Source organism: Eleutherodactylus coqui, chromosome 1 (assembly GCF_035609145.1).
Source record: "Eleutherodactylus coqui strain aEleCoq1 chromosome 1, aEleCoq1.hap1, whole genome shotgun sequence".
NCBI classification, from domain to species: domain Eukaryota; kingdom Metazoa; phylum Chordata; class Amphibia; order Anura; family Eleutherodactylidae; genus Eleutherodactylus; species Eleutherodactylus coqui.
Window position 1 is genome coordinate 274,121,114 of NC_089837.1, and position 72,089 is coordinate 274,193,202.

Sequence of the window (72,089 nt, forward strand, 5' to 3'; positions counted from 1 at the left end):
AGGGCCCTGGTGGACAAAGTGATGCTAAACTTCCCATCTGACAGCGCTAGTGGCAGAAGACGCAGTTCCGAGGGCCAAGTAGCAGGGGAGGCACGGGGAGCAGGCAGCATGTCCAGTGCAGGCAGGGGAACACTCTCCAAGGCCTTTGCCAGCTTTATGGCTCCCCAGCAAGACTGTGTCACCACTCCCCAGTCAAGTCTGAGTTGGAGGGAGCACTGTAAAAAGATGGTGAGGGAATACATAGCCGATCGTACCACCGTCCTCCGTGATGCCTCTGCTCCATACAACTATTGGGTGTGAAAGCTGGACACGTGGCAGGAACGTGTACTGTACGCCCAGGAGGTTCTGGCCTGCCCTCTGGCTAGCGTCTTGTCAGAGAGGATGTTTAGTGCAGCTGGGGGAATCCTTACGGATAAGCGTACCCGCCTGTCAACTGTCAATGCCAACATGCTTACACTCATAAAGATGAACAAAGGCTGGATTTCCCCAGACTTCTCTTCTCCACCGGCGGAAAGCAGCGGAACCTAATGATTCTTTTCACTGCAACAGGAGAAAAAAGCATCCTCTATCGCCAGAAAAAAAGTGGGAATTAGCTTTGTCAATCACTCTCGGATATTATTACTCCTCCTCCTAAAACAGCATGTCATCACGCTGAACTGCCAATTTTTCTGTGGCCCAAAAGGCTCTGTTTATAATTTTTTTACAATTTTTCAAAGTTTCAAAAGTATTGATACTTTAACAGAAACCAATTTTTTTTCACAGGGCTGCCTCCAGGATCTGTTACAAATTAAGCAACAGTGAGCTGTATCTTTAAAAAATGTTTATAGGTTTCACCTGCCCTCGCAGTTGAGTAATTTTTCAGGGGTGCACTTGTACTTTTGGTACACAAATTTTTCTGGCCCTCGCCTATACTGTTATCTAACTAATTTTTCTGGCCTTCGCCTATACTTTTGCTACGGAAATGTTACTGGGATCCGCCTATACTTGTGCTACAGAAATGTTACTACGGTCTGCCTATACTTTTACTACAGAAATGTTACTGGGTTCTGCCTATACTTTTACTACAGAAATGTTACTGGGGTCTGTCTATACTTTTGCTACAGAAATGTTACTGGGGTCCTCCTATGCAGTTTCTACTGAATGGTTTGAGGGGTTTGCCTATACTTTTGCTACAGAAATGTTACTGGGATCCGCCTATACTTGTGCTACAGAAATGTTACTGCGGTCTGCCTATACTTTTACTACAGAAATGTTACTGGGTTCTGCCTATACTTTTACTACAGAAATGTTACTGGGGTCTGTCTATACTTTTGCTACAGAAATGTTACTGGGGTCCTCCTATGCAGTTTCTACTGAATGGTTTGAGGGGTTTGCCTATACTTTTGCTACAGAAATGTTACTGGGGTCCGCCTATACTCTTGCTACAGAAATGTTACAGGGGTCTGCCTATACTTTTTTTCCTTAATTAGATTTTTATTAACAGTTTTTCATACAACATAAACATAATTGAAGGGCATGGGGAAAGGGGAAAAAGAAAAAAGTGGAGGAGGGCCGTAGCCGAGACCTTGCCTGAGGCCAAAGAAGTCAGTTTGTTCCAAATCTCGGCCGATACCTGGAGACTTGGGAGCGCATGTGACGGCAAAGGCGGTGGTCTGACTCCCAGCAGTGAGATCAAGGGGGCGCCCAAGCTTGCAGTTTCTATAGCTGCCCATTTTTTGTGGGATGGTGTAGTCCACCACTGTTTAATTTGGTCTAGTATGACCGCATCGAAGTAACGTCTGATGTCGGGAGCTCTCATACCCCCTACTTCGAATGGCTTCGCTAAGGTGGAGAATTTGATTCTAGCCTGTGAACCTCCTCAGATAAATCGGTTAATAAGGGCTTGGAGTTTAGACAGGAATTGTATGGGGATTGGGATTGTTACTGTTCTGAAGACATAAAAAATTCGTGGGAGGATCATCCTTTTAACAGCTGCAATTCTACCCACCCAGGATATGAAGGGTTTACAGAAATTATTTAGAATACGTGGGATCCGATTAAGGAGTGGCAGGTAGTTTTTGGAGAAGGTGAGAGAGCTTGGGTACATTATATTGATGCCTAGATATGGGATAGATTGTTCACACCAAGTGTAGGGGAAGGAGTTTGAAATAGCTTGTGTTGTTTTGGCGTCCAGTCCGAGATTTAGCATTTGGGATTTCGTGTTATTTATCTTACCTTTCCAAATTGGGTTAGAGTGGTTTGGGCGTGCGCCAGTGAGATGGTAGGGTTGGTAATTGCTAGTATGATGTCGTCCGCGTATAGCCCAATCTTATGTTCCTGTGCTGCTATTTTGATTCCCTGGATATCTTGGTTGCTGCTGATTTGTTCCGCCAGCGGTTCCATCACTAGGGCGAACATTAAAAGCGAGAGGGGGCACCCCTGTCTTGTGCCATTAGAAATGGTAAACGAGGGGGACAGACATCCCGGGGAGAGAACCCTCGCAGAGGGCTTTGAGTAAAGGGACATGATTGCTGTTTTGATGGGCCCTGAGAAACTGAACCCCTCCAGGGTGGCTTCCAGGAACCCCCAATGTATTCGATAAAATGCTTTCTCAGCATCTAGTGCCAGAAACATTGCAGGTGTACGGTTCCTTTCCGCCACTCTGACGAGGTTCAAGAACCGCCGGATACCATCAGGGGCCTGTCTCTGAGGGATGAATCCTACCTGATCCGTTGCTACTAACGACGGGAGGACCGAGAACAGTCTTACACTTAGGAGTTTCGTGTAAATTTTGACGTCCGTGTTCAACAGGGAGATGGGCCAAAAGTTAGCTGGGGTTGTGTTTTCCTTTCCTGGTTTGGGGATTGTAACAATCAGAGCCTCCAACATTTCAGATGGGAAGGAGCCACCTTTCATCGCCCCGTTGAACACAGACGCCAAATGTGAGGCCATTAAGGGGGCAAATTTTTTATAGTAGCCGTTTGAGAAGCCGTCCGGGCCTGGTGTCTTGTGAGGCTTCAATAGTTTGCTTGTGCCTATAACTTCCTGTGAAGTAATTGGTGTGGAGAGCTCCGCTACTTGCTCGGGGGTTAGTCGGGGGAGAATCGTATTTTGTAGGAAATTTTGTATTTCTTCGTTTTGGGGGTGATGTATAGTTGGGTTGTCTTTCAAATTGTATAAAGAGGAGTAGTATGTGGCGAATGCCTCTGCTATCTTTTGAGGGTGGAGAATTTTCCTACCTTGGGAGTCTAAAAGAAATCTGATTCTTTCTTTAGCTTTAAGTTCTCTAAGTTGTTTTGCTAGGAGTGCACCTGTTCTATTGTCATGTGCATAAAATTGCATTTTAAGTTTCTGAAACGTGATATCATGTCTGGTGATTAGCAGGTTTTGGAGTTGTGCCCAGAGTTTGAAGAGATCTGTCATTTTTATTTAGCGATTCTAGGGATTTAATTTGATCCGTTAGGCGTCTAAATTCCTCCCCTCTTTTCCTCTTTGCTCTCGTTCCAAACTTTATAAACATGCCTCTCATAAAAGCTTTGTGTGTATTCCACACAGTGGATGTGTTTGGGACCGAGCCTACATTGTTCTCAAAAAATCTTTCTAGCTCTTCCTTAAGTGATTGTTCATATTCAGGATGATTAAGGATGTGTTTGTTTAGTCTCCGTGGGGAAGATGGGGAAAGGGTAAATTTCTCCTGGAGGAGTAAAGATATGGGGGCGTGGTCGGACTATGTGATAGTTCCGATCTTGGCTCATAGAACCCCAGCCAAACTCCTCCGCGACATCAGGAACACATCGATTCTGGAGTAGGAGGAATGTGACAAGGAAAGGAATGTATAGTCCCTTTCCAATCCGTGTAGGCACCTCCAGACATCATATAGTCCCTCTGAGTGTAGGATCAGGACGATAGGGGATGGGCCTGTTTTTCGCAGAGGAATCTAGCGAGGGGTCCAGCACCGAGTTAAAGTCTCCTCCAATTACTAAATTTCCCTCTTGGATTTTAACCACTTCTTCCAAAACGTGGCTAAAGAATTTGGCCTGGCATTTGGGAGAAAAATAGACGTTCACAATGGCATAAATAGTGGCATTGATCTCACATACTAATATTACAAAGCGGCCCAGTGGATCTGCATATAAATTTCTTTGGGAAAATGCTGCTGTCTGATTTATGGCTATTAGTACTCCCCTTTTCTTTTTTTCCGAGTTTGAGGAAAGGAAAAGGTGCGGTAAATTGGGGTGAGTGCAAGGAGGGTGTTTGTCCCTCAGGAAATGGGTCTCCTAGACAAAAAAAAACATCTGAGTGAGATTTGAGGGTCTCTCTCCAGAGCATACTACGCTTAAAGGGGCTATTCAGACCATTTACATTTAAAGATGTAATCTTAATAGGCATGACTGGCGGGTGGGATAAGAGCAGGGTTACCCTGTCGTTACCTAACTTGGTAGGACATCATCTTACGCGTGTCGACCGTGCTTGTCTGCGGTCGACCACCCTTTATCGATCCTTGAAAGGGATCTCCCCGTCGGCCTAGGGGATTTCTGAGAGATTGGAACTTCCCATGACTTCAAAAGGGACTGGCCTTCTTCCACTGATGTTGCAACATGGAGAGTTCCGTTTTTAGAGATCAGGAGTTTGGTGGGGAAGCCTCATCTGTATTTGATGTGGGCCTTTCGCAGTGCCGCTGTGATTTCTGCAAATTGCCTGCGTGACTATAAGGTAGCAGCCGAGAGGTCTGGAAATATTTGTATATTTTCGTACGAGGCTGGGAGAGTTCCTCTACGTCTTCCAACGGACAGTATTTCTTCTTTTGTAGAAGTGGATCCTTGCCAGGATATCTGCGGATTCAGGAACGAAACGAGCCTTCGGGATCCTGTGAGCTCTGTCGATGACGTATTCCACTTCAGGAAGATCCGGGAGAAGTGTTTGAAGCATCTTGAGTAGATATTGAGCGATGTCGGGAGGGGACACGGTCTCCGGGATTCCTCTAAATTTAAGATTGTTCCTTCTAGATCGGTCTTCCAAATCAGTAACTTTTTCTCATAGACGGGCTACTTCTTCTTCTAGGTTTCCGTCTGCATCTACCAGTTCGTTGTGGGCTTTAGTGAATTCTTCTAATTTTTGTTCAATATGGTCAGTTCGGTTGCCAATTGGTCAATATTGGATTGTAGTTGTCCTGAGAGGTTTTGTATGTCTTTAGAGATATCTTTTTGTAGTGATAACAACATAGTCAGACGCCAGGAGCAGCGCGCCGAGGCAGAGGCACAAGCGGGGAGCTGAAGGGCAGAAGGGGACATCGGAGCAGCGCAGGTGCCGATACTGGTGCCCGGAGGCGACAGGAGTCCGAGGAAGAGCCGGCAGGAGGAGTGCAGAGTGCAGAAGCGGAGCGGAGCAGGTCCCAGCAGGTCCCGAAACAACAGCAGGAGGGCAGAGTGAGCGGCCGCCGGGAGAGCAGGTGACGTCACTGTGGAGGAGCTGCAACAGGAGCCGATAAGTATTTTCTGTGTGTGTAAATCTAAGTGTTTGTCTTCTGTGTATCTAGCGTGTCCTAGTTGTGTTTTCTGTGTACCTAGTGTAAGTGTGTGTGTGTGTCTGTGGGTCTAAGTGTTTGGGAGGAGGGGTAAATTTTTGTTGTGTGAGCAGTTGCGTGTGAGCGTCAGTGTGTGAGCGGTAGCGTGCGAGCGTCAGTGTGTGAGCGGTAGCGTGCGAGCGTCAGTGTGTGAGCGGTTGCGTGCGTGCGTCAGCGTGTGAGCGGTTGCGTGCGTGCGTCAGCGTGTGAGCGGTTGCGTGCGTGCGTCAGCGTGTGAGCGGTTGCGTGCGTGCGTCAGCGTGTGAGCGGTTGCGTGCGTGCGTCAGCGTGTGAGCGGTTGCGTGCGTGCGTCAGCGTGTGAGCGGTTGCGTGCGAGCGTCAGCGTGTGAGCGGTTGCGTGCGAGCGTCAGCGTGTGAGCGGTTGCGTGCGAGCGTCAGCGTGTGAGCGGTTGCGTGCGAGCGTCAGCGTGTGAGCGGTTGCGTGCGAGCGTCAGCGTGTGAGCGGTTGCGGGCGAGCGTCAGCGTGTGAGCGGTTGCGGGCGAGCGTCAGCGTGTGAGCGGTTGCGGGCGAGCGTCAGCGTGTGAGCGGTTGCGGGCGAGCGTCAGCGTGTGAGCGGTTGCGGGCGAGCGTCAGCGTGTGAGCGGTTGCGGGCGAGCGTCAGCGTGTGAGCGGTTACGCAGAGGCGGCAGCGCGTGAGTGGCTGCGCGTGGGTAGTTTCGCAGAGAAGGCAGCGGGTGAATGGCAGCGTGTGAGCGGTTTCGCAGAGGCGGCAGCGTGTGAGCGGAGTGTGAACAAATCTTCACTACCTCCACAAGTAAATTGTAGATCCCTATTAGGATGAGCTCCATGCCTGGCAATGTCATCCAGTGTGCTACTTGTGCAATGTACTGTATGCGGTCCTTGATCAGCCAATCGAGGGTGCATACTGTTGCGCAAGATGCATGCACGTCACACATTTAGAAGCCCAAACCCTGGATCTAAATGGGCAACTGGCAACACTGACATCATGGAAAGGAGTTTGGTGCTCACTGAGCAGGCACTCGCTGGGGTAGAGGCAGGAGCGGATGGTAGTATGGAAGAGCAGGGGGAGCAGGCAAGAAGCTGGGTGACAGAAAGAAGGAGGGATAGAGGGAAGAGAACCAGGGAGGCTAGTCCTGAATTGGCACAACCCAACAAGTTTGCAAAGTTGACAGATGAGGGGGATGCCATTACAGAGCCAGCACCGTGGCAGCACGACATGCCCTCTGAACGCCAGGGGGATGACTGCTCCAGTGAGAAGGGGACGGGGAGCGCAGGGCAGGCTAGACAGGTCCTAGTTGTGGGGGACTCAATTATTAGGGGGACAGATAGGGCAATCTGCCATAAAGACTGGGATTGTCGAACGGTGTGTTGTCTTTCTGGCGCTCGAGTTCGACACATCGCGGATCGTATTGACAGATTACTGGGAGGGGCTGGTGAGGATCCAGCGGTCATGGTGCACGTTGGCACCAATGAACAAATTAGAGGTCAATGGAGGGCCCTCAAAAATGATTTCAGGGACCTAGGGTCCAAGCTTAGGGCGAGGACCTCCAGGGTAGTTCTCTCGGAAATACTACCTGCACCTAAGGCCACACTAGAAAGGCAGCAGGATCTTAGGGAGGTAAACAATTGGCTCCGGAGTTGGTGTAAGAAGGAGGGATTTGGGTTCCTGGAGAACTGGGCTGACTTTGCTGTCGGCTACAGGCTCTATCGTAGGGACGGGCTGCATCTTAATGGGGAGGGGGCAGCTGTGCTGGGGGAGAAGATGGCTAGAAGGCTGGAGGAGTGTTTAAACTAGGGACAGGGAGGGGGGGGGGGCAAAAAGAGAAATAGTAGGGTAGTCAGTGTAGCTAGCGACCTGACTCGAAGAAATGGGAATGGGGGTCGAGAGGGTGGGGAGGGGGGTTAGTACAGTTAGAACTGTGAGGTCAGCCATTAGCACATATAGCAACAAAACGAATTTAAAGAACAAAAATAACGATATCAATTGTATAACCACGAATGCACGAAGTCTGATTAGTAAAATGGGTGAGCTTGAAGCTAAAATGACTGATGAAAGTTATGATATAGTTGGAATAACGGAAACATGGCTTGATGATAAGTGCGTTTTGGCGGTGAATTTACAGGGGTACAATCTCTTCAGAAGAGACCGAAGGAACCAGAAAGGGGGAGGGGTATGACTGTACGTCAAATCGAACTTAAATCCGAGACTACAGGAGGATATAGGTGTAGGAGACGAACAGGTGGAATCTCTGTGGGTAGAAATAAAGGGAGAAAAAAAATAATAAAATCTTGATAGGGGTTTTCTATAGACCACCAAAAGTAGCAGAAGAAATTGAAAACTTACTATTAATGCAGATAGAAGAGGTGTCAAACTGCAACAAAGTAATTATAATGGGGGACTTTAATTATTATATAGTTTCTTTTCAAGCGTATTGACAAACGAAAAGGAAATACCACACGAGATACAGGGGGATAAAATAAACCCTTCGCAAAATATGTCATACCTAACGCAAGAGGAAGTGCGGAACCGATTAAAGAAGATTAAAATTGATAAATCGCCAGGCCCAGATGGAATACACCCAAGGGTACTAAGGGAACTAAGTGATGAGATAGCTAGGCCGCTATACCTAATATTTCTAGACACTATCAAGACCGGTGTTGTACCATTTGATTGGCGCATTGCCAACGTGGTTTCAATTTACAAAAGGGGGACCAAAAGTGAGCCTGGTAACTACAGGCCGGTAAGTCTCACTTCAGTAACGGGAAACATTTTCGAGGGGATTCTGAGAGACGCCATCGATGAGCACCTCAAGGAGAACAAGGGAATAACTCCTCACCAGCATGGATTCATGAAGGGTCGCTCATGTCAGACAAATCTGATCAGTTTCTACGATGAAGTTAGCTCTAGGCTGGACCTGGAAGAATCTATTGATCTCGTATATCTGGACTTCTCTAAAGCATTTGACGCCATGCCACATAATAGGCTAATATACAAAATGAGACAGCTCGGATTGGGTGAAAACGTGTGTAATTGGGTAAAGAATTGGCTCAATAATAGAAAGCAGAGGGTGGTAATAAATGGCTCATACTCTGATTGGGCCACCGTCGCTAGCGGGGTGCCACAGGGTTCAGTATTGGGCCCCATTCTGTTCAATATATTTATCAATGACCTGATAGAGGGGCTGCACAGCAAAATTTCAATATTTGCAGATGACACAAAATTATACAATATAATTAATGCAATGGAGGACAATGTGCGGCTACAAACGGACCTTGATAAGCTGGGGGCTTGGGCAGAAAAATGGCAAATGATGTTCAATGTTGATAAATGTAAGCTTATGCACATGGGCAGCAAAAGTGGATGTTACCAATATACACTTAATGGGGTACTGCTAGGTAAAAGTGATATGGAAAAAGACCTGGGAGTACTAGTGGATTGTAGACTAAACAGGAGTAACCAATGCCAATCAGCTGCTGCAAAGGCAAATAAAGTTTTGGGATGCATTAAAAGAGGTATAGGGGCAAAGGACGAGAACATTATCCTTCCATTATATAAGGCACTTGTCAGGCCCCACATGGAATACTGTGTACAGTTCTGGTCACCGGTGCTCAGGAGAGATGCTACAGTACTGGAGGGGGTTCAAAGAAGAGCGACTAAACTGATACATGGAATGATGGGACTAGAATACCCAGAGAGGCTATCAAAATTGGGACTATTTACTCTAGAAAAAAGAAGGTTAAGGGGCGACCAAATAACCACGTATAAGTACATGAGGGGACAATACAGGGATCTCTCCCAGGATCTGTTTATACACAGGACTACGACGGTAACAAGAGGGCATCCGCTACGATTAGAAAAACGCAGGTTTCATCACCAACATAGAAAAGGGTTCTTTACTGTTAGAGCAGTTAGACTGTGGAACTCTCTGCCTGAGAATGTAGTGATGGCAAAATCTATAGAGGAGTTTAAAAGGGGACTTGATGTCTTTCTGGAGAGGAAGCATATTATAGGCTATTAATCTAAGGTTATTTGTTAATCCAGGTATACAGGCAGGTAGGAACTATTAGGGGTTGATCCAGGGAACAGTCTGATTGCCATTAGGGAGTCGGGAAGGAACTTTTCCCCCAAAAGGGCTCATTGGCTTCTGCTCTTGCGTTTTTTGCCTTCCTCTGGATCAACAAAACAGGAGGCTAAACAGGCTGGACTACATGGACATTGTCTTCATTCAGCCTATGTTACTATGTTACTATACTTCAGTGTGTTGGTGGTTAGGGGGCTCTTGGAGTCTGGGTATGCCTGGAGGTTATTGGAAGGCTCTGCCAGCGGGGATGTTCCTTGCAGTTGATTGATCTGGCTTTTTTTTTGCTACAGGGCCTTTTGAGAGGGGAGAGGTTGGAGGGGTTCCTTGGGCGCTCCTCTTGCTGCTCCCTTTGTTCGAGGAAATTGGGCTACCTGGGGTAGGGGAAAGAGAGCCCGAAGTTGAGTTCTGAGATGGAGCTGTGGAGTCTTGGGCGCTAGGTGCCTCCTCGGTTTTGGGGTTGTTCAGATGAGAGGCAGCGGGGCTATTCCTGTTGCTGCGAGGGCCAGGGGGGAAGAATTCCGAGAGTCTTCTCCAGACAGCCGGCTTTATGCGGCACTTTCCCATCATGGATAGTCGGTGCAACCTTATATAGCTTGGGGTAAACACTGGAAATATAGGGGGCGAAGCCTGACCGCGGAGAGTGATAGCCACATGGTGAAGCTGCTCCGTCACTAAGACAGAGATACAGGCGCCCCGCTACAGCTATCTTTACCCAACATGGGCAAAATGAATAAAGACAAGAGCGGAGATCACCTGGGGACTCCCCGACTGGCCCGCGGACAAGCAGATCTGCAGAAATACCTGAAAGAACGAGCCGCCTGCTCCCCTCGTGCTTCAAGCAAGATGGCGCCGGCTGCTGCTGCAGTACCCCAGACCGGGAGAGAACGTGAGTCATCCTCAGAAGGGGAAGAAGAGGAGGGAGTCTCAAGATGCTTCATGAGAGACCTCATCAGTAAAGCCATGAGCCCAATCCTAGCCGATCTGACAGTAATCAAGGAAGAGATAAGGCACATGGGGAGGAGAGTGGAGGACCTGGAGGGCTCCACAGCAGCCATTACCTCCCACTCAGTGGAATTGGCACAGGCTCTGAAGGCTCAGCATCACCAGCTAAACAAGACCCTCCTAATGCAGGAGGACTTGGAAAATCGCAGCCGTCGCAGCAATGTCCGCATAAAGGGGGTCCCTGAGTCGTGGGCGATGGAAGCCCTCTCTAAAGTCACCCTAGAAATTTTTGCATCTCTGGTGGGCCCAGACAAAGCGGCCTCAATGGTGGTGGAAAGGGTACACCGAGCCCTACGCCCGCAACCAGCAGCAGGAACCACCACCCCCCCTTCCCCCAGGGACTTGATTTGTAAATTGCTGGCCTTCCCGGACGCCGTGGCCATTTTAGAGGCAGCAAGAAACCACCGGGGGCTGCAATATGCAGGTTCCGTGATCCAATTGTACTAGGACTTATCCCCTACTACGCTGGGGGTGACCAATAGAGGGAAGAGGATTAACATTAGAACACCAGAAGACCTGCCGAACAGCTGGAAGCTTCTAGACCTGGAGCCCATTGACCTGCCTAATTGGCTGCCCCTACCGGACTTCCCTGACCTGCCCTACTTGCCTTCCGCAGACAACTGGAACGTGGTGACACACGTGAGATCGCCTAGAAATAAATATAAGAAAAAACCCAGAGAAGACAGCACAGGAGACAACCCCTAAATGCCTACCCAGGCCTGCGACTTCGTCTGTGGACTTGGGACATAGTGGGGACACTGCCATAAAAGATCCCCACAGGACTTTGTTCCCCCTCTTACCGCCATCCCGTTGCCCAGGACTGGGTGATCCGTGTGGAAGAGAACCCCCCACACCCCGCTCTCACTACTTTGCCTATGGCATTTTTTGCATATTGTTGCCCCTATGAAAAAGGGGCGCTTGTCTGTCTAACCCCGATCAGGCAATTAGAGTTTTAAGTGATAGTTTATGTTACATAGCTTTTAACCGCCAACCGACAGACGTGTGCGATTTCTAATCCACCTATTGTCCGTGTCTCTCACACGAAGTGAGAGACCTTTGTTTGTCTCTTTTGTTGTGTTAACGAACCCCCCCCCCAACCTCTTCCTTCCTATCCTCCCTCCCTGTGCCCCTCCCCATTTAACCTCCCACTCCTCCACCCAATCTCTGACCAAAACTCCATCTGGACGTAAGTGCATACTACTGATGCAACATCACTGCACCTCAGTGGTCAGTATGAGTATCTGGCCTCATAGCACCCACCGATACCAACAGCATACACAATTTATTTACTTCTCTCTAATCTCACTGTCTTACAATTTAGATGCGTGGTGACGCTTCTTATCCCAATCAACATACGGAAACTCTGAGGTGTACGTCCTTCAACGTCCGGGGCCTCAACACACCACGGAAGAGGTATGGAGTATCCCAACTATTAAAAAGGTACAACACAAAATTTTTGCTCCTACAGGAGACACACTTTAAAGGTGATAGACGGCTATGACTTCCAGGGAAACAGTTCCCACAATGCTTCCACAGCTCCCACCCCTTATCAGCCTCTAATGGAGTCTCGACTCTTTTTCATAAATCAGTGAACTTCGTCCCCCTGTCGGAATACTCCGATGAGGAGGGTAGAGTCCTATTCCTAAAAGGCACCTTAAGTGGCGTAAAACTAACCATTGCAAATCTATATGCCCCAAACACCCATCAAGCGGAGTGGCTGTCTAAACAGATTAATATCCTCAAAGAGTTCGCCAATGGAGCGATCATACTTGGAGGGGACCTGAACGTCACTCTTAATCCTCACATAGACTCCTCTAAAGGCAGATCCCAGGTCTCGCAGGCTCGCTTGAGCAAAGTAATCAGGGCCTTGGGAGACTTGGGCTTAGTTGACACCTGGCGGACGCTAAATCCTTCAGTCAGGAACTATACCCACTACTCACAGTAGCACGCATCCTACCAAAGATTAGATTACATCTTTATCTCCAACACCCTCCTCCCAAATGTAGGGTGGGTAGCTATAGATGTTATCTCCATATCAGATCACACCCCTCTCCACATGGACGTCAAGATTGCGTACGACGGACCAAAAGAGTGGATATGGCGCATGAATGATACCTTGTTAGATAAAGAAGAGGATAGACTAAAACTTACCGAACTATTAGAGGAATATTTCCAGTTGAATAGCGGAAAGGATCTAAAGACGCCCATAATCTGGGAGGCCCATAAGGCCTACATGAGGGGCATCCTTATTGCGTTGGGAATCAAAATTAAAAGACAGCAGAACCAGGAAATAGATACTCTTCTTGCCCAAATAGCGAGACTGGAGAGGATATCTAAACTCTCTATCCAAAAACAGTCTGGTAGAGCTGACGGAAAAAAGGAGGGAGTTGGGGCGCCTCATCCGATCTAGATTCAACAAAAAGCACCTATTCCTCAAACAGTCAGTCTACATACAGGGGAACAAAAGGTAGCAAATACATGACGGCACTACTTAAAAAATCCCAGACCAGGAACCACATCAGCGCGATCAAGGACCAAGGGGGAAAAACAGCCACTATGTCCCGGGACATAGCTAAAGCTTTCCAGGTATTCTACACCAAACTATATAATTTGAGAGACCAACCCAGCCCAACAGATCAAGAACTTTTGAAAAATAACATAAATGCGTATCTAAGCACATTAAATCTCCCCAAATTGGACGGAGAGGCCGCCCTTGCCCTGCTTTCACCAGCCTCAAATCAAGAGGTAGACTATCTGATCACATCCAGCCCAGTGGGCAAGAGTCCAGGGCCAGACGGCTTCTCAGCCAACTATTATAAAACCTTTAAGACAAGCCTAATCCCTAAGTTGAAGGAACTTTTTAAAGGGGTTGTCCCATGAAAGCAAGTGGGGTTATACACTTCTGTATGGCCATATTAATGCACTTTTTAATATACATTGTGCATTAAATATGAGCCATACAGAAGTTATACACTTACCCACTCCGTTGCTGGCGTCCCCATCTCCATGGCTCCGACTAATTTTTGTATCTTGTGCCTTCTTTAGACGCGCTTGCGCAGTCTTTACTTCTCTGTGGACGAGCCGCTTCAGCGTGCTCGCGCGATACAGCTCATCTGTGCATGCGCAGACGAGCTGTCACTACTCGGGAACGCACTGGAGCGGCCATTCTGCTACCAGCCTCCCTACTGCACGTCGTGCCGTCCAGCCAATGGGGTGGCTGGAATCGGCATTACAAGCAGTAGAGGTCCCCGCCTCCCGCAATGATATCATCATCTGCACCACGTGACCAGCGTCTCGGGAGCGCGCACGCAGGACTACAGCAAGCGGGGTGCACCGTGGGAGAATACCCGCGGTGCACCTTGGGAAAGGACCGGCGCCATCTTGAAAGAAGAAATTTTATAACTTCATGAAACGCTGTAATGGTGAGTAGAAACCATCTTTAAAAACGCTTTCCACGTGTACATTGTGATGTTTGCTTTAGAAAGGGGACTGGGCAGAGAAAAAATTTTCAATTTTGCCTCGGGACAACCCCTTTAACTCACTGATGCAGGGAGACAAGCTTCCCAAACAATCTTTAGAAGCTCACATCACTCTCATACACAAGGAAAATAAAGATCCCGAAACATGCGCAAATTATAGACCTATATCACTCCTTAACCTGGACGTGAAACTGTGGGCAAAATTTTTAGTTAAAAGAATGGAAGACCTCGTCCCCACCCTGATTCACAAGGAACAAGCAGGTTTCGTAAAAGGGAGAGAAGGGAAAGATAACTGCCACAAATTACTCCACGTGATAAGGCTCGCACAAACTCGCAAAATCCCGTTGGTGCTGATAGGCACTGACGCCGAAAAAGCGTTCGACCGCGTGAATTGGTTGTACCTAGAGAGAGTCCTAGCTAATTTCAACTTTCCAAGTAACTGGATTTCGGCGATCTTCTCCCTATATAGTAACCCGTACGCGAGATTAAGGGTCAACAATACTCTTTCACCCTCTTTCGAGATCCGAAACGGAACTCGTCAGGGGTGCCCGTTGTCCCCAACCCTATTCATCCTGGCACTAGAACCCCTACTAAAGAAGTGAGAATGCATCCAGACATAGAGGGGATCAAAGCGGGACGGCAGCAACTCTCGGCAGCCGCATTCGCGGACGACATCATGTTTGTAGTGTCTAACCCGATGAGAGGGATCCCAAAACTAGTCACACTCCTGGAGACATTTAGCACCATCTCAGACTTTAAAATAAAAAGGCTATAAAAAGGCTATAAACCAGCCTTCCTCAGCTTATGGGAACAAGAACTAAAAATCTCCATCACTCCTGAGGATACAAAAATTATACTGAGACTAGCCTTTGGCCTCTTCCTGTGCGTCCTACTACAAGAAAGCCATTATAAAACGCTGGCGAGATGGTATAGGACCCCCCAGTGGCTACACTCACACAAATTAGCCACACATGAAAGATGCTGGAGATGTGACGCAGAAGTGGGCTCATACCGACATATCTGGTGGGATTGCCCGGACCTCTCCGCCTTCTGGAAGGCGGTTAAGACCTCAATCAAAAGCATCAAACCAAATTTCTCACTGACACCCAAAACAGTCCTTCTATGGAAGCCATCAGCCACATTCCACCCCCTCAAAGACAAGCTGATTGCCCTCCTTATTGATGCGGCCAAAGCTCTCATTCCGGCCATGTGGTTGCAAAAGCTCCCACCTACCGTGGCTCAGTGGAAAGACAAGGTCGACTTAATTTACAATCTGGAGGAACTCACCAGCTGGAAAAGGAATACCCATGATAAATTCTTGGGGGATTGGGAGCTGTGAAGCGTATGCTATTGCCCCACAATTGATATTAACGTAAGGAGAGGCGACACAGCCTGTAGCTGGCCCAGCCGGAGGGGAACCCCCCCTCCTCCCTAGCTACTAGATATACACTACCGTTCAAAAGTTTGGGGTCACATTGAAATGTCCTTATTTTTGAAGGAAAAGCACTGTACTTTTCAATGAAGATAACTTTAAACTAGTCCTAACTTTAAACAAATGCACTCTATACATTGCTAATGTGGTAAATGACTATTCTAGCTGCAAATGCCTGGTTTTTTGTGCAATATCTACAAAGGTGAATAGAGGCCCATTTCCAGCAACTATCACTCCAGTGTTCTAATGGTACAATGTGTTTGCTCATTGGCTCAGAAGGCTAATTGATGATTAGAAAACCCTTGTGCAATCATGTTCACACATCTGAAAACAGTCTAGCTCGTTACAGAAGCTACAAAACTGACCTTCCTGTGAGCAGATTGAGTTTCTGGAGCATCACATTTGTGGGGTCAATTAAACGCTCAAAATGGCCAGAAAAAGAGAACTTTCATCTGAAACTCGACAGTCTATTCTTGTTCTTAGAAATGAAGGCTATTCCATGCGAGAAATTGCTAAGAAATTGAAGATTTCCTACAACGGTGTGTACTACTCCCTTCAGAGGACAGCACAAACAGGCTCTAACCAGAGTAGAAAAAGAAGTGGGAGGCCGCGTTGCACAACTAAGCAAGAAGATAAGCACATTAGAGTCTCTAGTTTGAGAAACAGACGCCTCACAGGTACCCAACTGGCATCTTCATTAAATAGTACCCGCAAAACACCAGTGTCAACATCTACAGTGAAGAGGCGGCTGCGGGATTTTGGGCTTCAGGGCAGAGTGGCAAAGAAAAAGCCATATCTGAGACTGGCCAATAAAAGAAAAAGATTAAGATGGGCAAAAGAACACAGACATTGGACAGAGGAAGACTGGAAAAAAGTGTTGTGGACGGATGAATCCAAGTTTGAGGTGTTTGGATCACAAAGAAGAACGTTTGTGAGACGCAGAACAAATGAAAAGATGCTGGAAGAATGCCTGACGCCATCTGTTAAGCATGGTGGAGGTAATGTGATGGTCTGGGGTTGCTTTGGTGCTGGTAAGGTGGGAGATTTGTACAGGGTAAAAGGGATTCTGAATAAGGAAGGCTATCACTCCATTTTGCAACGCCATGCCATACCCAGTGGACAGCGCTTGATTGGAACCAATTTCATCCTACAACAGGACAATGACCCTAAACACACCTCCAAATTGTGCAAGAACTATTTACAGCAGAAGCAGGCAGCTGGTATTCTATCGGTAATGGAGTGGCCAGCGCAGTCACCAGAGCTGTTGTGGGAGCAGCTTGACCGTATGGTACGCCAGAAGTGCCCATCCAACCAATCCAACTTGTGGGAGATGCTTCTAGAAGCGTGGGGTGCAATTTCACAAGCTTACCTCAACAAATTAACAGCTAGAATGTCAAAGGTGTGCAATGCTGTAATTGCTGCAAAAGGAGGATTCTTTGACGAAAGCAAAGTTGGATGTAAAAACAATGTTATTTCAAATATAAATCATTATTTCTAACCTTGTCAATGTCTTGACTCTATTTTCTATTCATTTCACAACGCATGGTGGTGAATAAGTGTGACTTTTCATGGAAAACACAAAATTGTTTGGGTGACCCCAAACTTTTGAACGGTAGTGTAGCTCCGAGCGCCCACTACTAGTGAACTTTGGAGGAGTTCCCTGGACGTTGCGGTCGTACCCGAAGAGGAGTGGCGTCGACCCCATCCGCATACAGGGACGATTAACCCCACCTCCCTTGGAGATTAAGTTGAAGACACTGAGCGTAAGTGACTCTACCCTCAGACCTGTATATGGAAATACTCCCCCCACCCCTCCCCCACCTTCTCCCCCCCTTCCCGTACCTTGTACCTCTTTCGATTGTTTTGAAGTCGACGGAGCGTGACAAGACGGAGGCAATAGAAGCCTCTCCTTCCCTACTTAAAATTCCGTTAGTTAGCCCAGATATATGACATTTATGGGTACACTTGTCTAGACAAACTCATCAGCTGCCTTGTATATCCCAGAATAAGTAGCACCTGGATGTCTACTGTTTTACTTCTTTGTGATGTTATTGAAAAAACCTTCCAATAAAGAGATTTAAAAAAAAAACCAAACACTGGAAATATATAATCGGGCAAGGAGGACCGGTGTTTGGGGAGAACGTTGGAAGACGTATTCAGGGTGGTCGATGCTACTCAAGGTTCCATTAATGCTGGGTGGATTTGTTATGAGCTGTTATGGAGCCACATTTTTATGGAGGGGACTGCTTTATTCAGCCATGCTATTCCAGAGCGAGTGTGGGAGTTTGGCGGTTCAGTGCCGTTGCAGGAAATAGATGGGCATACAGATCTTCTGCTTAAATGTCATTTTACTAGTTCTGATTGGGCTTTGGAAAATGGTAATAATTATAAGCAGGCGGGGAGGGAGGAAGACGTCCGGGGACAGCAATTTCACTGTTTATTTCCGGGCTATTTCTTTCACACTATGGGGGTCTGAGTGGGATTTTCCCTTTGCTTTATGCTGTGATGAGAGGAAGTCTGAATTTCTGGGAGACTTAGCAAGAGGGCTGGGAGCTTCCAATATATCAAGTGGCCAGTAGGTGGAGGTAAAGATTCACAAGAAAACCCCCTGCAGGGGGGTTCCCTTATTGTGCAATGGAAGTGTCTCTCTTTATAGCCCTCAGGCTTAGCTTTTTCTCTATGGAGGGTCTCCAGTCTGCCTGAAGAAGGTAAGGGAGCCTGTATCTTCTAGCGCTGTGCTATGCTGTTATGTGCTCCCTGCAGCCTCTCCTATGCCTGCCACCGCTCCCAATGCTTGCTCCCCCTCCTCTCCACAGTGTCCTACCTCCAGCCGCCGGACTCCCGCCGATCGCCGCTTCTCCTCTGCTCCTCTGCGCCTGGGGATATCCTTTCTGCCTTCGTGGGTTCCTCCGCTTCCTCTTCTCCCACCGCTGCCGCGCCTGTCCTTCCTCAGGCCTCCTCCAACCGCCGGCACTCGGCACTCGAACCCGCGGCTTTCTACAGTCAGGTAAGCCTCACTTCCGTCCGGTCTCAAGCTGCTCAAACTGTTCCGCTAGACCCGGTGGGGCTCGTTTTAAGCTCCCCGGGTCATTTCAGAGTCTCTGCCCGCAGTTAGAAGCCGAAAAAGGTGCCTCTTTTTGCCGCGACTTTACCGGCTGCTTACCAGGCCATGCCCCCCCCCCCCTTCCCCTCGCCTATACTTTTGCTAAAGAAATGTTACTGGGGTCCGCCTATGCAGTTTCTACTGAATGGTTTGAGGGGTTCGCCTATACTTTTGCTACAGAAATGTTACTGGGGTCTGCCTATGCTGTGGGTGCAACAAAGACTTCCCATTGCGGTGTTTTACCGGTCTGGCACAAATACATTGACTGACTGGGGTAGAAATGTGGGCCGTGGTCCCTGATGGGGTAAATCTCTGCCATAGGCGAGCTTAAGGAACTCAAAGACATCCCATTGCGGTGTTGAGCTATCTGACACCTACACCGAAAGAATTGTGTGGGGACACATGGATTTCCCATTGCTATGTAACTCGAGGCACCTTGGTTCACACAAGGTGGAGGCTGGGTCTGAGCCTGACCCTGGGCCCGCTCAGGTGCTTTCCACACAGTGTATTGCTGCATTGTGGAGATGTGTAGAAGTGCTTGAACCGGAGTCGCCTTTATGCCCACGTTTGCGGCTCCAGACAATTTTGTCACGGAGGTGGCATGGGATTGGAATGATGATCGTACGTCAATTTATCATCAATTCTTAACAGCATTGTGGGCTATCGCCCACACGTTTAAAGAGGGTCGCTGCCTAGCCCTGACAACCCTCTGCAGTGTGTGCCTCCGGTTCCTCCTCATCCATTACGCTCCTTTAAATAGACTGGAGGGTGATGTGGCTATGAAGCAAGCGTGTGGCATGAGGGCAGCTGAACGCTGCGCAGGGAAACTTTTGGGTGCGCTGTGGACGCAGGATCATGCGTGGGTGGGGGGGGGGGGTTGGACAGCTATGCCATGCATGTTGCCCCTGCCCTTCCCTATCCGTTTCTGTGGTGTTTCCATGACTTTCTGATGTTTTCTGGTGTTTGACAAGTCTTCAGCTATGCGGAGCATTGGTCCCATACAAAAATGCTGGTTGACTTCAATGGGGTTTGTTACTCGAAACGAGCTCTCAAGCATTATGAAAAGTTTGACTCGAGCAACGAGCACCCAAGCATTTTGGTGCTCGCTCATCTCTAGAATTTATATCAATGCCAAATTATTGTACAGGATAATACTGATTAATCAATATGCTATGTAAGTTAACAATTTTTTTCTTGTACTATACATGATTTATCTATCTATATATATAAAATTGAATGTATGTCTGTATGCGTGCGTGCGTGCGTGCGTGTCTGTCTGTTTGTCCTTTATGCGCTACTACACCATTCATCCGATTGCCATGAAACTTTGGGAAGTTGTTGAGTACACTCCTGGGAAGATTATAGGCATAGTACAACTATCCTACGATAAATGGCGCGCGCGCGAGCGTCGTCGAAAGTTACGACCCCCCCACGTAGATCGAATAAGTAAGCCACCTGCTATTGTGATGTCATCACTGCCATTGTGATGTCATCAACATCGGACGCCCTTGAACATGCCCCAACAGGCTCTATTATGACACGTACAGCTTGGAACCATAAATACTAGAGCACGCCAGCCATTTACAGTCAGTCTCCATTGGAGTTGGAAGTGGGCAAACAAGTACTAGGATATCTTCCTAAGAAGCCACAGCAGCCGGATAAATTGTATGTTCCACCCAACGGCTATTTTATTCAGCCCGCAAGGGGGAAACAGCGGCCTACAAAATCTCATTCAGGTAGGTAGGTTCAGTTCTTGGAGGTTGGGGAATGCTTATGGGCAAGGCCTTATGTCTCATCCCAACTCGATTATTCAATTCTAAGCGCCAAAGAATTAGCGTCCAAATTTTACATACGGAATCTAATTCTCTCATTTTCTGATGTCATAGATAGATAGATAGATAGATAGATAGATAGACTGTATGCAATAACCCTGGATGTCTGACAGTTAAAGCTGCATTGTGATGTCATTAAGGCTCTATTATGACACGTACAGCTTGAAACCATAAATACTAGAGCACGCCAGCCATTTACAGTCAGTCTCCATTGGAGTTGGAAGTGGGCAAACATGTACTAGGCTATCTTCCCAAGAAGCCACAGCAGCCGGATAAATTGGATGTTCCACACAACGGCTATTTTATTCAGCCTGCAAGGGGGAAGCAGCGGCCTACAAAACCTCAGTGGTCGCTGCTGCCGTCATCTAGATATATAAAAACGAAGTATGTATGTATGTCTGTCTTCGCAGCAACGCGCGACGGGTACGCTAGTATATATATAAAATTGAATGTATGCGTGTCTGTGTGTCTGTCTGTCTGTGTGTGTCTCTGTTTGTCCTTTATGCGCTACTACACCATTCATCCGATCGCCATGAAACTTTGGGAAGTTGTTGAGTACACTCCTGGGAAGATTATAGGCATAGTAAAACTATCCTACGATAAATGGCGCACGTGCGAGCTTCGTCGACAGTTACGCCCCCCCCCCCTACGTAGATCGTTTGATTTCCATCACTGCCACTAATTCTCTCACTTCGCGATGTCTTAGAAACATGAAATTTGGCACAAGCATTGATTATGTCATAAATAGGAAAAGCTAATGAGTCCCAACTCGATTATTCACTTCTAAGCGCAAAAGAATTAGTGTCCAAATTTTACGTACGGAATCTAATTTTCCCACTTCCCAATGTCATAGAAACTTGAAATTTGGCACGACCATTGATTATGTCATAAATAGGAAAAGATCAAGGGTCCCAACTCGATTATTCAATTCTAAGCGCCAAAGAATTAGCGTCCAAATTTTACGTACAGAATCTAATTTTCTCACTTCCCAATGTCATAGAAACTTGAAATTTGGCACGACCATTGATTATGTCATAAATAGGAAAAGATCAAGGGTCCCAACTCGATTATTCAATTCCAAGCACCAAAGAATTAGCGTCCAAATTTTACGTACGGAATGTAATTTTCTCACTTTCCGGTGTCATAGAAACGTGAAATTTGGCACGAGCATTGATTATGTCATAAATAGGAAAAGCTAATGGGTCCCAACTCGATTATTCAATTCTAAGCGCCAAAGAATTAGCGTCCAAATTTTACGTACGGAATCTAATTTTCTCGCTTCCCAATGTCATAGAAACTTGAATTTTGGCACGAGCATGGATTATGTCATAAATAGGATAAGTTAATGGGTCCCAACTCGATTATTCAATTCTATGCGCAAAAGAGTCAGCGTCCACATTTTGCGTACGGAATGTAATTTTCTCACTTTCTGGTGTCATAAAAGCGTGAAATTTGCCACGAGCATTGATTATCTCATAAATAGGAAAAGTTAATGGGTCCCAACTCGATTATTCAATTCTATGCGCAAAAGAGTCAGCGTTCAAATTTTGCTCACGGAATGTAATTTTCTCACATAGAAACTTGAAATTTGGCACGGGCATTGAATATGTCATAAATAGGAAAAGTTAATAAGTCCCAACTCGATTATTCAATTTTAAGCGCAAAAGAATTAGTGTCCAAATTTTACGTACGGAATCGAATTCTCTCGCTTCCCAATGTAATAGAAACTTGAAATTTGGCATGAGCATTGATTATGTCATAAATAGGAAAAGTTAATAGGTCCCAACTCGATTATTCAATTCTAAGCGCAAAAGAATTAGTGCCCAAATTTTACGTACGGAATCTAATTTTCTCACTTCCCAATGTCATAGAAACTTGAAATTTAGCACGAGCACTGATTATGTCATAAATAAGAAAAATTAATAGGTCCCAATTCGATTATTCAATTCTAAGCGCAAAAGAATTAGCGCCCAAATTTTACGTACGGAATCTAATTTTCTCGCTTCCCAATGTCATAGAAACTTGAAATTTGGCACGAGCATTGATTATGTCATAAATAGGAAAAGTTAATAGGTCCCAACTCCATTGTTCAATTCTATGCGCAAAAGTGTGCGGAATGTAATTTTCTCACTTTCCAATGTCATAGAAACGGGAAATTTGGCACGAGCATGGATTATGTCATAAATAGGAAAAGATAATAGGTCCCAACTTGATTATTCAATTCTATGCGCAAAAGAATTAGCGTCCAAATTTTAAGTACGGAATCTAATTCTCTCTCTTCACGGTGTTATAGAAACTCGAAATTTGGCAGGAGCATTGATTATGTCATAAATAGAAAAAGCTAATGGGTCCCAACTCCATTATTCAATTCTATGCGCAAAAGAATTAGTGTCGAAATTTTACGTATGGAATGTTATTTTCTCACTTTCCGGTGTCATAGAAACGGGAAATTTGGCACGAGCATTGATTATGTCATAAATAGGAAAAGTTAATGGGTCCCAACTCGATTATTCAATCCTAAGCGCTAAATTTGGCACGAGCATTGATTATGTCATAAATAGGATATTGAGAATGCTGAGGAAAAATAAAAGCTGTGCTGTGATTGGTTGCTATATATTATACCGCTGAGGTAAAATGAATGCTGCGCTGTGATTGGTTGCTTTTTTTTCATATTGCTGAGGCAGAATAAAAGTTGCGCTGCAAATTTTACATATGGAATCTAACTCTCTCACTTCCTGATGTCATCTATATATATAAAAATGAATGTATGTATGTATGTCTGTCTGTCCTTTATGCATTACTACACCATTCATCCAATCAGCATGAAACATTGGGAAGTTGTTGAGTACACTCCTGGGAAGATTACTGGCATAGTACAACTATCCATCGTCGACAGTTATGCCCCTCCAGACAAAGATTATTTGATTTCCATCTCAAGCACAAAAACAAAAGGCATTACGAGCAACGGGATGCGTGTTCAACTACAAAATGATGCATCCGCCGAACGTTTCGCAAGACAATTGCTGCATATTGAGAATGCTGAGGTAAAATAAAAGCTGTGCTGTGATTGGTTGCTATTTCTTATACTGCTGAGGCAACATGAAAGCTGTGCTGTGATTGGTTGCTATATATTATACCGCTGAGGTAAAATGAATGCTGTGCTGTGATTGGTTGCTATTTTTTATATTGCTGAGGCAGAATAAAAGTTGCGCTGTGATTGGTTGTTATTTCTCTTACTGCTGACGTAACATGAAAGCTGCACTGTGATTGGTTGTTATATTTTATACTGCTGAGGTAACATAAGCTGTGCTGTGATTCGGTGTTATCTAGATATTAGAGATGAGCGAGCACCAAAATGCTCGGGTGCTCGTTACTTGAGACGAACTTTTCGCGATGCTCGAGGGTTCGTTTCGAGTAACGAACCCCATTGAAGTCAATGGGCGACCCGAGCATTTTTGTATATCGCCGATGCTCGCTAAGGCTTTCGTTTGTGAAAATCTGGGCAATTCAAGAAAGTGATGGGAACGACACAGCAACGGATAGGGCAGGCGAGGGGCTACATGTTGGGCTGCATCTCAAGTTCCCAGGTCCCACTATTAAGCCACAATAGCGGCAAGAGTGCCCCCCCCCCCACTCCCAACAACTTTTACTTCTGAAAAGCCCTCATTAGCAATGCATAACTTTGCTAAGCACCACACTACCTCCAACAAAGCACAATCACTGCCTGCATGACACTCCGCTGCCACTTCTCCTGGGTTACATGCTGACCAACCACCCCCCCCGCACTAACCAGTGTCCACAGCGCACACCAAACTGATCCTGCCCAGCCTTCAGCTGCCCTCATGCCACGTCACACATGTCTATTTATAAGTGCGTCTGCCATGAGGAGGAACCGCAGGCACACACTGCAGAGGGTTGGCACGGCTAGGCAGCGACCCTCTTAAAAGGGGAGGGGCGATAGTCCACAATGCTGTACATAAGCAATGAGAAATCCAAGAAGTCTGCATGCCCCAGTCAGACCACGGTTTTTTATAAATAAATAGTCACAGGCAGGTACAACTCCGCAATGGGAATTCCGTGTGCACCCACAGCATGGGTGGCTCCCTGGAACCCACCGGCGGTAGATAAATATATCCCATTGCATTGCCCATCACAGCTGAGGTAATAAATTCATGTTTAATGCAGGTGGGCTTCGGCCCACACTGCATGCCCCAGTCAGACTGGGGTTCTTTAGAAGTGGACACATGTAGTTATAACTCCGTGTGGACCGACAGCATGGGTGGGTGCCAGGAAGCCACCGGCGGTAGATAAATATATCCCATTGCATTGCCCATCACAGCTGAGGTAATAATGTCATGTTTAATGCAGGTGGGCTTCAGCCCACACTGCATGCCCCAGTCAGACTGGGGTTCTTTAGTAGTGGACACATGCAGTTACAACTCCCTGTGCACCCACAGCATGGGTGACTCCCTGGAACCCACCGGCGGTAGATAAATATATCCCATTGCATTGCCCATCACAGCTGAGGTAATAAATTCATGTTTAATGCAGGTGGGCTTCGGCCCACACTGCATGCCCCAGTCAGACTGGGGTTCTTTAGAAGTGGACACATGTAGTTACAACTCCGTGTGGACCGACAGCATGGGTGGGTGCCAGGAAGCCACCGGCGGTAGATAAATATATCCCATTGCATTGCCCATCACAGCTGAGGTAATAAATTCATGTTTAATGCAGGTGGGCTTCGGCCCACACTGCATGCCCCAGTCAGACTGGGGTTCTTTAGAAGTGGACACATGTAGTTACAACTCCGTGTGGACCGACAGCATGGGTGGGTGCCAGGAAGCCACAGGCGGTAGATAAACATATCCCATTGCATTGCCCATCACAGCTGAGGTAATAAATTCATGTTTAATGCAGGTGGGCTTCGGCCCACACTGCATGCCCCAGTCAGACTGGGGTTCTTTAGAAGTGGACACATGTAGTTACAACTCCGTGTGGACCGACAGTATGGGTGGGTGCCAGGAAGCCACCGGCGGTAGATAAATATATCCCGTTGCATTGCCCATCACAGCTGAGGTAATAAATTCATGTTTAATGCAGGTGGGCTTCAGCACACACTGCATGCCCCAGTCAGACTGGGGTTCTTTAGAAGTGGACACATGTAGTTATAACTCCGTGTGGACCGACAGCATGGGTGGGTGCCAGGAAGCCACCGGCGGTAGATAAATGTATCCCATTGCATTGCCCATCACAGCTGAGGTAATAAATTCATGTTTAATGCAGGTGGGCTTCGGCCCACACTGCATGCCCCAGTCAGACTGGGGTTCTTTAGAAGTGGACACATGTAGTTACAACTCCGTGTGGACCGACAGCATGGGTGGGTGCCAGGAAGCCACCGGCGGTAGATAAATATATCCCATTGCATTGCCCATCACAGCTGAGGTAATAAATTCATGTTTAATGCAGGTGGGCTTCGGCCCACACTGCATGCCCCAGTCAGACTGGGGTTCTTTAGAAGTGGACACATGCAGTTACAACTCCCTGTGCACCCACAGCATGGGTGGCTCCCTGGAACCCACCGGCGGTACATAAATATCCCATTGCAGTGCCCAACACAGCTGATGTTACGTCAGCTGTAATGCAGGTGGGCAAAAAATTAATTGGATTACACTGTAGGCGAGGGCCCCCAAAAATTGGTGTACCAACAGTACTAATGTACCTGAGAAAAATTGCCCATGCCCAACCAAGAGGGCAGGTGAAACCCATTAATCGCTTTGGTTAATGTGGCTTAATTGGTAACTAGGCCTGGAGGCAGCCCAGTAAAAATCAAAATTGATTGAGGTGAAAGTTTCAACGCTTTAATGAGCATTGAAACGTATAAAAATTGTTAAGAAAAATTATATGACTGAGCCTTGTGGGCCTAAGAAAAATTGCCCGTTCGGCGTGATTATGTGAGGTTTCAGGAGGAGGAGCAGGCGGAGGAAGAGGAATATTATACACAGATAGATGAAGCAAAAAGGTCCCCGTTTTGGATGGTGATAGAGAACGATGCTTCCATCCGCGGGTGCAGCCTACGTATTGTTTAGGTATCGCTGCTGTCCGCTGGTGGAGAAGAGAAGTCTGGGGAAATCCAGGCTTTGTTCATCTTGATGAGTGTAAGCCTGTCGGCACTGTCGGTTGACAGGTGGGTACGCTTATCCGTGATGATTCCCCCAGCCACACTAAACACACTCTCTGACAAGACGCTAGCCGCAGGACAAGCAAGCACCTCCAGGGCATACAGCGCTAGTTCAGGCCACGTGTCCAGCTTCGACACCCAGTAGTTTTAGGGGGCAGAGGCGTCACCGAGGATGGTCGTGCGATCGGCTACGTACTCCCTCACCATCATTTTACAGTGCTCCCGCCAACTCAGCCTTGACTGGGGACCGGTGACACAGTCTTGCTGGGGAGCCATAAAGCTGTCAAAGGCCTTAGAGAGTGTTCCCCTGCCTGCGCTGTACATGCTGCCTGATCTCTGCGTCTCCCCTGCTACCTGGGCCGCGGAAATGCGCCTTCGGCCACTAGCGCTGTCGGATGGGAAGTTTACCATCAGTTTGTCCACCAGCGCCCTGTGGTATTGCATCATTCTTGAACCCCTTTCCTCTTCGGAAATGAGAGTGGAAAGGCTCTCCTTATACCGTGGGTCGAGCAGTGTGTACACCCAGTAATCCGTAGTGGCCAGAATGCGTGTAACGCGAGGGTCACGAGAAAGGCATCCTAACATGAAGACAGCCATGTGTGCCAGGGTACCTGTACGCAACACATGGCTGTCCTCACTCGGAAGATCACTTTCAGGATCCTCCTTCTCCTCCTCCTCCTCCTCTGGCCATAGACGCTGAAAGGATGACAGGCAAGCTGCATCTGTACCCTCAGCAGTGGGCCAAGCTGTCTCTTCCCCCTCCTCCTCATGCTCCTCCCCCTCCTCCTCCTCCTCCTCCTCCTCCGGCCATACACGCTGAAAGGATGACAGGCAAGCAGCATCTGTCCCCTCAGCAGTGGGCCAAGCTGTCTCTTCCCCCTCCTCCTCATGCTCCTCCCCCTCCTCCTCAACGCGCTGAGATATAGACATGAGGTTGCTCTGACTATCCAGCGACATACTGTCTTCCCCCGCCTCCGTTTCCGATTCCAAAGCGTCTGCCTTTATGCTTTGCAGGGAACTTCTCAAGAGGCGTAGCAGAGGAATGGTGACGCTAATGATTGCAGCATCCCCGCTCACCATCTGGGTAGACTCCTCAAAGTTTCCAAGGACCTGGCAGATGTCTGCCAACCAGGCCCACTCTTCTGTAAAGAATTGAGGAGGCTGACTCCCACTACGCTGCCCATGTTGGAGTTGGTATTCCACAATAGCTCTACGCTGCTCATAGAGCCTTGCCAACATGTGGAGCGTAGAGTTCCACTGTGTGGGCACGTCGCACAGCAGTCGGTGCAGTGGCAGATGAAACCGATGTTGCAGTGTCCGCAGGGTGGCAGCGTGCGTGTGGGACTTACGGAAATGTGCGCAGAGCTGGCGCACCTTTCCGAGCAGGTCTGACAAGTGTGGGTAGCTTTTCAGAAAGCGCTGAACCACCAAATTAAAGACATGGGCCAGGCATGGCACGTGCGTGAGGCTGCCGAGCTGCAGAGCCGCCACCAGGTTACGGCCGTTGTCACACACGACCATGCCCGGTTGGAGGCCCAGCGGCGCAAGCCAGCGGTCGGTCTGCTCTGTCAGACCCTGCAGCAGTTCGTGGGCCGTCTGCCTCTTCTCTCCTAAGCTGATTAGTTTCAGCATGGCCTGCTGGCGCTTGCCCACCGCTGTGCTGCTACCCCGCGCGACACCGACTGGTGGTGACGTGCTGCTGCTGACACATCTTGATTGCGAGACAGAGGTTGCGTAGGAGGAGGAGGAGGGTGGTTTAGTGAAGGAAGCATACACCGCCGCAGATACCACCACCGAGCTGGGACCCGCAATTCTGGGGGTGGGTAGGACGTGAGCTGTCCCAGGCTCTGACTCGGTCCCAGCCTCCAATAAATTCACCCAAGGTGCCGTCAGAGAGATACAGTGGCCCTGCCCGCCTGTGCTTGTCTACGTGTCCGTTGTTAAGTGGACCTTGGCAGAAACCACGTTGGTGAGGGCGCGTACAATGTTGCGGGAGACGTGGTCGTGCAGGGCTGGGACGGCACATCGGGAAAAGTAGTGGCGACTGGGAACCGAGTAGCGCGGGGCCGCCGCCGCCATCATGTTTTTGAAAGCCTCCGTTTCCACAAGCCTATACAGCAGCATCTCTGGCTGATCAATTTGGCTATGTGCACGTTTAACGCTTGAGCGTGCGGGTGCGTGGCGGCATACTTGCGCTCAAACAGTTGCGCTAGCGACGGCTGGACGCTGCGCTGAGAGATATTGCTGGATGGGGCCGAGGACAGCGGAGGTGAGCGTGTGGCTGCAGGCCGGGAGACGGTCGTGCCTGTGTCCTGAGAGGGGGGTTGGATCTCAGTGGCAGGTTGGGGCACAGGGGGAGAGGCAGTGGTGCAAACCGAAGGCGGTGAACGGCCTTCGTCCCACCTTGTGGGGTGCTTGGCCATCATATGCCTGCGCATGCTGGTGGTCGTGGCTCCCCGGCTGATCTTGGCGCGACAAACCTTGCACACCACAGTTCGTCGGTTGTCTGCAGTCTCAGTAAAAAAACTGCCACAACTTTGAGCACCTCGGCCTCTGCAGGGTGGCATGGCACGAGGGGGCGCTTTGGGAAACAGTTGGTGATTATTCGGTCTGGCCCTGCCTCTACCCCTGGCCACGGCACTGCCTCTTCCAACCTGCCCTGCTGCTGCACTTGCCTCCCCCTCTGAAGACCTGTCCTCAGTAGGCTTAGCAAACCAGGTGGGGTCAGTCACCTCATCGTCTAGCTGCTCTTCCTCCGAATCCTCTGTGCGCTCCTCCCTCGGACTTACTGCCCTTACTACTACCTCACTGATAGACAACTGTGTCTCATCGTCATTGTCCTCCTCACCCATTGAAAGCTCTTGAGACAGTTGCCGGAAGTCCCCAGCCTCATCCCCCGGATCCCGGGAACTTTCCAAAGGTTGGGCATCGGTCACGATAAACTCCTCTGGTGGGAGAGGAACCATTGCTGCCCAATTTCGGCAAGAGCCCGAGAACAGGACTGGGGGGACTCCCCACACTTCCCGCTCCCTTCCAATAAAACACGTGACCACTTCTTAGTAACAAAACTTCTTTATTAACCAAAATTCTTTATTAAACATGTATCTCACTCTATGCTGGCATAAATTATGTGGGAAGGCCACAGCTTATTTATTATTAGTATATAACATCAACTTATTTCCTTCTTTCCATGCCTATCGCCTGTTCTTAACATCTAATGCTCTAAACGTTTCGAGGCGTGAGAAAGCCCGTTACGGCCTGTACGCACCCTCAATCTTCCAGCTGGCATGGAAATACCGCTAAACCGCCATGAAGGATGCAGCCTGCTTACGCTGCCATCCTCCCCCCACATGCCAGCGACAGAGCCGCCTCCACCCCTTCCTGCAACCCCGATAGGAATGTGTCCATACCTATATCACTTAAATGGACACCATCCTTCCTCCACATACCTGGCACCTTTTTCTCCAGCTCCCAGTGCCTAATGGCTACCCCTCCTATTGCCTTAACGAATTTAGACATTTTAAAATTTACACTTTTTCTTACCCTGTCGATAGCCTCCACGTCCCCTGCTTCTTTCCACACTCTCCTGGCGACTATGTCGGACCATACTATAATGGTCTCCTCAAAAAATTTTTTGAACCTCAACATATCCTCCTTCATAAGCGTCACTAACTCAGCTACCTTTACCCTCCCCAAGTCATTGCCACCCGCATGAATTACCAATATCACTTTCCCCTGGGACCATCTGCTGACACACAATATTTCTTGTAGCAGCCTGGCCCATTGTAGACCTCTTATCCCGTGCCATTTCACCTGGACCTCTTTCAGGCCCAGGTTCCTGCCAATGGGCCGGTCCACCACCCAAACCGTCCACTCCGAACCTGCAAAAAATAAACACATAACGGCACACCACAATGTAACTTTAACTATAACACTCTCAAGTTTGGTCGGACGTATGACTTGTACGCCTCCGACCTCCAGCGTCCAACCCGCTTCACCTCGTCTCCTCTTAATCCGCAAGCGAACGCTGACGTTGCTGCGCCAATCCTGAAAGAATGCGTGCCAAACTCGCTGGGCTCGAAACCTAATCTCTTTAAGCATGCGCGCATCACCGCCCCAAATTGGAACTTAGTTAGTGGGGCTCCTGATGCATGCGCCAACAGTTGTCCTTTTCCGCTGTGCCGCGACAAAAACTGTTTCAGCAACGCCACAGGACACGCCGCTGTCCCCAACGCCGTCAAGCGCAGCCACTCGCCTGCGCCATACACATCAGCAGAGTCTTGAAACATTTAGACATGGAGGGGAGGGGGAAACGGGAGGGGAGCGGGGGGGAGGTAAGGGGGAGGGGATCTCGGTACCCTTCAATGTGCTTAAGTCAGAAGTGACCAGAGGAGAATCAGAGGCAGGTGAGAAATCCTGATATCCCGATATGGGCGGCTCACCCATAAGGGGTTGGCACAGGAGGGGTTCTTATAACGCGTCAACTATGCTGAAATTTGCATAATGAACATTGTATGTGTACCGTAGGTCTATTGAAATTAGCATCCCCTAATTGTTCGGAGCATTCGTTACCAAACAATCGCTCTCCAGGGAATCCAAGTATCTATAAATTTGTCATGTGCCCCTCTGGACCAAGCCGACAGTTCCTCTAAATTCGCTAGGGTATCCACCTTATCTCGCCATTGAGTTAGTGTAGGTGGATCTCTCTGTTTCCACTTTAATGGTATAAGGGATTTTGCAGTATCTATCAGCAGGGCAGTCAATTTATTCCGTAGTGGATGGAAAATCGGAGTCGGTCTCCACAGGAGAACCACCCCAGGGGAGAGAATCAGTCCCGGAGAGATTTGCCTCAGTACATCCCCCACCTCTCTCCAAAATTTAGTCAGAGCCGGGCACTCCCACCATATGTGGAGGAAGGACCCAGTTGCATCCCCACACCTCCAACATAAATCATGTGTGCTTAATTTATGATCATGCAACCACTGCGGGGTCCTATACCATCTTGCCAGAAGCTTATAGTGAGATTCCTGTGAGGTGACGCATGGTGATAGACCAAACGCGGTCTTAAGAATAAGCTTGGTCTCCTCTGGGGACAGAGAAATCCGGAGCTCCCTCTCCCACGAAACGAGGAAGGCAGGGCTCACGTCCCCTGGCGGGGAGACAAAGTGTTTCCGTATATAAGAGACCTTTCTGGTTTGGGCATTGTCCCCCGCTAAGGCTGTCTCAAACGTTGTTAGGGGCCTGGTGGTTTTGTGGTCTTTTAGAAAGTTGTTTATAACTTTTAATAAGTGAATCGAGGTGAGGAAAGACAGGGGATATTCAGGTAGAAGATCCTCTAGCGATGGAAGAGGGTATTTGTACGCTAAGTCAACTACATCTTGGATTCTTTTGTCTGCCAGTGGTTTCCAGATTCTAGCTGTATGTGGGTCCAGAGAAAGACCCATATATCTGTGCAAGACAGATAAGGGTGCGCATGGGGACGGGCTTGGAGCCAGCGTAGGCCCCAGGGTAGCCCAAGCATTCATTAGTCCCTTTGTAAGGGGATTAGTATTCTGTATCCTCTTATGTTTCTCCTGTGGAACCCAAAGTTCCTCCACCATATTAGAGCCATGGGCTCCTTTAGCTAGGGACTGGAGCAGGGGGTCCCTAACTGGGTGTGTTAGTTCCAGCCAGTGATTTAGTTGTGCAGCCAAATAAAACTGTTTAGGGCATGGTAGGTCCACTCCTCCCTCCGAGCGCCTTCTGATTAGCAGACAATGCGCCAGCCTCGGCCGCCTCACCATCCACAGATATCTTGTGAAAATGGTACGTAGAGACTTGAAGAAACTCGATGGAATAAACACTGGGAGTAATCTGATTTTATAAAGTATGATAGGAATAATGTAGGACTTCAGAATGTTTTTTCTGCCTAACCAGGATATAAAAGGGAGGTCATAGGTTCTGACTAGATTCTTAATCTTTCCCAATAAGGGGAGGAAATTTGTTGTATACAGGTCTTCTGCTTTTTTAGTAATTTTGACCCCCAAGTACTCAATTGACGAGTCAGCCCAGGTAAAGGGAGATTTACTTATGATCGCTTTAAGTCTATTAGGTGGGATAGAAATGTTTAGTGCCGTTGATTTGGATAGGTTAATTTTGAAATTGGATATCAGCCCAAAATCCTCCAGCAGCCGTACTAGATGGGGAAGACCCGTCTCTGGGTTCGTTACTAGGAATGTTATGTCGTCCGCGTATGCAGACGCAGAGAGGGTCCTTCCCCCTACTCTCAGTCCCTGTATCAGGGGGTCTAGTCTTATTTTTTGGAGGAAGGGTTCGAGGGCAAGGATGAACAGCGAAGGGGACAGGGGACATCCCTGTCTCGTTCCATTACCTATGTTGAACGGGGAGGAGAGGGAGTCGTTAATTTTAAGCCTGGCATGGGGCAAGGCATAGAGGGAGAATATCGCTGTAACAAATTCTGGGGGGAAGTTGAAATTTAGAAGGACCTGCTCCATGTAGACCCAGTTTATGCGGTCAAACGCTTTTTCGGCGTCTGTACCCACAAAAGCTAATGGGATATTTTTGCTTTGGGCGTATCTTGCGGCATGTAGCAGTCGGAGACAACCGTCCCTACCCTCTCTCCCCCTGACAAACCCCGACTGTTCTAAGTTAATCAGTTTGATGATAACTTTTTCTATTCTTTTCGTTAGAATTTTCGCCCAGAATTTCATATCGAGGTTTATCAGGGAGATTGGGCGATAGCTGCCGCAGGACTCCGGGTCCTTGCTTTCTTTGTGTACTAAAGTAATGTGCGCTTCCTGCGCCTGTCTCGGTAGGGGGGTGCCCTGCAACAATGCATTAAAGAGGTCCTTTAGATGGGGTATAAGGGTGCTTTTAAATGTTTTAAAGTAGCTTAATGAAAGTCCATCAGGACCTGGGCTCTTTCCGGGTGGGGCATTGTCTATAAGATCCTCTATTTCTTGGTCAGTGACCGGTGTCATGAATGCCTCTAGGTCCTCCTCTTCTATTTTTGGGAGGTCTAGGTCTCTGAGGAACTGGTTAATCTGCTCCTTGGCATTGAGAGTAGCTTCTTGAGTTAGAGGTTCTCTGAGATTATAGAGAGATGCGTAGAAGCTTCGGAATTCGTTCGCTATATCGGTTGTGGAGGAAACCCGTTGTCCGCAAGAGGTTTTGATGCACTTTATGTGATTCCTGGCTTTTGCTTTTTTGATGAGAGCAGACGTGTATCTGCTCCCTCTGTTACCCTGCGCGTACGTGATGTGTTTTAAATAAAGGTGTTTTTTATTAAATTTAGACTCCAGTATGAGTTTAAGTTCTTTCCGGAGCACAGTTAGTTCTTCCATGGAGGTCTTGCTGATCGAGAGCTTAGAGACTCGCTCTAACTTAGCAATTTGGAGGAGTTTGTTGTCTATTTCTTTTTGCTGTCTCTTTTTGGCTCTGGATCCCGCAGCAATTAGAAGGCCTCTGACAAACGCCTTATGGGCCTCCCAAACCAGAGGAACTGGTAGTTCGTCTGATTTGTTTAACTGGAAATATTCCTCTAATGATGTTTTCAGCTGTGTCCTCTCTTCCTCATTATCTAAGAGGGAGGGGTTGAGTCTCCAGCGCCATTCTCTGGGGGACTGAGGAGGCAGACAGAGGTTTATGTGGACCGGCGCATGATCCGTGACTAAGATGGGATCAATAGTCGCGTTTGCTACCTGTTGTAACAGGGAAGAAGATATAAAGATATAGTCGAGGCGCTGGAAGGAGGAGTGGACCCCTGAGAAAAATGTGTAGTCTTTAATATTAGTATTGAAGCTTCTCCAACCATCCACGACACCTGTCTCCACCAGGGAGCGTTTTAATTTATTCAACTTTTTTTGAGATATTCGGGATTTACCCTCTGAAGAGTCCAATAGGGGGCACATCGTAAGGTTAAGGTCCCCTCCTAGTATTATCTGACCACTGGCAAAATGTCTTAAGGCTTCTACTTGTTTCAGCAGCCATGGTATCTGGTTGGTGTTTGGAGCGTAAAGATTTGCTAAAGTTACTTTATTATTGTTGAGAACGCCCTTTAAGAATAGAGCCCTGCCTTCCTCGTCAGCATAACGCCCCTCACAGGTGAAGGTAAGAGATTCATGTAGCAAGATGGTAACACCCTTTGAGGCAGACGATGGGTGCGTATTGTGATACGCAAGGGGGAACTGTTTCCCCGGCAAGGACAGGCACCTGTCTCCCCTGAAGTGGGTCTCCTGCAAGAAAACAACCCCCGATCCATACCTTTTCAGAAGTACTGCAATGTGATGTCTCTTAGCTGGGGAGTTGAGGCCGTTCACGTTTAGAGTGGTGATTCGGATTATCTCATCCATAGCGTCTATGAAGAAGAGCTGACCTTTTCTCTTTCTCTAGTCGAATGTGAGAGATGGAAGATGATAAGAAAAAGCGTCAAACACCAATAATCTATACCAATCTGTCAATTCCAGAGATTGAAGGCATATCAAGATCGGGTGGTGGATAGGGAAAACGCAAAGGAGGGCGAGAGACGGAAGGGGGGTGTAAGGGGAGGCAGGACAAACAAACAGTAAACAAAGCAGAAAATACGAACAGTAAATACGTATCAGGGGGATACGTAGATGTGTTGTGAAACTGTCCCCCGGGTCGGCAGCCCTGGTTCCAACCCTGGATCAAACCAGCCACGGGAGACAGAAAAAAGAAGGGGGGGGGGGCGAGTTGTCTAAGCCTCCAACACTGAGGGATAGGCAACTAAGAAATCCGCCTGATCCGTCAGGCGCCCCCCGGGTCCACAAGTCAAAAACTGTAAAAAAACAAAAAAAAACTTAAAGCTATACACATTTCAGCTTTTAGGAGAGAAACATTTTGTAAACAAGAGGTAAACCGATGCATATAGTTATTCTAAGTGCTCTAAGGTAGTTTACATCATAACAAATACAAACTTGCGTCACTTGTTTGCATAAACCGCAGATAAAGTGAAGGAGAAGAAGAAGAGGGCTTCCAGCCGGGGAGCCCACGAGCATCACAGGGGAGGATACATTTCGCGGGAAAGTCCTCCGGCATCCTCTCGGGACCATCTAAAATCAGGTCCGCTGGTCTGGGATCGGGATACAGCCACCTCTCATGATGTCAAGTGTCCAGGGTAGCAGTGGGATCTTTTGCCTTTTTCTTTTTCGGCGACTTAGGGTTGCTTGCGACCTGCCACGGCTCAGAAAGTGTTAGACTAGGTAATTTAGGGAATTCAGGCAGAGGCATCCAAGAGGGCAAATCTATCGGCTCAAGCTCTAAATTCTCCCAGCAGCTCTGTAGATCTTCTGGGGAGCGAACTAACAACCTTCTCCCTTTACCGGCTATGCTTATGCCGAAAGGGAACAACCACGAATAGCGAATGTTCTTTGCTCTTAAAACATCCAAGAGCGGGCGAAGCAATCGGCGCTTCGCTAATGTCGTCGGGGAGAGGTCCTGGAAGATTTGAAAGTGTGCTTCTCCGTACTTAAGTTCCTTGTTAGTTCTTGCCGTTTTTAGAATCAGAACAGTGTCTTGGAAAGAAAGCAATTTACATATAATGTCCCGTGGGGGCTTAGAGGGGGCAGGTGTCGGTCTGAGAGCCCTGTGGATTCTCTTTATTTTTATTGAATTGGCTCTCTCTGCGCCCAGTAGCTGCTGAAAGATTTCAGAGGCTACCTTAGTAAGTGTCTCAGCAGCCCAGGACTCCGGCAGGCCCTTGAACCTCAAGTTACACCTCCTATTACGATTCTCAAGATCTTCTTGTGCTATGAGCGCTCGGTTGATACTGTCATGATGATCCCGTAGAATTTTCTTCAAAGCGATCGCATGAGTGGAGACGGAGGTCGTTACTGACTCCAGCTCCTCCACTCTGCGCCCCATCTGCTTGACATCCTCTTTAATTTCAGTGAGGTCAGCGATTATAGGGTTTAGAGCACTAGCAAGTAGCTCTCTCATAAATCCCCTCGAAACCCCACATGAGTCCTCTTCATCTGAGGAGATCTCTCCCCCTCCGGTCTTACTGTTTGATGCAGCAGCTTCTGCCGCCGGCGCTATCTTGACTGACGGGTGCGGAGAGCGGGAGCCGCGCTCCTTCAGGTAGCGCTGCATGCCGGCTTGATTTTTTACTGTTCGGGGTGTGCAGGGTTGGTCTCCGATCCTCTCCTTCGTAGCTCTCCTCATTGTTTGCTCCTGGAAGCTTGCAAATAGACCCTCTAGGGCGCCATGCGGAGGGAGCTCCGGGCTTAAGCGGCCATCTTGCTCCGCGTCAGGCTCCGCCCCTCCTCTGCGGGGAGATTGGTGTGTGGATGAGCGGTATGAGAGAGGGGGGGGGGATGTCTCCCTATACAGCTCTATGTTCTTGTAGTAGGTGCTGAGCTGATGTGGGGGTCTCCCCTTATGCTTAAGGGTCTTTTGGTCTCTTCAGTAGGGTTTTGTGGCACTGTAGGCGCCGGCCCCCTCTCCTTTGGTGGCTCTCAGTGTTGTTGTAGGGGGGCGAGGGGGGGGGGTAGTGTGTCCCCCTGTGGCTCTTCTGCAGCCTGTAGTCTGGGGTCCGCAGCCTGCTGTGTATTGCTTGTGGTGGGGTCTGAGTGCCTCTGGGCAGGTGTTGTCCCCCCTTCTGTGGATCAGGGGTCCCCCCTGATGTTTGCTGAGGTTCAATGGCCCTGCACTTGTGGCCCCCCCTCTCGGGTGTCTCTCACCTCCGCTCCTCTGCAGCCTCAGGAGGGCAGGCCTTGGTCTCCTCTGGTTCTGGGCCGGGTGCTGCTGTCGTCCGCTGTGTATTCTGGCCGCTGGAAACGGCCGCGCGCGATCGCCTCCGCAACTTCCGGTCCGGCGGGCCTGTAATTTAGCCCGGGGATTCTCCTGGAGGAGTAGGCCGCGATTCGGCAGATGCGGCCAGAGAGCTCCGGGTGGTCTCTATCGGGAGCTCTCCCTCCCGCGGTGTCAGCGGTATGCTCCTGGCCCTCGGATTACACCTGAGTCGGGTGCAATCTCACTTGGCAGCACGTCCAGCTCAGGAGCTTCTGAGATGGCGCCCGTTCCCGCTGCTGGCTAGGCCACGCCCCAGTCTTGGACTTTTTGATGCATAACTTTATATCCGACTCACTGCACAGCACATCCTCTAAACGCAACCTCCCCAGCTTCCTACAGCTGGGAGCCACTATTTCGCTCAGTCTCAATGCTGCGAAAAACGCTAACGAAAACGCAACCCGAAAGAGCAGCACCTCGCTTTCGTCTTTGCACACTGCTCCCAAAACGTTCAGCATCGCATTTAACAGCTCAAAAGTTATCGACCGCCTGTCGTCTCTTGACGACTTTCTTTTTTCCAACCTTTTAGTATCTGTCCGAAGACAAAATCCTTTGTCACATCGCGCCGTCTGTGCAGGCGCAACAAAAACGCAATGGCCGACAAGTGCTTGCGCGCCGAGCTTGCCGTTGCGCCCCGACGCCGCAGCTCCGCCATAATGTCTAACGTCACCGCTCTCGCCCGCGCTCCATCGGAATTGTCCCCCTGCTGCCGTCAACCATCTTTTCCATATTGCATTATATCGCTTCCACGTCGATTCCGCAACGGAGTTGCGAATCAGAGTCGTGAGCTCTCTTTCACTATTTCCCATAAGATCGCCGGGCAACATACCCCTTTGACATCCGCTGTCGGGTGGAGTTTCCTGAATCTCTCCATCTGGAAACGAGAAAGAGCGTCAGCCGTGTTATTGTTTACTCCGGGTACGTGTCTCGCCTTCAGCTTAATATTATTCTGCAGGCATCTCAAGACCAAATGGCGTAAAACTGCCAAGACCAAGGGAGATCTGGATGTCTGCTTGTTCACCGCTGTTACTACTGCCTGGTTATCAGACCAGAAGCAGATATTCCTGTTTTCCAAAACCGGCCCCCAGATCTCCACCGCCACCATTAGCGGAAAAATCTCCAGCAGTGTTATGTTCTTCACCCACCGTCTTTCGAACCATTCTCTGGGCCATGGTGCACTGCACCAACTGTCCTCCAAAATTACACCGAAACCACAGGAGCCCGATGCATCCGACATCAGTCCCAGCTCCTCGTTTGCAACTTCCGCAGTTTGACAAATCACCTGACCATTGAACGTTTGAAGAAAGACTTGCCATGTGTGCAAGTCCTCCTTCATACCCTCTGTCACTCTGACGAAGTGGTGTTTCTCTTTTATCCCGACTGTCGCCAATGACAGCCGCCTTGCAAACGGGCGGCCCGTCGGAATGACCCGACACACAAAATTTACCAAGCCTATAATTACTTGGAGCTGGTGCAGTGTAACTTTCTTAGAACTGCCAGCCAACTTAACTTCTTGTCGCAACCGCGCTACCTTCTCGTCCGGTAAACGAAATACCATTGCCATGGTATCGATTTCAATGCCTAAAAATGTAAGACATGTCACCGAACCGACCGTTTTCTCGCGTGACAGCGGTACTCCCGCTTTTCCCATCAGATCCTGAAATGATGCCAATAACAACCCGCATACCTCTGAATCTGATGGCCCGACGAAAAGGAAATCATCCAGATAATGTAACACCGATCGGATGCCCGTCACGTATCGAAGCATCCAGTCCAAAAATGAACTGAACACTTCAAAGTAATAACAAGAGATGGAACACCCCATCGGTAAGCACATATCCACAAAATATAAGCCGTCCAGGCGGCAGCCCAACAAGTGAAAGCAATCTGGATGCACTGGTAATAGTCGAAAAGTGGACTCGATATCAGCTTTTGCCAACAGAGCCCCCTTTCCGGCCTGCCGCACTAGGCAGACAGCCCTATCGAAGGAAGTATACGATACGGCTGTTTGCTCCTTGGAGATCCCGTCGTTGACTGACTCGCCCGTCGGGTAGGATAAGTGATGGATAAGCCGGAACTTACCCGGTTCCTTTTTTGGTACCAAGCCCAAAGGTGAAACGCGTAAGTTCTCGAATGGCGGTGCCTGAAAAGGCCCCGCCATCCGACCCAGTTCTACCTCCTTTAGCAGCTTCTCCATCACCATCTGTTTATTGTCATACGCCGATTTTAAATTGCGACTAAGCGTTAACGCCGAACCCGGTTGATGTGGAATGACGAAACCCGTGTTAAAACCTTCTTTAAGAAGGTTTGCTTCCCGTCTCCTGTGGTACTTGCCTAACCACTCCTCCAGAAACAGCGCGTTCACTGGCGTTGCCCCCGGGCGACGCTGTGGCCGCGGGCAAGTTTTGCTTTTGTCTCCGAAAACAACGTACCGCTGCGTGCGCACCGCCGCAAAAGGAGCACTCGTGCCGGAACTTACATGCTGCAAGAAACCGACAGTTACCCTCATTGAATGCCCAGCAGGAACCCGAGGGCTTATGTGCCCCGGGTGCCTGCTGTCCACCCGTTACCGCGTTATTGCTCTGAAAAAGGGGCTTCGCCGGCTTTTGCGCCAGGATCAACTGGATCCAAGCATCCGTCGCTTTTGTCGCCCAACTCACGTTGCTCATTCCCAAAATCCGTCGACGAAAATCTTCGTCATAGCGCCACCATGCCGCACCGCCGTGCAGCTTGTAAGCGCTATGAATAGTGTTAATATATACCAGTAGCTCCGGGCCTTTTCCCGGCTGGTACTGGCATATAACGTGAGCCAGGTTCAACATGGCTTGTAGCCAATTGCTAAATGTTTTGGCTATTTTGGGCTTCTTGTCCCGTTCAGCGAAGCGCTCCTTATCAACCGACACATGCTCCACCGATAGGAGCGACCAAATATCCACGTATATACCACTTTTAATTTTCTCAATTGTGTCCTCCGCGAGGCCCACCCCCAGCGGGGCCACGCCACAAAATAGAGAATCTGAAAAACGTAGACCATCTTTTACCGACTCTTCGCTTTTTCCGGTCGCCACCGCTGGCGAGCATCCGGTAGCGTGAGCCACATCACCAACCACGGGCGAGTCTCGTCTCCCCGGGTTACCACACGACACCGTTCCTTTACCTTTATCAAACTCATCCACCAGCGCTCTCAGCGCTACCATAAAATTATTCACGTTATTGGGCGACGAATCACCCCACACTCTATCACATTGGGACTCACCAGCCAATTCGGCCTCCGGCCCTGCCGAGGGGAAAGACGGGTGACTCGGTCCCGGTTGGCTCCTTTCCGGACTCGCCACCACGTGTCGTACCTTGTCCCTATTACGGGAGACACCACGGGGTAGCATGCTATAGCCATAGGACGCCCTGGAGGCTGCGGCCCGTTCGTCCTGCCTTTCGGTACGTGAGGCCCGCCTCTCATCTGTGGAGGAAGCCGGTGAACATGGTAAAGCCTGCTGCGAAGCGCAAACCAAAGTCCCATGGCCGCTGTGCCTACCACTCCTGTCCACCGCTTCCGTACGCCTGTACCCTCTAGCGAAATGGGGCGCCTCCCGACGTGTACAATGCTCACCAGACTCCGAAGACGAGCTATCTATCCTTGCATCGCTGCGCCAGCTTCCTCGCGTCATGCCGCTAAACCCCCGCCTGCCGCCTAACCCCCCCTCTGTCCCGCTACTGGCCCCTTGACTACCGGGCCCGTAGCTTCCCCCTCCCCTCTTACCCTTCCTCTGTCTTGCCTGCCCACTTTGCTCCACCCCGTAAGCCCCTTGCCGGCCTGAAGTGCCTTCGATTACTTGCACTCGTCTGTCCTCTCCAGAAAGGAAAAAACCCCGTGGCGACATGTGACCGCTGCTCGCTGCCCCTCCTCCCCCTCCCTCCTTCCTTCGTACCCCGTAAGCCCCTTGCCGGCCTGAGGCGTCTTTATAGTACATACCGCTGCCCCTCATATTAGGGCATGAGCCCTGGGGCGACAAGGGGGCCATACTGCCTAATTGTACTCTCCCCCCCTTCCCCCCCTCTGTTTTCCCGCCCTGCGCCTCTTCTTTCTATTCCCTCCCCACCCCACCCCCCCTTGCACTGCGCTCGCGCTGCTGCGGCCGCTTGCGCTGTTGCCGGCCTCGCTGCTGCCGCTGGCGCTCGTCTCCCTCCGCACGGGAGTCCCGGCGCCGGAACTTCTTTCGGCCCGCGGATCCATCCGCCCGCCGCCGGCCGCGCAGGCCGTCTCCCTTCACTCTCTGCCTGACGCTGGACAGCCGCGGGGCAACCCCTTCCCGCGCTGGACTTACCCGCTCCTGATGCCGCTGCTGACGTCCCGATAAGTACCTCGGGGGTTTCTCCAGTTCTTCCGGCGCTTCTTCCGGTCGCGCCCATGTTGCTTCCCGCCGCGGCTCGCTGCGGCCGCGCTCCGCCACCGATACTTGAACGCGCAGGTCTCGGGCTTGCGTGCTGGCCCCCCTTCTTCACGGCTGGGCTCGGGCTCAGCCTGGTAGGGGGAATCCTCCTTCTCTGGGGTCTTCCGCGGGGCGCACTGGAAACCATCTGCAACGGCTGTTCTTCTCCTGCCCCGGCTTCTCCCGACGGCGTAGCTCCGAACTCCGCGGCCATCCTCATCAGCCAGTCAGGTCCCTGGCTGGCAACAGCTTCCTTGATTTGCAGAACGAGCTGGTCCATGTTTCTTCTCTTTTAATCTTCTGCCTTCCTTCACACGTCTTCCTTCTTCTCTTACTCCACGTGGAATGGCACACTCTCCTTCTCCCTCTCTCTTCTTCCTGTATTAACTCCTCCCACCTCCTCTGGTCGCTTAACCCTTTCCTGTCCTAATCTCCCGCCCCCCAGTCCCTCGCTCCTACGTTACCCGCTTTGTAGCTATCTATTCCTGGGAGTCTGCCTGCTCATCAGAATGTGTCATTTTCATGGAGTGCGGAGGCTGGGAGGAAGGAGGAGCAGCAGCCAGAGGATTCAGAGTTGCAGCTGTGGACGGCCTAGAAGACTGTGTGGTCGATATATTGCTGGATGCACTTTCTGCCATCCACGACAGGACCTGCTCACACTGCTCATTTTCTAATAAAGCTCTACCGCGTGGACCCATTAATTGTGAGATGAATCTGGGGACCCCAGAAACTTGCCTCTCTCCTAATCCCACAGCAGTCGGCTGCGATACACCTGGACCAGGAGCTTGGCCTGTGCCCACACCCTGACTTGGGCCTCCGCGTCCTCGCCCCCGTCCACGTCCTCTAGGCCTACCCCTCAGCATGGTGTATTATGAGATTAGCAGAAACAGAACGCTGTAATTAAATGTGCCGCTTATTGGCCTGTGGTTGGAGGCTGACTTTGCGTACGTAATGCACTGCAGAGGCAGGAAACAATTATGCGCAAGGCTGGGTATTAATTCACCAACTACTCCCCCCAGCAGAGACGCAGTAAACTGAAGGCAGTGACACGCAGGCCAAATACAGTATTTTTTTGAAGTTTTTGGGAACAACCACACTGCCTATATAGCCAGTATACCTCTTTCCCTGCCTCACCAGTACTGCCCCTATACTCTGCAAAATGACTGCAGACTGAGGACGCTATGGTCTGCACGCCCGATATACAAAAAAAAAAAAATTGTGCAACACTGCTCCCAGCAGCCTCAACAGTACTGCACACGGTCAGATATGGCCCTAAGAAGGACCGTTGGGGTTCTTGAAGACTAAAATAACACCTAACACTCTCCCTATAGCAGCAGCAGCACTTTCCCTGATCTATGTCAGCATGCATCTGTGTCGAGCCACGGGCGGGGCAGATTTAAATACTCGGGTGTCATCTGATCTCCCCAGCCACTCACTGCAGGGGGGTGGTATAGGGCTGGAACGTCACAGAAGGAAGTTGTAATGCCTTCCCTGTCTTTCTATTGGCCAGAAAAGCGCGCAAATTTCTCAGAGATGAAAGTGAAAGTAACTCGAACATCGCGTGGTGCTCGTCTCGAGTAACGAGCATCTCGAACACCCTAATACTCGAACGAGCATCAAGCTCGGACGAGTATGCTCGCTCATCCCTAATACAGAGTATTCAATGCACTGCAGATTCTCAATTTAGTTTACCTGTGGTTTTCTGTTAATAAAAAAAAAAAACAGGAAAACAAAAGACATACTCTGTTTCTGCTATCAGATATTTTTTCAGTTTTTGAATACAGTGTGTAAAGGCTAATGCCCACGGCCGGATTCTGCAGGGGAAATCCGTGGTGTTACCCTGGAGCTATTACGTTCTATTGAACCTAATAGCTCAATGTTCACGCACCTAATAGCTCAATGTTCATGCAGCGGAATTCCACAGCGGATTTCTGCAGCGTAAAAGAAAACGGCTTGCTCTTGTAAGCCGTGTACCGGGGTGGGTTCCCCAGGATACAGTGAAGTCACAGACGAGGGACTGGGGGCATCCTAAACCTAAATGTACGCTCACTTACCATATAATAAACAAATCCTATAATAACACATACTTACAACTTCTTGCTGAAAACGTGGGTTGGCCACAGCTTTATTAACATTTTTAAACATATTTTATAACCTTTAATTTAACCTAAATTCCTCAGTCTAAATTCCTAACGCTTTCCCATGCCGTAAACTGTTGAACTTTTTTTACGCCGTAACGGCCACAGGACGTTCGTAAGCCCCTTTTTCCCTAGGGCTTGCAAACCCTCCTCAAAGCCGTATCCCGCATGGGAAGCTCCTGGCCAGCTGTGACAACTTCCATAACAGTCCTTATAACACCTTGCATCCTTGCACCCTACCCCTTATCAGGGCGGGTGGGTGGGCGTCTGCTTAATCCTTAACGTCCTTCTTCTCTTCCTAGACTGCTTATGGCATTTTTCCCGCTCTTACTCCTTCTACTTCCTGTCCTAGCTCCTCCCTCCTCCACTAACTCTGCTCGCTCTTGAATAACCCCCCACCTTCCTGCCCCCAGTCCCACGCCGCATCGTTACTCACTTTGCGGCATACAAGACTGGGGGCATCCTAAACCTAAATGTACGCTCACTTACCATATAATAAACATATCCTATAATAACACATACTTACAACTTCTTGCTGAAAACGTGGGTTGGCCACAGCTTTATTAACATTTTTAAACATATTTTATAACCTTTAATTTAACCTAAATTCCTCAGTCTAAATTCCTAACGCTTTCCCATGCCGTAAACTGTTGAACTTTTTTTACGCCGTAACGGCCACAGGACGTTCGTAAGCCCCTTTTTCCCTAGGGCTTGCAAACCCTCCTCAAAGCCGTATCCCGCATGGGAAGCTCCCGGCACGCGGCATGCGCCGTATTCCTATGGCGCATCCCGCCCCACCACGTCAACCCTAGCCAACTCCATCTCCACACCGTCTTGAAGTCCTGACAAAAAAGTGTCCAAACCGACATCATTAAGGTGCACTCCATCATCCCCAAGTGCTCCTTTTTCCTTGTCCTCGAGTTCCCAATGACGAACTGCCACTCCACCCAATGATTGCACGAATCTGGACATCCTCAGATTTATCAATCTTCTCACTCGTTCAATCGCATCCCCGTCTCTGGCACCCCTCCAGCATCTCCTGGCCACGATATCCGACCATACAAGCACACAATCCTGGAAACAGTCTCGAAACCTCATCATGTCTTGTTTCATTAGCACTAGTAATTCGTTCATTTTAGTTCTTCCTAAGTCGTTCCCCCCGGCGTGAACGACCAGTATCACTCTCCGGGGGTCCACCTGCTGATCTTTAGCACAAATTGTAAAATCCTAGGCCATTGAAGCCCCCGCACTCCAATCCAGTTTACGAGTGCTCCTCTCAGACCCAGATTCCTTCCCATAGGTCGAGTGGCCGCTCTTCTCTCCGCCCAATAGATAAACGAGTGACCGATGATCCAAACATGCCATGGCTCAGATGCTGAAACAAAATAACATAGCAAATACCCACAAACTGTAATAAACGCACCTTCGTAACACTAAGCTTTAACCCGTGCAAAAGCGACTTCTACCGTACGGTCCGGTCGTACGTATGACTTGTACGCTTGCGATTTCCATCGCCCCAACCGTTTCAAGCCGTCTTCCGACATACCGTGTGCTTCCGCTGTCGTCGCAGCCCCAATCCTAAATGAATGTGTCCCGAATTCTGCCGGCTCCAAACCACACCTCTTCAGTGCCCAACGTAAAACCGCCGAAAATTGGAAACGTGTGAGCGGGGACCCCGATGCATGCACTAAAAATTGTCCGCTCTAGGGGCGCTGTTTTATGTACTCTCCAGTTACCCCCACCGGGCACCATTGTGCCCCTAATTGGTTAATGGTGAGCCAATCACCTCTCCCATAAACCTCCGTCTTAAACTTTCTTATACCTATCCGTATGGCCGATCCCGTAGTAATAACGTCGTGTTCCCGTAAGCCACCCGACTTAACTCTACTTGCAGGGACCATCTTGCCGGTCCGGAGGGCCGCAAAAATGCCAACGAAAAAGCCGTTCTAAACAATAGCGTTTCGAATTCATCCGCACATACCGACTCCAAAACTGACAACAAACCCATCAGTGCTGTAAATGTAATTGGTCGACGCGTATCCGTCTGGACCCTTTCTTTTTCCCAACCGCGAATTACCTGTTGGAACATGAATTCCTTAGCCACATCAACTTTCCCGTGGAGCTTTAACAAAAACGCCACTCCCGATAGATGCTTCTTTGCCGCTCCTACCGACAACCGTTTTCCCCGCAACTCCGCCAGCATATCCAATGTTGCCAACCTTGCCCTTTCACCTCCTACCACTTTTCCACCGGCAAACTTTAACCATGATAACCAAACTGAATTGTAACTTCACCACGTTGAAACCGCCACAGATGACTCCACCAGCTTCAACAACTCTCCTCTGCCAAAAACCATAAGGAAGGCGGGCAGCGTACCCCCTCGGCATCTGCCTGCGGGTGCCGCTCCCCGAACAGCTCCATCTGCGAACGAGAGAGTGCGTCAGCCGCTCTGTCGTCACAACCAGGGACATGCTTTGCACGCAAATATATATTCCTTTGCAAACATCTAAGTACCCCGTGCCTCAACAAGGCTAAAACCGGCAGGGAGGCCGACGATTGTTTATTTATCGTTTGCACAACCGCCGCGTTATCGGACCTCGATCTCGTAACTCTGACCACCATAACTCGATCGCAACCACCACCGGGAAAAACTCCCAACAGCGTTATGTTCTTAGTCCACCGTTTTTCTATCCATGACCTTGGCCAGGGCTCCCTGCACCAATGGTTGTTGAAAATTACGCCAAAAACCGCCCGAACCGGCCGCGTTGGCGAATAAGCTGATGTCGGTTCCTTCCACATCCTCCCTCGGGCACACCACCTGCCCGTTGAAAGAATGCAGGAATACCATCCATACCTGCAAATCCGCCTTTATGCCCGCCGTCACGCATATGAAATGGTGTGGTTCGCGGACCCCCACAGTCGCCAGTGATAATCTCCTGGCAAACGGCCGCCCCATGGGGATCACCTTGCAGGCAACATTCAAAAAACCCAACCCAACTTGAACCTGCCGCAGCATCGCTTTTTTACACTTTGCCACTTCGCCGACCGTTTGCCGCAGTCTTGCCACTTTGTCCGCCGGCAACCTGAAAACCATATCCACCGAATCGATTTCTATCCCTAAAAACGTTAGGTATGTAACCGGGCCCATCGTCTTTTCTTCAGACAATGGGACCCCCGCAAATCTCATTAGCCTCTGAAAAATTCGTCATGAGGAACCCGCAATCGCCCGATGTCTTTGAACCGACGAACAAAAATCGTCCAAATAATGTCTTACCGATGTGATGCCCGTCTCATACTCTAACATCCATTCCCTGAAAGAACTAAATAACTCGAAAAATAGCATGAGATCGCGCATCCCATCGGCAAGCACATGTCGACGAAAAACTGATCCTCAATTCTGCCTCCCAAAGATGAAAAACACTCCGGATGAACTGGAAGCAAGCGAAACGCCGACTCGATATCAGTTTTTGCCAAATGGGCATATCTACCCGTGCAATCGAACGACGTGTAGGCTACCGCTGCCTCCTCTTTTGAGATGCCATCATTGACCGATCCCCCAGTCGGGAAAGATAAATGATGTATCAACCGGAACTTCCCGGTCTCCCCCTTAGGTACCAGACCCAAAGGAGACACTCGCAAGCTCTTGAAAGGAGGATCACTGAACGGGCCTGATGCCCAACTTGTCTGAGTCCCTGACACCCGACGCCTAAAATCTTCATCATAGCGCCACCACGCTGCACCTCCGTGTAATCGGTACGCGCTATAGATGGTATTCAAGTATACCATCATTTCCGGGGCTGATGCGCATACGGAATTTTGAAACCTTCCCGAAATCCTGACCTAAGGATTTCTGCTTCCTGTTTCCTGTGGTACAAGCTTAACCACGGATCTAGGTACTGGCTTCGCACTGGTGTTCGCATTTCCGCCGGTGCTACCCACCGCGGGCACCGTCCTTTGTTTCCGGAAACAGCGAATTGGACTTTCCGGGGCTGGTGCTAACATGTCACATGCACCAAGGCCAAAAAGGCTTGTAACCAGTTTCCAAAAGTTTTAGCGATCTTCGGCTTTTTATTAACACCTCGCTCTGACCGCTCTTTATACACCATCACATGGTCCGCCGAAAGCAAGGACCATATATCAATATACACACCATTTTTAATTTTATCAACCACATCATCGAGTAGACCCACCCCTAAAGGGGCAACACCACAAAACAATGAATCAGCGTACTGTAAACCATCCGTTGGATCACTTTTTATATCAATATACACACCATTTTCCATTTTATCACCACATTCTCGGGCAGACCCACCCCTAAAGGGGCAACACCACAAAACAATGACTCAGCATACTGTAAAAATCATCCGTTGGATCACTTTTTATATCAATATACACACCATTTTCCATTTTGGATCACTTTCTGCACCCGCTGCTGAGCAAGCACCAACATTTTCCACAGGCGGGCCTGCGCCCCCTGGAGCCACACAGGACACTGAAAGCCCCTTTTTTTAGATCAACCTTGCCCAGCAGCGACCTCAGAACCGACACTAAATCATCCTTCTCCGCACCCGATGCGGGATCCAAAACATTTTTTAACACATTGCATAATGTAGACTCACCAATTGGACGGACCTCCGGCGTTGCCAAGGGTGATCCCCTCGCTGTACCGCTCCCTCGGTTCCGGCCCATATCGAACGCGGGCTGCCGACCACTCCTTGTAGTATCCGACTGAGACGTGCCAGGCTGGTCCAGCCCTGACCGATCCTGCATATGCTCCTGCCACCTATGGCGTTCCCGGACCTTCTGATAAAGGGATGACTGCGGGTCCGACCTTCGTGGCTGCTCCTGGCGCATGTAATACACGTCCTGGCCGCTGCTCACTACTTCCTCGCTTGACCCGCGCGCCCTGCTGCTAGCACTACGCCCTACAGTTGACCTCTCTAGCTGCGCTTGGAACTCTCTATCCTGCCTCAACTGTCTGGCTCGCTCTTTCTGCCTCTGCCTGGCCCCCTGGCCCTGTTTCTTAGAGCTCCTGCGTGTGGCCTGACTATGTGGGGGAGGGTAAACTACGGGCTCTGCTACCGGGGGGATGTAGTGTGGGTTAATGTAACACTGCCTCTGCTGGATGTTATGGGCAGTTGGGCGCTTGTATCCAGTAGAAGGGGGCTGCCGGCCCTGTAATGTGGCTAAGTGCTGGGTAGGGGGGGCTGAAGTGCTGTGCCGTGGGTCTGAGTGTCGACTGCCCAATCCCCCTTGAGGGCTGTGTATACCCCTACCTGTCCTCTTTCCCTTTTTAAGGCGTGCTGTCCCTGTCTCCCCTGCTTCCCCTGTATGATAACATGTGCTGCCTTCCCACTCCCTGCTATCCTCGGAGATGCTGGAGCTCCCCGGTTGCGTGGGCCCTTATACTCCGCTCTCCCCCTCGAGTCTTCTATCCTCCCTCCCCCCTCCCCCCTGCCACATGTACTCCCGCTGCGCTGCGCTCCCCTCACTGCCTGTGTTCCCGCCTGCGCTGCGCCGCCATCTTGAGAGGACGTGCGGCCGGACCGCGCGCTCCCCTGCTCCTCTGCACTGCTCCCGCCTCGCTCACCTCGCTGAATCTCCGGTCTCCTGCGCCCGGCTGCGCGATGCTGTAGCTGATCGGAGTCCGCTGTGACTGCCGCCCGCCGTTCCCTTCGGTCCGGACTCCCGGTGGTAAGTGTCCCCTGAGTCTCTGCTGATTGCTCTCCCGCCGTACCTCGCGGTTCCGGCGCCGACTTCCTTCTCGCTCTAACGTCCATCCTCGGGCCTGCGCTGCCCAGGCTGCTTCTTCCTTCTCCCCTCTTCGGCGCGGGGCTAGGACTTAGCCTCGCAGGGGGCTGCTTTCGTCGGCGCCGTCTCCCACGGGGCGCATCTCCGATAGTTGCTGGCTCCTCTCCTGGCCTGCGCAGCTGCTCCTCCTGCCCGACTGGCTTCTTGGCTTCGGCGGTCGTCTTGCAGCTTGCCAGCACCTCTTCCAGCCATCCGGTGCCGTCCTTCATCACCGCTGCTTGGATCCTGGAACGAAGGTCCTCCATTTTCTCCCTTCTTTATCCCGCTGCTAGCTTCTTCCACCCGACTCTTCTGAACTTCTCTTGTCTTCCGACCGCTTCTTCTTTCCCCAACTCTTGTCTTCTTTGCCACAGATGTTTTCACTTTGTTCTTTCTTTGCTGTTTCTCCGAAAATCTCCCTTTGTTCGTCTGCTTAATCCTTAACGTCCTTCTTCTTCTCTTCCTAGACTGCTTATGGCATTTTTCCCGCTCTTACTCCTTCTACTTCCTGTCCTAGCTCCTCCCTCCTCCACTAACTATGCTCGCTCTTGAATAACCCCCCACCTTCCTGCCCCCAGTCCCACGCCGCATCGTTACTCACTTTGCGGCATACAAAAAACGTCTCTGACACCAGTTCAGGTGCAAACCGAATTTTACTAAAGCACTGTGGCCCACGTGACCACAAACAATAGGTAACCCGACAAAACTCTGTACCGCGCTGTACTCCCCAAAGGGCGCTACTATAATAGACTATGCTTTTACCTAACGGGCAGGCCTAAATAAACCGGCCCCTTGTTATCTAATAATACCGCTACTAAAGAACAAAGGAAGGGAGAGTGATCTGAGTACCGGTGGTGCAGCACAGCAGCTTACAAACTTACCCACACTGACTCTATCCCCCCAAACCAAATACGGAATATGTATAAAGAACAGCGGCTACATAGCCTGGTCAATGTTCTCCAGAAAGTTCTTACTGACGGCTGGATGGCCGCCACTATGCCGATCCCACTGAAGTGTGGCCTGACACAGTCCATAACTAGAGATGAGCAAACACCAAAATGCTCGTTACTTGAGACGAACTTTTCGCGATGCTCGAGGGTTTGTTTCGGGTAACGAACCCCATTGAAGTCAATGGGCGACCCGAGCATTTTTGTATATCGCCGATGCTCGCTAAGGTTTTCATTTGTGAAAATCTGGGAAATTCAAGAAAGTGATGGGAACGACACATAAACGGATAGGGCAGGTGAGGTGCTACCTGTGGGGCTGCATCTCAAGTTCCCAGGTCCCACTATTAAGCCACAATAGCGGCAAGAGTGCCCCCCCCCCAACAATTTTTACTTCTGAAAAACCCTCATTAGCAAGGCATACCTTAGCTAAGCACCACACTACCTCCAACAAAGCACAATGACTGCGTGCATGACACTCCGCGGCCACTTTTCCTGCCCCCGCACGACCCAGTGTTCACAGCGCACACCAAAGTGTCCCTGAGCAGTACCACTGGCCTTTGGCCACTTGACTGTTCTACCCTGTGAATTCCAGTAGCTCAGTCATACGCACCTAGGTCTCACTACAGGCTTGCGCATAATTGTTTCCTGGCTCTGCTGTGTCCATTACATGAAAGCCGTCATCCCGCCAGAGGGAAAGAGTATACATATATACGCTGCATACGGTGTCTTTCTGGTTTTTCACCTCACCATTTTAAAAAATTTAAAGCAAAATACTTAAAGGGGTTGTCTCGCGGCAGCAAGTGGGGTTATACACTTCTGTATGGCCATATTAATGCACTTTGTAATATACATCGTGCATTAAATATGAGCCATACAGAAGTTATTCACTTACCTGCTCCGTTGCTAGCGTCCCCGTTGCCATGGTTCCGTCTAACTTCGGTGTCTTCTTGCTTTTTTAGACGCGCTTGCGCAGATGCATCTTCTCCCTTCGGCTGGTCTTGGAAGCATCGGCGTTTTGGCTCCGCCCCCTTGTACGCATCATCACGTAGCTCCGCCCCATGACGTGTGCCGGTTCCAGCCTCCTGATTGGCTGGAATCGGCACGTGATGGGGGCGGAGCTACGCGATGATGCGTACAAGGGGGCGGAGCCAAAACGCTGATGCTTCCAAGACCAGCCGAAGGGAGAAGATGCATCTGCGCAAGCGCGTCTAAAAATGCAAGAAGACACCGAAGTTAGACGGAACCATGGCAACGGGGACGCTAGCAACGGAGCAGGTAAGTGAATAACTTCTGTATGGCTCATATTTAATGCACGATGTATATTACAAAGTGCATTAATATGGCCATATAGAAGTGTATAGACCCACTTGCTTTCGCGAGACAACCCCTTTAAGGCCTACCACTGGCCTTTGGCCACTTGACTGGTTCTGCCCTGTGAATTCCAGTAGCTCAGTCATACGCACCTAGGTCTGACTACAGGCTTGCGCATAATTGTTTCCTGGCTCTGCTGTGTCCGGTACATGATCGCCGTCATCCCGCCAGAGGGAAAGATTATAAATATATACGCTGCATATGGTGTCTGTCTGGTTTTTCACCTCACCATTTTAAAAAATTGAAGCAAAATACTTGAGGCCTACCACTGGCCTTTGGCCACTTGACTGGTTCTGTCCTGTGAATTCCAGTAGCTCAGTCATACGTACCTAGGATTCACTACAGGCTTGCGCATAATTGTTTCCTGGCTCAGCTGTGTCCATTACATGATCACCGTCATCCCACCAGAGGGAAAGAGTATACATATATACGCTGCATACAATGTCTGTCTGGTTTTTCACCTCACCATTTTAAAAAATTGAAGCAAAATACTTAAAGGGGTTGTCTTGCGAAAGCAAGTGGGGTTATACACTTCCGTATGGCCATATTAATGCACTTTGTAATATACATCGTGCATTAAATATGAGCCATACAGAAGTTATTCCACTTACCTGTTCCGTTGCTAGCGTCCTCGTCTCCATGGTTCCGTCTAAATTCGCTGGCAGCTTGCTTTTTTAGACGCGCTTGCGCAGTCCGGTCTTCTCCTTTCAGCACGAGCCGCTTCAGTGTGCTCTCCGCTACAGCTCTTCTGCGCATGCGCAGACGAGCTGTCACTGCTCGGGAGCGCGCTGGAGCGGCCATTCTGTACCATCCTCTGTTAGAGGAAGGTGCAGAAACTGGAGCTGCCCAGCGGAGAAGCCGCCCAGCCGTCCAGCTGTCCCGAGAAGCCGCCCAGGTAAGTGATGGGTCGGGGGGTGATCTTCACTAACAGGTGAAGGTCCCGGGCCACAGCGGTAGGCCCCGGAGCCCAGCGCTAGGTTCCGGAGCCCAGCGCTGGGCTCCGGAACCTAGCGCTGGGCTCCGGGGCCTTCACCTGGGCTCCGGAACCTAGCGCTGGGCTCCGGAACCTAGCGCTGGGCTGCGGGGCCTACCGCTGGGCTGCGGGGCCTTCGTCTGTTAGGGTCTAGCGCTGGGGAGCCGGGGCGTAGCGCTGGGGAGCCGGGGGGTAGCGCTGGGGAGCCGGGGGGTAGCGCTGGGGAGCCGGGGGGTAGCGCTGGGGAGTCGGGGGGTAGCGCTGGGGAGTCGGGGGGTAGCGCCGTTTACCTGCTGCCTGGCGGTGGGTGACTGGTCGGCGGCGTTGAATCCAGGGGTCCGGTCGGCAGCTGCGTGGCGTCTGGTTGCCATGGAGACACAGCTGGTAGCGTCTCGGGAGCGCGCACGTCGGGCTGCAGCGAGCGACGGGGAAAGAGCCGGCGGCCATCTTGGGGAAACTTTTATAAGTTGCTGAAACGCTGGAACGGTAAGTACAAACCAGCTAGAAAAGTCATTTACAGGGGGGCTTAGTAATGTATGCTTAATTAGGGGGACTGGGCAAAAAAAAAAATTCACTGCTTCCTCGAGACATCTCCTTTAAGGCCTACCACTGGCCTTTGGCCACTTGACTGGTTCTGCCCTGTGAATTCCAGTAGCTCAGTCATACGCACCTAGGACTGACTACAGGCTTGCGCATAATTGTTTCCTGCCTCAGCTGTGTACATTATATGATCGCCGTCATCCCGCCAGAGGGAAAGAGTATACATATATACGCTGCATAAGGTGTCTTTCTGGTTTTTCACCTCACCATTTTAAAAAATTCAAGCAAAATACTTAAGGCCTACCACTGGCCTTTGGCACCTTGACTGGTTCTGTCCTGTGAAATCCAGTAGCTCAGTCATACGCACCTAGATCTCACTACAGGCTTGCGCATAATTGTTTCCTGGCTCAGCTGTGTCCGTTACATGATCGCCGTCATCCCGCCAGAGGGAAAGTATACATATATACGCTACATACGGTGTCTTTCTGGTTTTTCACCTCACCATTTTAAAAAATTGAAGCAAAATACTTAAGGCCTACCACTGGCCTTTGGCCACTTTACTGGATCTGCCCTGTGAATTCCAGTAGCTCAGTCATACGCACCTAGGATTCACTACAGGCTTGCGCATAATTGTTTCCTGGCTCAGCTGTGTCCATTACATGATCGCCGTCATCCCGCCAGAGGGAAAGAGTATACATATATACGCTGCATACGGTGTCTGTCTGGTTTTTCAACTCACCATTTTAAAAACTTGAAGCAAAATACTTAAGGCCTACCACTGGCCTTTGGCCACTTGACTGGTTCTGCCCTGTGAATTCCAGTAGCTCAGTCATACGTACCTAGGTCTCACTACAGGCTTGCGCATAATTATTTCCTGGCTCTGCTGTGTCCGCTACATGATCGCCGTCATCCCGCCAGAGGGAAAGAGTATACATATATACGCTACATACGGTGTCTTTCTGGTTTTTCACCTCACCATTTTAAAAAATTGAAGCAAAATACTTAAGGCCTACCACTGGCCTTTGGCCACTTGACTGGTTCTGCCCTGGACCAGCGACAAATAACCTTACCTCTATGCTCGCTTACTTAACTAACATAACTAAAATAACCATTAGACCTTCTGTTGGGTAAAATTGTGGGGTAGGCCACAGCTTTATTAAACCAACGCTTATCAAAAACTTTATTCAATTAAGAAAACCTTTATGAGAAAAAACCTTTTCCATGCCGTAAACGTCCAACTTTGAGTCCACAATAGTCCCGAGGAAATTCGTGAGCCCAGGTCCTTGGCTGCTAACCTTCCTCGACTCTCCTTCTCCAGCATGGAAAAAACTCCAGGCCACGCGGAATGCGTCGTTTACTCCTACGCATGACGCCCCACCCCACCAACTCGTGCCAAAGCCATCTCCACCCCATCTTGCAAACCCGAAAGAAAAGTGTCCATACCGACATCGCTCAGGTGGACTCCATCATCTCTGAGTGCTCCTCTCTCCTTTTCTTCCAACTCCCAATGTCTGATAGCGATGCCGCCTAGTGACTGTACAAACTTTGAAATTTTTAAGTTGATTAATCTCCTGACCCTGTCTATCGCTTCCGGATCGCGCACTCCTCGCCAACTCCTTCTGGCCACTATATCCGACCAAACCAAAATTCCTTCTTGGAAGCAATCCCGGAACCTTAGCAAGTCTTGCTTCATGATGACCAGTAAGTCTCTCATTTTCATCCTTCCTAGGTCATTCCCCCCCGGCATGAACAACCAGTACGACTCTTCGGGGGGTCCACCTGCTGATGTCCATAACAATCCGTAACAAACTAGGCCATTGAAGCCCTCGGACTCCGTGCCAATTTACGGCAGTTCCGGTTAAATTCAGACTCCGACCTGCCGGCCGTACGGCTGCTCTCTTTTCAGCCCAGTAAATGTAGGAATGTCCTATGATCCACACCTTCCACGGCTCCGCAGCTGGAAGTAAGCACAGAAAAAACACAAGAAAAACCTCGAAATGGCTAGGAAAAAACCTAACAAGCAAAAGAAAAATTTCACGGCCGACGAAAAATTCATATAACCATCAGATCTGGCCTCACATATGATTTATATGCCTGAGACCTCCATCTTCCCAACCTTTTTACTTCTACTTCGTTCATCCCGCCTAACTCGGCCGTCGTTGCCGCACCTATTCTGAAAGAATGAGTGCCAAACTCCGAAGCCTCTAGGCCTACCTCGCGCAAAGACGCGCGTAACACCGACGAAAATTGGAAACGAGTAAGCGGAAGACCTGACGCATGAACCAAAAATTGCCCGCTTGTGACTCTTGAAGCCAAATAACGCCTAACCATGTCCACCGGACACCAACGTGCACCAAGGCTGCCAATTGACAGCCATTCGCCTCTGCCATAGATGTCCATTTTTGACCTACTGACGCGCACACGTAAAGTATCGTTTAAAAGTAGCACGTCATTAAAGAGGAGGCCTCCCTCTTTTTTCTTACTTGCGGGAACTAGCTCGCTGATCCTTAATGCTGCGAAAAAAGCTAACAGGAATGCTGCTCTAAATAACAACGCTTCCTCTGCATTAACGCACGTGGTTTCCAAAACGTCCAGCAGCTTGCATAATAAATTGTACGTAATGGGCCGGCGGGCATCCACCCGCCGCTTGTCCTTTTTCCACCCGCGCAATATTTGCCGGATGGCAAAGTCCTTTGTCACGTCCTCTATCCCGTGCAACTTCAACAAAAATGCGACACCCGCCAAATGTTTCTTGGCGACGTCAAATGACGCTCGACGAGATCGTAGCGCGGATAACATATCCATTACTGCCCCGCGCGCAACGGAGCCCCCCGCAACGCGGCCACCTGTGAATGCCAACCATGCAGACCAGACCGTATTATAACTTCTCCATGTTCCCTTTGAAACCGACGCTTCCACCAGCTTCAACAACTCCTCTCGACTAGGCTCCATAAGAAAAGCGGGCAACGTAACCCCACGGTCTCCGCCCGCGGGTGCCGTTCCTTGAACAAGTCCATCTGAAAACGAGAGAGTGCGTCAGCTGCTCCGTTCAAAAACCCCGGCACATGCTTCGCGCGTAAATATATATTCCGTTGCAAACAAATCAGCACGACGTGTCTCAATAAAGCCAACACCGGCTGAGACCCCGAAGACTGTTTGTTGATAATTCGTACAACTGCCGCGTTGTCTGACCAAAAACAAATTTTGCTGTCCTGGAGCTCCGCTCCCCACAGCTCCAGGGCCACCACAACCGGGAAGAATTCCAGTAACGTAATGTTTTTTACCAGCTGATGCTGTATCCACGACCCTGGCCAGGACTCCCTGCACCATTGGTCTTTAAATATCACTCCGAAACCGTCCGAACCGGCCGCATCAGCAAACAGGTTGACGTCGTCCCCGGACCATTCCTCCTTTTGACACAACACTTGCCCGTTGAAAGTTTCCAAAAAAAACGCTCCACATGTGCAAGTCATCTCTAATCCCGCGCGTGACCCGAATAAAATGGTGGGGCTCGCTGACCCCCGCCGTAGCTAAAGACAACCTTCTAGAAAACGCGCGGCCCATGGGGATGACCTTGCATGCAAAGTTGAGCAGCCCCATGAGAACCTGAAACTGGCGCAAAGTGGCTTTTTTACACCGTTCCACGTCCGCTACTGCTTGTCGTAGCCGTGCTATTTTTTCCGTTGGTAACCGAAAAACCATTTCAGCCGTGTCAATTTCAATGCCCAAAAAGGTTAAACAAGTCACGGGGCCCATTGTCTTTTCCGCCGACAACGGGACCCCCAACCGCTGCATGAGATCCTGGAAAGTATTCAACAAAAACCCGCAAACACCGGACGCTTCTGTACCGATAAACAGGAAATCGTCTAAATAATGCATCACCGATGTGATACCCGTTTCATACCTAAGGATCCATTCCAGGAAGGAACTAAACAGCTCGAAAAAATAACACGAAATCGAGCAACCCATGGGCAGGCACATGTCATAAAAGAAAAAATTATCGATCATGCAACCCAAAAGGTGAAAACAATCCGGGTGAACCGGCAATAAGCGGAAAGCGGATTCAATATCCGTTTTCGCCAATTGCGCCCGCTCGCCTGCCTTGGTAACCAAACGAACCGCGTGATCAAAAGACGTATAAACCACTGAGGCTTGCTCTTTTGAAATACCATCATTCACCGACTCCCCTTTTGGGAAGGACAAATGATGGATCAGACGGAACTTGCCCGTCTCCTTTTTGGGTACCAAACCCAGCGGAGACACACGTAAATTGGGAAAAGGCGGTTCAGGGAAAGGGCCCGCCATGCGCCCCAATTCTACCTCTTTAAACAATTTTTCAATTACGAGCTCTCGATTTTCAACCGCGGACTTTAAATTGCGAGATAACGTGACGGCTGACTGCTCAACAAAAGGAATAACAAAACCAGTAGAAAAACCTTGCTCAAGGATTTTTGCTTCCTGCCTCCTGTGGTACTTGTCTAACCACGGAAGCAGGCGCTTGCTTCTCACCGGTGTTCGTTGTGCCGCTGGCACCCGCCACTGCAGGCGTTCTCTGCTTTCGGAAACAGCGAATCGCCGCGTGTTGCCCTCCGCAGACAGAGCACTCGTGCCTGTACCTGCAGGAGGCGTGAAATCTGCAGTGGCCTTCGTTGAAGAGCCAACAGGAACCGTTAGGTCGGGTTGCGGCCGCAGCGGGCTGTTGATTTCCCCCCGCGGCTCCCCCTTGAAAAGGCGCTTTTTGCGGACGCTGTGACAAGATCAACTGGATCCACACGTCAGTCGCTTTTGACGCCCAGCTAACATGACTCACACCCGATACACGGCGCCGAAAATCCTCATCATACCGCCACCACGCGGTCCCGCCGTGTAATTTGTAAGCACTGAAAATCGTATTCAAATAAACCATTAATTCAGGGCCTTTGTTCGGCTGATGTTGACAAACAACATAAGCCAACACGGAAAAGGCCTGTAACCAATTACCGAACGTTTTAGCAACCTTTTGTTTCTTTTCCGTGTTGCGTTCGGCTAATCGTTCTTTATCAACAGTAACATGATCCGCGGATAACAACGACCAAATATCAACGTATACACCTTTGCGGATTTTCTCCAACATATCATCAGTTAAACCGACCCCTAATGGGGCAACACCACAAAATAGCGAATCCGCATATCTCAAACCTTCCAACGGATCTGTTTCAGAAACCATCTCAACCGCAGCTGGGCCCTCGCCCCCCGCTGCGCTTGAATCAACCTTGGTCAATAATGACTTTAAAACCGTAACCAAATCTTTTTTGTCCGCTGCTCTCGCGGGATCCATCACATTAAACCAAGCTTTTTTATAGTCACACTCACCGGCTCGACCGACCTCCGGCATCGCCAAGGGCGTGGTCCCCGCCAGTCGATTCCCGGTCCTGCTGTCCTGTCTGTTTGATGGCTGCCGATCCCTGGAACGTGTAGCCCTCTGCGCCGCTCCTGCTTGTGTAGCTCCGGGATAGCCCCCATATGGCCGCTCCTGCTCGTTCTCGTGCCTCCTGCGGCGTATGTAATCCCCGCTCGGGATGGTTGATGACGCCGCCACCGGCTGACGTTGGCTCTCTTGCTGGTAAAACGCCTGACGCGCCCCACGCCTATCGCCTCTGCGCGCCTCACGCTCTCTAAAAGCTTCCCTACCGCGCTCTGGGCCTACCCTACCTAGCTCGCTGTCACTGTCGCGCGCAAAGCCCTCTCTACCACTCCTTTCCTTCTGCCTGCGCCTAGCATTTTGCCCCTGGCGTCTGTTACTGGTGTGGCTTGCGGGGCTATGGGAAGAGTAACCAGAAGGGTCAGCGGCCGTGAACACATACTTGGGGTTCACATAACAAAGTCTATGGGACCTACTGGAGGCGGGCTCACCTCTCGATGGCCGGAGGTCACCTTGCCTATGGCGCTGTGAAACCTCGTGGGTAAGGTCGTGGGATGCTGGCCGTGGACAGGTTTGCTGCTCATAAACGGACCCCTCAGAACTAGAGGTATACAAAGGGTTAATTACCCTATGGCCCGATGCCTGAACGGGGCTGCGGCGATACCGCGGGCTCTCACTGCACTCCCGCGGGCTGACCCCCCCTCTACGTGCCGCTAACGCGCTGCGTGCTGTGTTGCTTGCGCTGCTACACTCGCTATGCGATGGGCTACTTGGCTCCCTCCCCCCTGTGCCCCCCCTGGCGACTAACCCCCTACGCCTTGTCTCCCTCCAAGCTGAGGTGGCCCCTCCCCCTTGCGCTCCTACCTGCTCTACTCTACACGCGGCGCCGCCATCTTGCCTGAGCCTGCGGCCATACCGCGCGCTCCCCGACGCTTCCTCCGCTCTGCTCCGCTCCTCACCTCCTCCGGTCCGTGTCGTCCTGCGCCCGACAGCGCGCTGCTCAGTCGCTCCGGATCCCGCTGCCGCTGACAGACCCATCCTCCACTCCATGCTCCCGACCGTTGGTGACCGCTGGCTCCTTGCACGCGCTACTTCCGGTGCGCGGTTTGAATTTGGCGCCTTCTTCCTGCCGACCGCTCCAGACTCCTTCGCTCTCTCGTCGCCCCTGCTTGTTCTGTCGCTGCGCCGTTTTGCCGCCGGGCTCGGGCTGAGCCTCGCTGGGGGATTTCTTCGCCTCTTCGGACGGCCACGCTCCTCTTCGCGCTCTTGGGCTGCGCTCCTCTCCGCTTCCTTCTCCGGTGCCTCTGACGCCGCAGGGATTCCAGCCTCCGACTCGGCTCTGCAGGATCGCAGTAAGTCTTCCAGCCATGCTGTGCCGTCTTCCCGCACCGCCTGCTTTATTTGTGTTCTTAGCTCCTCCATCTTCTGTTCTTCTCCGGCTGCCGCTCACGCTGTCTCCGACTCCCGATTTTCTTTCCTTCTTCCACTCGACTGGATTTCTTTCCCCGGTCTCTTCTTCTGCTTGCTTGTAGAAAAACAGTCTTCTGTGCTTGTGAAAAAATTCCTTCTTCCTTCTTCCTTCTTTTTCTCAAACTGGCTGCTTGTTCCTTCTGCTTCTCTTCTTAGCTCCTTCTTCCACGCTGTTCACCGCTGCACTGAGCTCCACTTCCTTCTTCTCCCCTTTTCCCTTTCCTGTCCTAGCTCCGCCCACCTTCGCTCGCTTCTCCTTTAACCCGTTCCTATCCCCCTTGTCGCTCGTTCCATGCCGCCTCCTTAATTCAGTTCACGGCATCAGATGAATTCCAGTAGCTCAGTCATACGCACCTAGGTCTCACTACAGGCGTGCGCATAATTGTTTCCTGGCTCAGCTGTGTCCATTACATGATCGCCGTCATCCCGCCAGAGGGAAAAAGTATACATATATACGCTGCATAAGGTGTCTGTCTGGTTTTTCACCTCACCATTTTAAAAACTTGAAGCAAAATACTTAAGGCCTACCACTGGCCTTTGGCCACTTGACTGGTTCTACCCTGTAAATTCCAGTAGTTCAGTCATACGCACCTAGGTCTCACTACAGGCTTGCGCATAATTGTTTCCTGGCTCAGCTGTGTCCGTTACATGATCGCCGTCATCCAGCCAGAGGGAAAGAGTATACATATATACGCTGCATACGGTGTCTGTCTGGTTTTTCACCTCACCATTTTAAAAACTTGAAGCAAAATACTTAAGGCCTACCACTGGCCTTTGGCCACTTGACTGGTTCTGCCCTGTGAATTCCAGTAGCTCAGTCATACGCACCTAGGATTCACTACAGGCTTGCGCATAATTGTTTCCTGCTCAGCTGTGTCCGTTACATGATCGCCGTCATCCCGCCAGAGGGAAAGAGTATACATATATACGCTGCATACGGTGTCTGTCTGGTTTTTCACCTCACCATTTAAAAAAATTGAAGCAAAATACTTAGGGCCTACCACTGGCCTTTGGCCACTTGACTGGTTCTGCCCTGTGAATTCCAGTAGCTCAGTCATACGCAACTAGGTCTCATTACTGGCTTGCGCATAATTGTTTCCTGGCTCTGCAGTGTCCGTTACATGATCGCCGTCATCCCGCCAGAGGGAAAGAATATACATATATACGCTGCATAAGGTGTCTGTCTGGTTTTTCACCTCACCATTTTAAAAAATTGAAGCAAAATACTTAAGGCCTACCACTGGCCTTTGGCCACTTGACTGGTTCTGCCCTGTGAATTCCAGTAGCTCAGTCATACGCACCTAGGTCTCACTACAGGCTTGCGCATGATTGTTTCCTGGCTCTGCTGTGTCCGTTACATGATCGCCGTCATCCAGCCTGAGGGAAAGAGTATACATATATACGCTGCATACGGTGTCTGTCTGGTTTTTCAACTCACCATTTTAAAAACTTGAAGCAAAATACTTAAGGCCTACCACTGGCCTTTGGCCACTTGACTGGTTCTGCCCTGTGAATTCCAGTAGCTCAGTCATACGTACCTAGGTCTCACTACAGGCTTGCGCATAATTATTTCCTGGCTCTGCTGTGTCCGCTACATGATCGCCGTCATCCCGCCAGAGGGAAAGAGTATACATATATACGCTGCATACGGTGACTGTCTGGTTTTTCACCTCACCATTTTGAAAAATTGAAGCAAAATATTTAAGGTCTACCACTGGCCTTTGGCCACTTGACTGGTTCTTCGCTGTGAATTCCAGTAGCTCAGTCGTACGCACCTAGGTCTCACTACAGGCTTGCGCATAATTGTTTCCTGGCTCTGCTGTGTCCGTTACATGATTGCCGTCGTCCCGCCAGAGGGATAGAGTATACATATATACGCTGCATATGGTGTCTGTCTGGTTTTTCACCTCACCATTTTAAAAAATTGAAGCAAAATACTCAAGGCTTACCACTGGCCTTTGGCCAATTGACTGGTTCTGCCCTGTGAATTCCAGTAGCTCAATCATACGCACCTAGGTCTCACTACAGGCTTGCGCATAATTGTTTCCTGGCTCAGCTGTGTCCGTTACATGATCGCCGTCATCCCGCCAGAGGGAAAGAGTATACATATATACGCTGCATAGGGTGTTTGTCTGGTTTTTCACCTCACCATTTTAAAAAATTGAAGCAAAATACTTATGGCCTACCACTGGCCTTTGGCCACTTGACTGGTTCTGCCCTGTGAATTCCAGTAGCTCAGTCATACGTACCTAGGATTCACTACCGGCTTGCGCATAATTGTTTCCTGGCTCAGCTGTGTCCGTTACATGATCGCCGTCATCCCGCCAGAGGGAAAGAGTATACATATATACGCTGCATAGGGTGTTTGTCTGGTTTTTCACCTCACCATTTTAAAAAATTGAAGCAAAATACTTAGGGCCTACCACTGGGCCTTTGGCCACTTGACTGGTTCTGCCCTGTGAATTCCAGTAGCTCAGTCATACGTACCTAGGATTCACTACAGGCTTGTGCATAATTGTTTCCTGGCTCAGCTGTGTCCGTTACATGATCGCCGTCATCCCGCCAGAGGGAAAGAGTGTACATATATATACGCTGCATACGGTGTCTGTCTGGTTTTTCACCTCACCATTTTAAAAAACTGAAGCAAAATACTTAGGGCCTACCACTGGCCTTTGGCCACTTGACTGGTTCTGCCCTGTGAATTCCAGTAGCTCAGTCATACGCAACTAGGTCTCATTACTGGCTTGCGCATAATTGTTTCCTGGCTCTGCAGTGTCCGTTACATGATCGCCGTCATACCGCCAGAGGGAAAGAGTATACATATATACGCTGCATACGGTGACTGTCTGGTTTTTCACCTCACCATTTTGAAAAATTGAAGCAAAATATTTAAGGCCTACCACTGGCCTTTGGCCACTTGACTGGTTCTTCGCTGTGAATTCCAGTAGCTCAGTCGTACGCACCTAGGTTTCACTACAGACTTGCGCATAATTGTTTCCTGGCTCTGCTGTGTCCGTTACATGATTGCCGTCGTCCCGCCAGAGGGATAGAGTATACATATATACGCTGCATATGGTGTCTGTCTGGTTTTTCACCTCACCATTTTAAAAAATTGAAGCAAAATACTCAAGGCTTACCACTGGCCTTTGGCCAATTGACTGGTTCTGCCCTGTGAATTTCAGTAGCTCAGTCATACGCACCTAGGTCTCACTACAGACTTGCGCATAATTGTTTCCTGGCTCAGCTGTGTCCATTACATGATCGCCGTCATCCCACCAGAGGGAAAGTATACATATATACGCTGCATAAGGTGTCTGTTTGGTTTTTCACCTCACCATTTTAAAAAATTGAAGCAAAATACTTAAGGCCTACCACTGGCCTTTGGCCACTTGACTGGTTCTGCCCTGTGAATTCCAGTAGCTCAATCATACGCACCTAGGTCTCACTACAGGCTTGCGCATAATTGTTTCCTGGCTCAGCTGTGTCCGTTACATGATCGCCGTCATCCCGCCAGAGGGAAAGAGTATACATATATACGCTGCATAGGGTGTTTGTCTGGTTTTTCACCTCACCATTTTAAAAAATTGAAGCAAAATACTTAGGGCCTACCACTGGCCTTTGGCCACTTGACTGGTTCTGCCCTGTGAATTCCAGTAGCTCAATCATACGCAACTTGGTCTGACTACAGGCTTGCGCATAATTGTTTCCTGGCTCTGCTGTGTCCGTTACATGATCGCCGTCATCCCGCCAGAGGGAAAGAGCATACATACATGCGCTGCATACGGTGTCTTTCTCGTTTTTCACCTCACCATTTTAAAAAAATTGAAGCAAAATACTTAAGGCCTACCACTGGCCTTTGGCCACTTCACTGGATCTGCCCTGTGAATTCCAGTAGCTCAGTCATACGCACCTAGGATTCACTACAGGCTTGCGCATATTTGTTTCCTGGCTCAGCTGTGTCCGTTACATGATCGCCGTCATCCCGCCAGAGGGAAAGAGTATACATATATACGCTGCATACGGTGTCTGTCTGGTTTTTCACCTCACCATTTTAAAAAATGGAAGCAAAATACTTAAGGCTTGCCTCTGGCCTTTGGCCACTTGACTGGTTCTGCCCTGTGAAATCCAGTAGCTCAGTCATACGCACCTAGGTCTCATTACAGGCTTGCGCATAATTGTTTCCTGGCTCTGCTGTGTCCGCTACATGATCGTCGTCATCCCGCCAGAGGGAAAGAGTATACATATATACGCTGCATAAGGTGTCTGTCTGGTTTTTCACCTCACCATTTTAAAAAATTGAAGCAAAATAATTAAGGCTTACCACTGGCCTTTGGCCACTTGACTGGTTCTGCCCTGTGAAATCCAGTAGCTCAGTCATATGCACCTAGGTCTCACTACAGGCTTGCGCATAATTGTTTGCTGGCTCTGCTGTGTCCGTTACATGATCGCCGTCATCCCGCCAGAGGGAAAGAGTATACATATATACGCTGCATACGGTGTCTGTCTGGTTTTTCACCTCACCATTTTAAAAAATTGAAGCAAAATACTTAAGGCCTACCACTGGCCTTTGGCCACTTTACTGGATCTGCCCTGTGAATTCCAGTAGCTCAGTCATACGCACCTAGGATTCACTACAGGCTTGCGCATAATTGATTCCTGGCTCAGCTGTGTCCATTACATGATCGCCGTCATCCCGCCAGAGGGAAAGAGTATACATATATACGCTGCATACGGTGACTGTCTGGTTTTTCACCTCACCATTTAAAAAAATTGTAGCAAAATACTTAGGGCCTACCACTGGCCTTTGGCCACTTGACTGGTTCTGCCCTGTGAATTCCAGTAGCTCAGTCATACGCACCTAGGTCTCATTACTGGCTTGCGCATAATTGTTTCCAGGCTCTGCAGTGTCCGTTACATGATCGCCGTCATCCCGCCAGAGGGAAAGAGTATACATATATACGCTGCATACGGTGTCTGTCTGGTTTTTCACCTCACCATTTTAAAAAATTGAAGCAAAACACTTAAGGCCTACCACTGGCCTTTGGCCACTTGACTGGTTCTGCCCTGTGAATTCCAGTAGCTCAGTCATACGCACCTAGGTCTCACTACAGGCGTGCGCATAATTGTTTCCTGGCTCAGCTGTGTCCATTACATGATCGCCGTCATCCCGCCAGAGGGAAAAAGTATACATATATACGCTGCATAAGGTGTCTGTCTGGTTTTTCACCTCACCATTGTAAAAACTTGAAGCAAAATACTTAAGGCCTACCACTGGCCTTTGGCCACTTGACTGGTTCTACCCTGTAAATTCCAGTAGTTCAGTCATACGCACCTAGGTCTCACTACAGGCTTGCGCATAATTGTTTCCTGGCTCAGCTGTGTCCGTTACATGATCGCCGTCATCCCGCCAGAGGGAAAGAGTATACATATATACGCTGCATACGGTGTCTGTCTGGTTTTTCACCTCACCATTTAAAAAAATTGAAGCAAAATACTTAGGGCCTACCACTGGCCTTTGGCCACTTGACTGGTTCTGCCCTGTGAATTCCAGTAGCTCAGTCATACGCACCTAGGTCTCACTACAGGCTTGCGCATGATTTTTTCCTGGCTCTGCTGTGTCCGTTACATGATCGCCGTCATCCAGCCTGAGGGAAAGAGTATACATATATATGCTGCATACGGTGTCTGTCTGGTTTTTCAACTCACCATTTTAAAAACTTGAAGCAAAATACTTAAGGCCTACCACTGGCCTTTGGCCACTTGACTGGTTCTGCCCTGTGAATTCCAGTAGCTCAGTCATACGCACCTAGGATTCACAACAGGCTTGCGCATAATTGTTTCCTGGCTCTGCTGTGTCCGTTACATGATTGCCGTCGTCCCGCCAGAGGGATAGAGTATACATATATACGCTGCATATGGTGTCTGTCTGGTTTTTCACCTCACCATTTTAAAAAATTGAAGCAAAATACTTAAGGCTTACCACTGGCCTTCGGCCAATTGACTGGTTCTGCCCTGTGAATTCCAGTAGCTCAGTCATACGCACCTAGGTCTCACTACAGGCTTGCGCATAATTGTTTCCTGGCTCAGCTGTGTCCATTACATGATCGCCGTCATCCCACCAGAGGGAAAGTATACATATATACGCTGCATAAGGTGTCTGTCTGGTTTTTTACCTCACCATTTTAAAAAATTGAAGCAAAATACTTAAAGGGGTTGTCCCGCGCCGAAACGTTTTTTTTTTTTTTTCAAACCCCCCCCCCTCCCCCCCGATCGGCGCGAGACAACCCCGATGCAGGGACCTAAAGAAAAATCCGCACAGCGCTTACCTGAATCCCCGCGCTCCGGTGACTTCTTACTTACCGGCTGAAGATGGCCGCCGGCATCTTCTCCCTCCGTGGACCGCAGGGCTTCTGTGCGGTCCATTGCCGATTCCACCATCCTGATTGGCTGGAATTGGCACGTGACGGGGCGGAGCTACACGGAGCCCCATAGAGAACAGAAGAAGACCCGGACAGCGCAAGCGTGGCTAATTTGGCCATTAGACGGCGAAAATTAGTCGGCTCCATGGGAACGAGGACGCTAGCAACGGAACAGGTAAGTGAAAAACTTCTTATAACTTCTGTATGGCTCATAATTAATGCACAATGTACATTACAAAGTGCATTAATATGGCCATACAGAAGTGTATAGACCCACTTGCTGCCGCGGGACAACCCCTTTAAGGCCTACCACTGGCCTTTGGCCACTTGACTGGTTCTGCCCTGTGAATTCCAGTAGCTCAATCATACGCACCTAGGTCTGACTACAGGCTTGCGCATAATTGTTTCCTGGCTCTGCTGCGTCCGCTACATGATCGCCGTCATCCCGCCAGAGGGAAAGAGTATACATATATACACTGCATACGGTGACTGTCTGGTTTTTCACCTCACCATTTTAAAAAATTGAAGCAAAATACTTAAGGCCTACCACTGGCCTTTGGCCACTTGACTGGTTCTTCGCTGTGAATTCCAGTAGCTCAGTCATAGGCACCTAGGTCTCCCTACAGGCTGGCGCATAATTGTTTACTAGCTCAGCTGTGTCCGTTACATGATTGCCGTCGTCCCGCCAGAGGGATAGAGCATACATATATATGCTGCATATGGTGTCTTTCTGGTTTTTCACCTCACCATTTTAAAAAATTGAAGCAAAATACTTAAGGCTTACCACTGGCCTTTGGCCACTTGACTGGTTCTGCCCTGTGAAATCCAGTAGCTCAGTCATATGCACCTAGGTCTCACTACAGGCTTGCGCATAATTGTTTCCTGGCTCTGCTGTGTCCGTTACATGATCGCCGTCATCCCGCCAGAGGGAAAGAGTACACATATATACGCTGCATATGGTGTCCGTCTGGTTTTTCACCTCACCATTTTAAAAAATGGAAGCAAAATACTGAAGGCCTACCACTGGCCTTTGGCCACTTGACTGGTTCTGCCCTGTGAATTCCAGTAGCTCAGTCATACGCACCTAGGTCTCACTACAGGCTTGCGCATAATTGTTTCCTGGCTCTGCTGTGTCCGTTACATGATCGCCGTCTTCCCGCCAGAGGGAAAGAGTACACATATATACGCTGCATATTGTGTCTGTCTGGTTTTTCACCTCACCATTTTAAAAAATTGAAGCAAAATACTGAAGGCCTACCACTGGCCTTTGGCCACTTGACTGGTTCTGCCCTGTGAATTCCAGTAGCTCAGTCATACGCACCTAGGTCTCACTACAGGCTTGCGCATAATTGTTTCCTGCCTCAGCGGTGTCCGTTACATGATCGCCGTCATCCCGGCAGAGGGAAAGAGTATACATATATACGATGCATATGGTGTCTCTCTGGTTTTTTCCTCACCATTTTAAAAAATTGAAGCAAAATACTTAAGGCCTACCACTGGCCTTTGGCCACTTGACTGGTTCTTCGCTGTGAATTCCAGTAGCTCAGTCATACGCAACTAGGTCTCACTACAGGCTTGCGCACAATTGTTTCCTGGCTCTGCTGTGTCCCTTAAATGATTGCCGTCGTCCCGCCAGAGGGAAAGAGTATACATATATACGCTGCATACGGTGTCTGTCTGGTTTTTCACCTCAACATTTTAAAAAATTGAAGCAAAATACTTAAGGCCTACCACTGGCCTTTGGCCACTTGACTGGTTCTGCCCTGTGAATTCCAGTAGCTCAGTCATACGCACCTAGGTCTGACTACAGGCTTGCGCATAATTGTTTCCTGGCTCTGCTGTGTCCGTTACATGATCGCCGTCATCCCGCCACAATCAAAGAGTATACATATATACGCTGCATACGGTGTCTGTCTAGTTTTTCACCTCACCATTTTAAAAAATTGAAGCAAAATACTTAAGGCCTACCACTGTCCTTTGGCCACTTGACTGGTTCTGCCCTGTGAATTCCAGTAGCTCAGTCATACGCACCTAGGTCTGACTGCAGGCTTGCGCATAATTGTTTCCTGGCTCTGCTGTGTCCGTTACATGATCGCCGTCGTCCCACCAGACGGAAAGAGTATACATATATACGCTGCATATGGTGTCTGTCTGGTTTTTCACCTCACCATTTTAAAAAATTGAAGCAAAATACTTAAGGCCTACCACTGGCCTTTGGCCACTTGACTGGTTCTTCGCTGTGAATTCCAGTAGCTCAGTCATACGCACCTAGGTCTCACTACAGGCTTTCGCATAATTGTTTCCTGCGTCAGCTGTGTCCGTTACATGATCGCCGTCATCCCGGCAGAGGGAAAGAGTATACATATATACGCTGCATATAGTGTCTGTCTGGTTTTTCACCTCACGATTTTAAAAAATTGAAGCTAAATACTTAAGGCCTACCACTGGCCTTTGGCCACTTGACTGGTTCTTCGCTGTGAATTCCAGTAGCTCAGTCATACGCAACTAGGTCTCACTACAGGCTTGCGCACAATTGTTTCCTGGCTCTGCTGTGTCCGTTAAATGATTGCCGTCGTCCCGCCAGAGGGAAAGAGTATACATATATACGCTGCATACGGTGTCTGTCTGGTTTTTCACCTCACCATTTTAAAAAATTGAAGCAAAATACTTAAGGCCTACCACTGGCCTTTGGCCACTTGACTGGTTCTGCCCTGTGAATTCCAGTAGCTCAGTCATACGCACCTAGGTCTGACTACAGGCTTGCGCATAATTGTTTCCTGGCTCTGCTGTGTCCGTTACATGATCGCCGTCATCCCGCCAGAGGGAAAGAGTATACATATATACGCTGCATATGCTGTCTGTCTGGTTTTTCACCTCACCATTTTAAAAAATTGAAGCAAAATACTGAAGGCCTACCACTGGCCTTTGGCCACTTGACTGGTTCTTCGCTGTGAATTCCAGTAGCTCAGTCATACGCAACTAGGTCTCACTACAGGCTTGCGCACAATTGTTTCCTGGCTCTGCTGTGTCCGTTACATGATTGCCGTCGTCCCACCAGAGGGAAAGAGTACACATATTTACGCTGCATATGATGTCTGTCTGGTTTTTCACCTCACCATTTTAAAAAAGTGAAGCAAAATACTTAAGGCCTACCACTGGCCTTTGGCCACTTGACTGGTTCTGCCCTGTGAATTCCAGTAGCTCAGTCATACGCACCTAGGTCTGACTACAGGCTTCCGCATAATTGTTTCCTGGCTCTGCTGTGTCCGTTACATGATCGCCGTCATCCCGCCACAAGGAAAGAGTATACATATATACGCTGCATACGGTGTCTGTCTAGTTTTTCACCTCACCATTTTAAAAAATTGAAGCAAAATACTTAAGGCTTACCACTGGCCTTTGGCCACTTGACTGGTTCTGCCCTGTGAATTCCAGTAGCTCAGTCATACGCACCTAGGTCTGACTGCAGGCTTGCGCATAATTATTCCTGGCTCTGCTGTGTCCGTTACATGATCGCCGTCATCCCGCCAGAGGGTAAGAGTACACATATATACGCTGCATATGGTGTCTGTCTGGTTTTTCACCTCACCATTTTAAAAAATTGAAGCAAAATACTGAAGGCCTACCACTGGCCTTTGGCGACTTGACTGGTTGTGCCCTGTGAATTCCAGTAGCTCAGTCATACGCACCTAGGTCTGACTACAGGCTTGCGCATAATTGTTTCCTGGCTCTGCTGTGTCCGTTACATGATCGCCGTCATCCCGCCAGAGGGAAAGAGTATACATATATACGCTGCATATGGTGTCTGTCTGGTTTTTCACCTCACCATTTTAAAAAATTGAAGCAAAATACTTAAGGCCTACCACTGGCCTTTGGCCACTTGACTGGTTCTGCCCTGTGAATTCCAGTAGCTCAGTCATACGCACCTAGGTCTGACTACAGGCTTCCGCATAATTGTTTCCTGGCTCTGCTGTGTCCGTTACATGATCGCCGTCATTCCGCCACAAGGAAAGAGTATACATATATACGCTGCATACGGTGTCTGTCTAGTTTTTCACCTCACCATTTTAAAAAATTGAAGCAAAATACTTAAGGCTTACCACTGGCCTTTGGCCACTTGACTGGTTCTGCCCTGTGAATTCCAGTAGCTCAGTCATACGCACCTAGGTCTGACTGCAGGCTTGCGCATAATTGTTTCCTGGCTCTGCTGTGTCCGTTACATGATCGCCGTCTTCCCGCCAGAGGGAAAGAGTATACATATATACGCTGCATATGGTGTCTGTCTGGTTTTTCACCTCACCATTTTAAAAAATTGAAGCAAAATACTTAAGGCCTACCACTGGCCTTTGGCCACTTGACTGGTTCTGCCCTGTGAATTCCAGTAGCTCAGTCATACGCACCTAGGTCTGACTACAGGCTTCCGCATAATTGTTTCCTGGCTCTGCTGTGTCCGTTACATGATCGCCGTCATTCCGCCACAAGGAAAGAGTATACATATATACGCTGCATACGGTGTCTGTCTAGTTTTTCACCTCACCATTTTAAAAAATTGAAGCGAAATACTTAAGGCTTACCACTGGCCTTTGGCCACTTTACTGGTTCTGCCCTGTGAATTCCAGTAGCTCAGTCATACGCACCTAGGTCTGACTGCAGGCTTGCGCATAATTGTTTCCTGGCTCTGCTGTGTCCGTTACATGATCGCCGTCTTCCCGCCAGAGGGAAAGAGTATACATATATACGCTGCATATGGTGTCTGTCTGGTTTTTCACCTCACCATTTTAAAAAATTGAAGCAAAATACTTAAGGCCTACCACTGGCCTTTGGCCACTTGACTGGTTCGTCGCTGTGAATTCCAGTAGCTCAGTCATACGCACCTAGGTCTGACTACAGGCTTGCGCATAATTGTTTCCTGGCTCTGCTGTGTCCGTTACATGATCGCCGTCATCCCGCCAGAGGGAAAGAGTATACATATATACGCTGCATATGGTGTCTGTCTGGTTTTTCACCTCACCATTTTAAAAAATTGAAGCAAAATACTTAAGGCCTACCACTGGCCTTTGGCCACTTGACTGGTTCTGCCCTATGAATTCCAGTAGCTCAGTCATACGCACCTAAGTCTCACTACAGGCTTGCGCATAATTGTTTCCTGGCTCTGCTGTGTCCGTTATATG